The sequence below is a fragment of the Poecile atricapillus genome, chromosome 3 (genome assembly GCF_030490865.1).
Source record: "Poecile atricapillus isolate bPoeAtr1 chromosome 3, bPoeAtr1.hap1, whole genome shotgun sequence".
NCBI lineage: Eukaryota > Metazoa > Chordata > Aves > Passeriformes > Paridae > Poecile > Poecile atricapillus.
The window spans coordinates 115,001,770-115,073,196 of record NC_081251.1 but is presented as its reverse complement, the minus strand read 5'-3'; the positions used below and the strand labels follow the sequence as shown (position 1 = coordinate 115,073,196).

Here is a 71,427-nt window from a genome sequence, read left to right as displayed (position 1 = left end):
TGCTCAGGGGTCCTCTGTGTCACCCTGAGAGGCCATGCAGCTCTTTGTTGGCTGTGAAGAGCCAAAGCTCTAATTTTAAATGCTTATGATGGGAATTGTGGTACATACCAAGGAATACAAGGAAGTCTGAAATGACCCAAGGCCCTGAAATCCTGGAGTGATTCAAGGGCAGAGTGTAATTGATCTGTGGTGTGTGTTGGCACAAAATCAGTCCAGAAAGGTGAATTTGTTGCTCTTCAAGTCCCAAGCTGAACTGCTGCTTGTGATTGTTTAGCTCTGGATGTGACATTTTGAAATAGCTATTTAATGGTTACTTGAGCTTTTTTTTTTTTCAACTTAGTGTGTTAATTTTAAGAGGCATTTTTAAGTAAGAGAAGCAAAAGCAAGAGTGTTCATAGAGCCTCTCTAACAAAGAGCAAAGCTCTGGGAGCCTCCAAGCTGCTGCAGGTGCCAAGCAGCAAGGTCCAGATAGTGGAGAAAGAGACAGGAGAGGTTTGCTTGATCACACCATGTCCATCATTAAAGCATCTTGGCCACTGAATCCTTTTTATCTTTGCTCTCTGAGAAACCAGGAAAAAGCCTTTGAAATCTTGTTAAAAGTGGGATGTTGCTGAAGTCTGAACTTGCAGCAGTGCTGAGTGTGGTGGACAGCACACTTGAAATAAAGCAGCAGCCTTGCAGCTCAGTCCTGTGGATCATGGCTGTTCCCCTTTGGCATGATGCTTTGCATTTTTCTCCTCAATTTCAAAGCAAAACTATAAATAGGAGTTGGGAACTGTGTGGATGTGGTGATTGATATGGGGGCTGGGTTTCGCTGTTCTCACCCACTTGCCTTATAAAGAAGGTCTAAGTTTAAATTAAAAACCAATGATGGAGCAGTTTGTCAACCCATGCCATGTCCTTGATCCATTTCCAGTGTGTTTGGCTCCATCCTCTTGCTGTGACAAATGTCACTGGTTTCACCAGGGCTGGGTCAAGCCCTTTTTGTGGAGGCTTTAAATTTTACCCTGAATGCAGATACTTATTTCCTCAAAATGACTCCTTGGAATCCCTAAATGTTTGCATTAATTTTTTTTATTATTATTTTTTCTTTGCTTGGGGAAAAGAATATTATTTTTTGGGGTATGAAGTAAGAATTACACCTTGGTATAGGTCCTCCTGATGAGAGGAGATACGACACATAAAATGAAGGATGAAAACAGCAATAAAAAGTATCTTCGGCTGATAAAAATATGATTTATAGTCAGGACCCAGTTATAAATCCCATCAGCACTTACTATAGCAATACTTACATGTTGCTGCCTTGTTGAAAGAAAAGTTAGTAAAGAATTCAGAGTGTGGTGTTTAATTCATACAGCTACCTGCACAAGTTGCAACTGGCTTGAAAAATGCCAGTGTTAAAGTAGAAGAGTGGTAATTGTTTATATAAATAGGGGTATCTGCCTTTTAAAACTATAGTCAGCCCTGTTTTGGGGTCTGAAATGTGCAGAATATAAAACTTTTATAGGGTAGTAGCAGCTGCTCCCAGTAACAAGTATTTGCTCCTCAGCTGGTAACAGTTCAATGATTCAGCTGCAACCTTTGATTTATTTTACTGTCTCATAACTCCATACTGTGTGTTTGGCCTTGATCTTATTTCAGGTGTTGTCTTCAGAGCGTCCCAAACCTGAGCTTTATAAGCTGTTTGTAAGTTTTTGTGTGGTGGGTGGAAAGAGCATCTGAAAGAAATCAGGAGTTTCTTAGTGGTACACCCTGATTTTTTAGCTGTGTCACTGGAATGCTCTTTATTAACAACTCCCAGCATATTATTCCCAAGACAGGTGATACTCTATCCTTCTGGCTTCAGGGGTTCCAGCACAGTTCTGATAAAGCCACCTGTTAATAAATGATTTTTTAATTGCTACAGGTGTTTTCAGGATATCAAAAATGATTGTGTGACAGGCAAATAGAAGCACCAAGCCAGGGCAGCAATATTCAGGGGATCATTAACTATGGGCTCTTTGCTGAATCTTTTCTCAGTGACTTTTTTCCCTTTAGGATTATACTTATTTTCCAATTCCAAGCAATTGCTGAGTAGTTTCTACTTGTGAAATCCTCAAGCAGATGTAATTCTGGCCTTGCCATGAGCAGCAAAAAATCTCTCACCTGTCAATCTTACATTTTCCTCCTGACCCTGATACTTTTGAGAGCAGTGGCACATGGTCAGCTGGATTTGCACAGCAATTTCTTCTGTAATGAGAAGTGCGAGATGCTGATGGGCACCAGCAAATTCACAACCTCTAAGGAGGCTGTGCAAAAAAAAAAAAAAAGGCAAGGCCAAGAAAATCCTCTCTTCACTTGCCATGCCACAGAATTTTGAGGCCAGGGCTGATATTTTAACCCTGGGAAGAATTTGAAGCCTCTGAGGTTTGTGAGCCTCTGGCTCTGAGTGGCTGAGCTGGAATAAAACCCAATTTCTTGGCTGACTCTGCAAGGTTTGGGGTTTGTTGGCTTCTGAGTTGGGATCTCTGGCCAGGGCTGGCCCTGAACACCAGTGGCCTTGGTTACATGCAAGAGGGAATATGCTTTTGAGGATTGCAGTAAAACACTGCTGAGGGTGCTTTTGTGGCAATTTGGGGTCTGCTCAGCACCTGCCTTTAACTGGGTGGGAGTTAACTGCTGCTTCCTGAAGGGGCTTTCCCTTCTATAACCTGACTGAGGCTGACTCTCGGAGCTTGGCATGGCCATGCTGCGATCCCTGAATTCCTGAGGGGAGCCTCCCTGTGTCCCCTGGCCCGTGCTGTGCTGGCAGGAGGAGGGGGAGGGACACCCTGGGTGCCAACTTGAGCTGGTTTTGCCTGGGACAGAGTGGGATTAACACTGAGCAAATGTCAGAGCAAAGCCTTGCACAGATTTATTCTCGTTTGTGGAAATGTGCAAATCTTGGCTTCAAATTTAGGAGCATAAATGTTTGAGGGAAGGAAAATGAAGGATTAGTGCACACTCATATCAGAACTGTGCCTCCAAATGGAATTAATTATGGATATGCTTCCTCAGCCCTCCTGCTCCCCACAGGTTTTCCTTGACTAAATGAATTGTAAATCCTGTTCCTGTTGTCTGAGTTAAGTGAAGTGGAGTGAAACCTGTCCGAATTAATACTGGGAGGAAGTTTCACTTGTAATCTTTTTATGATGAGCTTTGCTATTTAGTATTGTTAAACTTGGTTATCACAATTAACTTTGCTCCAGGGGTTTTCTTGGTGCTTTTATTGGATATTTTATTTAGTTGACTTACTTTGGTTCCTGACTATATAGAATTTTAATGTTCCTGGTTTTGTCAACGTTCTAAGAAAGTTCAGCTTTAAAAAAATTGATTTCTGAGAGCTTCCCAAATCAGAGGAACATCACTTTTGGCTTCATCATGAAGAGTCTGGAGTTGATAGTGATTAGACTAATGAGCTGTATAATTATAGCACAGGTTGAGGTGCAGAGGTTCTGCAAACCATTCTTCCCCGGTTGCAGTGAAGCCAGTGCTCTCTGCCCTGCTGTTCCAGAGACTCTTTCCATGCAGGAATTGATTACATTTGCAAAATTTTCTTGTAAAATCTTTTCCTTTGTAAATATATCCTTTCCACATGCCCAATGCTGATTCAGTTAGAAATGGGTTTGCATTTAGAGGAAACTTTTTTCCCTTGTTCCAGGTAGAGCCTTTCTCACAGGTCCCAGACTGGATCTGGTAGGCAAAGTCTGTGTATAACTCTTGCCATCGTCACGATTCCTGGTCTCCAACCCTTGTTGTCTCTGGATCACGGCAAACAGATGGTGTTCAAGCTTTATTTGAATATCTGACTGCATTGGAAATGAGGCAAAATGAATTCAGCCATCACTAATAGTAACAATGCCAAACCCTCAGGAAGTTTCTTTCCTCTTCTGCTTTTCCATGGTCGCCTTTATAACTCTGTTACACAACTGTTTCATCCGAATGGTTTAACCAAAGGTTTTGGAGGTGAATCTGCAAAATTTTTGGGTGTTTTGTGAGCTGAATCAGGATGATTGTGGTTCCTGTGCACACAAGTATCCCTTTAGGTCTGTCCATCTTGTTGGTGTGTACAGAAATTTGATTTAATGCTGGGGGGAAAAATAAAAATCTCCATAAAGTAGAGTTAGTGTTTGAGCAAGATGAGTGCAGCATTTCAATTGCGTTTATAATTTGTGCCCAAGCAGTTGTGTATTAGTAACTGTTTTCCTCACAGCAGTAACCAGCAACAACCACAGGCATTGAGCTTTGTTTGATCTAATTTTTGGAAAAATTGTTTAGCAATCACTGCTAATAGCTGGCTGATACTTGCATAGCATCCAAGTTCAACTGTACATTTGCCTTTCACAGGGCAGACTTGCAAACATGATCTGGCACCCAAACAGGCCTGTGCTAGACTAAAATTATTCATGTGTAGCTGGATAAGTAAACAAATAAGGAATTTGGAGGCTTTCAAGATTATTGACTATTTTTAATTGGGTATCTTGCCTTTCTAACTTGGAACCACTCAGAATGGTCTTGAAACCAAGCTTTTAGGCTTTAAACAGCATTTCTTTGTTTCTAGGTTTGGCATTTGTGGTTCATTAATGTATTTCACAAGCTCAGAACAGTCTTAAGAGGGGGAAGCTCTTCTCCAGGATGATGGATATAGCCAAGCAAACAGGTCCTGTACGTTTTGCTGTCAGGTTGGTGCCTCTGAAGCCTTGATCTCTATGGCACTGATGGTTCTGTCCTGCTCTTCAGCAAGATGTTACTCCCTTGGTGTCTCTAAATGACAGGAAAGGTGTGTGAGCCCTTAAATGGGAGCCAGTGCCTTTGCCAAGGGTGACGTGAGGTGAAAAGGGGAAGTGGCAGCGCAGGGGCTGTGCCGGCTCCTGAGCTGCAGAGCATAGCAAATGCTCCAGATATCAGATGTGTAAGTTGAAATTGCCTCGAGGCAGCTTAATCTTATAGGGGAGGAATTGGCATGGTGCATAAACCAAGCAGAAATGGGCCTTGGCAGCCGTGGAGCAGCAGCGGCAGCTCCGGGACAAGTTGTTCCGAACACTTTATCGCTCGTGGGGCTCACGCTTGCTGTGCTGCTGACCTGGGCAACGTCTCCTGGTTTGATCTCGGCCCCATATCCCCCTCAACCCGGCCATCCTGTGCTTTATCCCAGCCTGAGGCAGCTTTCCAGGGAATTCCTCCTTGCTGCCTGGGATTTGCAGTGCTGGGGAGCGCTGTGAAACCACCCCAGGGTGGTGCAGGAGGGTGGCTGAAGCAGCCTTAGAGCTGCAGAAGGGAAGAAAACAGTGCCATGGAAATAATGCTTTCCCAAATATAGGCTGTTCCCTGACTTTTCTGGGGGGGCTGGGGTGAGCAGGTTCTGCAGCACCTCTGTGTTCAAATCCACTTGGGCGGTTTGGTGCCTCAGGGCTCGTTTCCACTCTGTGCTTGCTCCGTGCTGGGACAGTGTGGAAGGGTTATTGGGGCAGAATTAAAAGCTTTTTTTTGTTGCTCTTCTGCATGGTTTTTGGCACTGGGAAAACCTGTAGCTCTTGCAAAACGTTCAGCATCCCTGAGCTTAAACACTATCGTAACATCAGACCTCACTGGATTTTGGCTTGAGGCTTGCATCCGGAAGTATTAAAATGCTTGTGTTAGACAGGAATGTTGCCCTCGATATAAATTTCCATATAAAAACCTCGAGTTGTCGTTTCTCCATCTATTCCTCCTGTTTGTCTCACCCTGATTTCTTTTTATTGCTGTTTCTGCTTGGCAAACTCTGCTGTGGTCCTAGCTGCATGTCAGCCTTCGAGGGAGCTGCTACAGGGAAATGAGGCTTTAAAAATTTACAAAAATCAGTGTTCTAGGCTTCCCATGCACTCTTTAAGGCTTGTCAGTGCCTGGTGAAGGAAATGTGTGAGCAATGGGTTGAGGGTGATGTGGGGGGAGCCCCACAGGCTTCTCCCAGTGCCTGGGTGGCCACAGCTGTGAGTTTTCCCTGTGGGATGAGGCACCCTGTCCCTTTCCCTGTGCTCTCCTGGTGCTGCTGGGCTGGGTGGGATGGCATTTACACCTCTGAAGCCTCCTGAGCTCTGCACTGGCGAAGGGCTGTGTGGTTGTTGGCTCCAGCCTCAGCGCTGCAGGGCATGATTTCAACCATGTCTATGGAGACCAATTTTCAACATCAAAACAAACCAGCGTAAGTGGAATTTATATTACCTTTTAAAAAAGCAAGTCAACAGAGCTGAGGGCTCTGCTTCGAGGAAGCCTCTTGGGTTTGTTCGGGGAATTACTACAAATATTTTACGTCCTTTTGGAGACTCCAGGCAACCTCAGGAAGCTTCTGCTGAGGGCAGCTGTTGAAATACCCCATGTTAAATAGCTGATCAGAGGGGGTTTGAGGCCTGTGGTATGAGGCAGCACCCCATCATCACTGCATACCTTCCACTGCTTGAAAGCACTGTCTAATTTTCAAGTCCAGGCTGATCATTCTAAATTTCTAGAAAGTATTTCCCCCCTCAAAGCACAGTATTTTTGTATTGGGTGATGATGGTCAGGAGCAATCAGGCCAAAAGCCTTGATCCCAAGCATCTGAGTGTGTGCAAATTCAGGTGATCCCAGAGGCAAGGAAATATTCTGCTGTGCAGAGCTAAAATACATCCCTGCAGTAGTAGAACAGCAGTGGAAGGGTTAAAATCAAATAAGAATATGGTGTGGTGGAGGATGTTTTGTGATGCTGCCCAAAGCCCATTGAAAAGGCAGAGTAAGGAAGGGCTGGAAGTGTTCCACCCCTCTCTAAAATGTGCTTGAACACTCAGTGCTCAAATTCAAAATAATCTTGTAAATTCAGTAATAGAGGCTAAAAACCAGATTCTGGAAATTTTATGAGTATGTATTGTTTTTTTTTCCTGAGCTGGTTAATGCTTATCCCTGTCTGGGGAAGAGAAACATACCAAGCTACTGGACTTAACATTTGCAAATAGCCTGGTTTAGGGATTTTGGCCAAGGTACAAGCATTAAATTATGACAAGATGAATAGTGACTTAAGTGCTTTCTTTTGTGCCAACAAGCTGCCAGCTTAGAGATGTTTCCATGACCTGGGTACCTGCAGGCAGGTAGATTTGGGTGGGATGTTGGTATTGACTGGATCCTCATTTCTTTATGTATCATACACCTGTAGCAGGCCTGTGTGAGTAATCCTTCAGGAGAGCTTTATCTGTGAGTGTGGTGCCTCTCCAGCTTTTCTTTACACTCACAGGCAAACAGTTTTTCAGCAAAGCACAAAGTGAAGCTTCACAGGGATGTCACTGTGGCCTGGTAAGTTCTGTCATCCCAGGGAATGCGGGTAACAAATTTTTAAACCAAGTAAGGAAATATATTCCTGTAAAATGTTTACTTGTGTTAGAACTGGGTGGCTTTCAGCCTGGTATGGTTGATTGTCCATGAAATTTCAGTGCTTTACTGGAGATATTCACTGTACAACTCAGATCTTTCCTCTTCAGCATACCAGAGCAGAGGCAGAAATCTCCTGACCCTGTTAAAGTTTCATGTTACTATTTTGATCCTCATGATTTGGTTTTTAGTACAAAATCAAGGGCCTCGCAGGGAGCTCTTGGCATGTTGGTTCATGTTCCTCTGCCTCCCTACTTCTGCCAGCTTGTAGAGCTCTCCTGAAACAAAACAGCCCTGTTAAATATTGGGGGGCAGTCTCTGGACTGACCCTAGGTTGAAAAATTATCTGAAACCAGGTTTATTTTGGGGAGAGAAAGCAGCAAATGCAAATCTGTTTTAATCACTCCAAGGACCAATTCCTGCCTAATTAGTGTGCGCAGAAACAGGTTTCTTGGAAACACCATTATCTGCATGGCTCTGGTTCCTGCTGCCTTCCCCCAGGCAGTGCCTTTAAAGTGGGCAGAAGTGAAATTTTTCTTCCTTGAAGGTGACTATTTTTGCAAACATTTGCTGCTGGCTGAGTTGGCTTTGATGCAGGTGTGGCCACTGCTGAGCTGGGTGTGATATTTGGGCACGGAACCCGGTGCTGGCAGCAGCTGCACAAAAACCTCACTAACGCAGGCGATGGAGGCAGCACCACCATGCTCTGTGCAGGCTGCTCCCTTCTTTTGGTGGGATTTCCAGGTTTTGGGGATATTTGGCATCACAAGAGCCGGTGCTGACGGCAGAGCTCCTGGCAAGGGCGTGCAACAGCTCCGGAGCTGCCGATGGCAAACTCGGAATGCTGCCCTGTGCCTGTGGGTGCCAGGGGAGCAGCTCCTGTCCAGGACAGCCACGTATTTAATGGCTCTTGGGAGGCTTTGTGCAGTTAAATCTCAGCCCAGTCTGGGCTTGAACATTGCCAGCATCCTGCTGTAAGAGGGGGACAGGACCCAAGCTGCAAGCTGTGTTTACGCTGTAGTGCATTTGCACAAGTGTGCAAAGCTTCAGCTTCGTTCCCTGCTCTGATCCCCAGTTATTCCTGCTGCTGGATTAGCTTTGTGGAGTTGTGGTTTCCTCTTTGCATGGTCTGCCATAACCCTGATGCTCTCCTGGGAGGTGGTGGTCAGTTCAGAGGCCTTTGCTGTTCAAATAAAGCTGGGATAACTTCCTGCATGTGCATCATTTTGCATTTATCCCCTCTGGTTTTTTTGGCATTTCCTGCTCAATATTCAGAGCGCTGTAAGTGCTCTGTTTTCCGGAGGATGCTCATCTTTACCTGAACAACTGGATGTCATTAGCAAAAAGTTCTGTTTCCCTTCTTTTATCTGCTCCTGACTCCAGGGCAAGTCCTTTGCTATGTTGCCTGTAAGAGCAGCTCTGGCACAGTGCTGTTGTGCCAAATTCCTTCTACAGGCACGCAATAAAAAGTTTCACTTAATTTTTTTCTTTTCTTTTTGCCATGGCATCGGTGTTTTTTGCTTGTCTCCCTAACGTGTGGGCCCCCTCAGCCTCCTGGGATGTTGCTTTTGCTGTGACTGGGAGAGTTTTGATTTGCCAGTGCAGGCATTTGCAAACTGCTCCTTTGGCCTGCCGTGTTTGTTTTCACCCGTGACCTTCCAGAGCTCAGGAACATTTCCATTTGCCTTGTTCATGTACAGCCTCAGCTTCTCAGAGAATGACTTATTGATTTTAATAATGCCTTTTACCCTGCTGTTTTGGTATGTTGGCTTCCCCTCTGCAGCCCTTGCTCCGAGCTTCCAAAATTTGTTTGTTTTCCTAGTTTCCATGCCGCCTGCAGGAATTTTGCTCTTTTGACTTCCCACTTGGGTGTTTGTTGTATATATTCTGTATAGGAAACATTCCTGTATGTTGCACAGAGATACTCCAGAAACACTCCAGTGCAAGAAGAAAATGTGACCCTCCAGAGGAGGTGGTCACAGGTTCAGATGTTTCTGGAGTGGCACTGGCAGGGTTTAAACCTTGAGGTGCCTGTGTAACTTCCATGGCTGTGGATTCAGGGTTTAACAGCATAAATATGTTGCTTTTGTCAACCCAGCTGGCAGGCTGCTCCATCTGAAAGCCTTTCTGTGTGCTTGTTCAGGTGCATGGGTGGAGATGGGCCACTTCTTAGCTTTGGGAGTTTTTGTGGACCTGCAAAAGCTTTGGGGGATGTCTTAAGGGTTGGGGGGAAGAGAAAAAATAGACTGTTTTATTACAGCAATGCAATGAAGTGCAGCAGAGTGTGTTTGCAGGGCAGGAGCTGCTGGAGGTTTTAGCTGAGAGCTTCACCTTTTGAATGTTTATCCTGTTTGAATATATATGTACTGTGTGGTTATGTAGAAATTACAAAAATATCATTAACATTTAAAAATATTAATTATCCAGATGTGTTTCTGTGAGGGAACAGGGATATGCAGAGTGCTGATGTTGCTTCTGGGACCATTTGGGTTCTGGACCAGGAAGCAAAATAATTTATCTCATGAGAAAGTGTGTGACTGACAGAGTGAATGCGCCTGCAAACAACCTGGAGCTCACCTGATTCCAGGATTTTGGTCTGCAGGAAGCATTGCTGGGTGTCTTGGTCCCTCATCCAGTATCCAGGTCCTGAGATAGCAGAGACTAAATCAGGGGGTGCCCTCAATGCTACCTTGTCATATTTCTGTGACACGTTTGCAGTTTTTTCTGCTGAGCAAATACAGTAAGTGTGAGGCTTTAAAGAGTTAACGTTAAGGTCACTTAGTTAAAAAAAAACTACTTGTTTGATGCATGTAATCAATATAAATCAGGATTTAAAATCTATTCCCATCAAAAATTACAAAAGTTGTTGTACTGCCCTTCAAATTTGCTTTGGCAACTCTAACCCAACCCTATTTTATTAAACAGCTCTCTTTCCTCCTAATATATACAGAAATGTTTGCTGTATAAACATCTTAACTAGACATCTGCTTTTCCCCAGATATAAAACACAGTTAACTTTTTGCCCTGTTCACTGAGGCTGATCACTTTTTTCTGCTGGCCAGATGAAATAAATTGGGTTTTGTAGCAGATGCAGCCCAGTTCAGTTTTGCATGACGCAGGTGTTCCCCCAGCTGGGAAGTGTGGAATTGTGCCATTTTGCTGAGATGATGGGGAGGTTTAGATATGTGAGGGCGTTAAAAATAATTCTCTGTGTTAACAGTGGGCTTTGTCCCTGGTGGGCTCCATATGCTCAACAGCTGACTGGGGCAGCAGCTGTTCTATATTTTATTAGGAGACTTATAAAGTTAGAAACACGGATGATCATTCAAAACACAAGCAACTCTGTGCAGCCATGGAAACGGGATTCAACAACAAACTTGCATTTGTGAGCCTTCCAAGCAAAATAATCCCACTGCACTGTGTTCAGGTGGTCCTGGGGAAATGAATGAACTTGCATTTTCATTTCCTTAAGTCACATTTTTTTCTTCTCTTCTCCCTGTTTTCTGTTTCTGAGAAGATACTAAGCTTTGCATGTGATCCTGATTTAGATTCTTCTCCCCAACATTGACAGATTTATATGAGAATCCTTCCTGGAGTGTGTTCTTGGTTATGGCTGTGCCAGTGGGGTACAGGGAAGGCTGAGCAAACACTCTGCTCTCATGTAATTTCTTGGGATTTCAGTGTTCCTTATAATCCAAGTAGCTCTTCAAATTCTTGTTGCATGTTTGCTGCACTTCCATACAATCTGCAGGGAACAGGTGAAGCTCTGCTTGCTTGGAGAACTGGAGAACCTGTAGCTTTCCCTCCTAAAAATGTGCAGCTTTTTTGGTGTACAAAAGCTCTCCTTGTTCAGGCTCTGAACCATCTTCTCATTCTGGCTGTGGGCTCCTTTCAGGCTCGGTCATGTACCCCACCCCTACCCAAAACAAGGCCAACCACCCCCTGCCAGTTTCTGCTCAGCTCCTGTTTTGGTTTGGAGGGGCTGCTGTTATTCCAGCTCCTGGCTCTCATGGAGGTGCTGCCCACACCCAGTGACCGCCTTTGGGCTCAACCAGCCTGCAGAGTAGTGACAAACGGCTGGCTCTGCACTCCTGAGCTGTGTGACAACCTCTGACTCAGCCAGTCTGGGCTCTCAGTGGTCTGCTGGACACCTTGATATAGCCAACAGACAGACAGCAGGACAGTTGTGTGTAGATAAAATGGATTGAGCCAAGCATCCTGCACAATGAGGTGTGCAAGGCTGAGCATGGCTAGGGCACGTGTGTGAGGTACAGCTGCCTCTGCTGCTCCTGCCATTTGAGAGGTGTATAAATATTTTATATATGAAGATCAGTTTTGGGTTACTGTCAGATGAGCAGAGACTTAAAAGGAAGGCTTAAAAAGGATGTTGGTGAAACTGATATAAAAACTGGTAGATTAAATCCTTGGGGCAGAGCCTGTCAGCTTGGGGACTTCAGGGAAGATTTGTGGTTCCTTAATTTGCTTTAGGGACCAGCCTGGTGCCCTTTCAAGTCTGGGGTCATAAGGGGGCGAAGCCACTTGAGCCTCCTCTCTCAAGAGCAAACTGCCCATTTTAAACTTAAAAGCACGAAAACTGATTTTCTTGGAGTGGGCCATGTTGAATTGCATGATTTGGAGGTTAAAGTTGGAGTAGAAGAAGAGTGCTGATGTTGGGGGTGGAGGGGGGTGCCTGAGCAGCAGCACAGCTCGTTTGTGAGGACAGCCTACACTGAGAGAAGTTAATTCAAGGACGTGTCGAGGAGAGCATGTGCTGTTTGTCACAGGAGTTGCATGGAGGAGAGGAGGCTGGAAGCATCTTGCTCAGTGCTTGTGTGGGACCTGGAGTTGCCTTTCAGACTGAGTGTATTTGTGGTGATGAATGGGGAGGGATCTCTCTGAGGGGGAGGAAGGGGCTCCCTACAAGCCAAACTCTGTAGCAGAGATTTTTCACCACAGCAAACCCCAGTTAAATCCCACCATGGAGCAATTGGATTTGTCCTGGTGAGGGGTGCCGGGGTCTCACCCCACTGCTCCAGGCCCCAGGCAAAGAGAACGTGACCCAGCACCAGCATGATTTGCACAGCACTGCTGCTGTACAGCAGCCACGTGCCCTGAGATTTTGGCAGAGGAAATGTTTGCTTAAAGCCACAAATGACTTCCTGAAGGAATGATTGTTGGATAATGGGGTCCTGCTCCACACTCTGCCCGGGCACGGGGGATGTGTCGCCCTCAACCACTGTGGTTGTGGCCTGCTCCGAGTTTTGTTCTGGAGCGAGCTTTTGCTGTCAGTAAAACTAAATCTCAGTAGGCAGCAGGCTTGTCCTTCTACAGAGGAACTGTGTTTTTCATCTTCCAAGAACTCATCCTGTACAGGCTGAGATCTGGACCCCTCTGACCGCTGAGACCTCAACACGGCTTTGCCAACTCCCACAGTACGTGACAATAAGGGCAGTAGTAACAAACCACCTCAAAATAGACCAAATACAATATGGTAAGAGATCTTTATTAAAAATTTTGTACATCAAAGGATTAACTACTACATTTTAAACAAGAAATAAGATTTTACATATTACAAAAGATGTTATTAGTTCTTGAATTAGAAATAAATTTTATGAACACTGTACATGATACATCTGAGTTGTAAGAGCAAGAACAGGACCGAGTGCCTGAAAATGATATAACTTAATAAGGAAATGCACTCAACTCTTAGTGTACAATACAATATTTCTGGAAAAATAGTATGTTAACTTCAGTCTGAAAATGCTGCATCCCTCTGAGCAGTAACTGCCAACAGTGTTCTTATGGACATTTGTGCCCTGCCTGGTGAGTTCCCATTTGGAGTTTTTCTTTGTTGGAGACATTTTCTTCTTATGGTCTCTTTCTCTTGGAGAGAGCATTATGTTATTCCATGGTATGGTTAACACAATCTGCATACAAAAATGTGATGCAAAGCATTTCTCACAATGTCACTTTACCTCCAACCCAGATTAGAAAAACCAGCTGTGATAGCACATAAATGTCTACAGAAATAGATTTTTATTTACTGTTACCTTTTGTTACAAAGTAGTTAAAAATAAGAAATATATTTTAGCTTATCAGATAACCATTACTTTGTGTATCATTCGTACTACGTAATTTTTTTCTTTTTTGAGATTCAGTGTAGCTGCATTAGAATTTAAAATAAAAACAAAACAGAAGATCACTTATAAATTGCATGACCTCTTTGGCTAGGAAGGGTGTGTGAAGTTTTACAGGATAGCATGAACGTACAGTTCTCATATAAAAGCATAGTATGTATCTAGTCCAAGGAAGGTAATAAAAAAAAAAGATTTAAATCTTTATACAGAAAGTGACAATGCCCCTGTTATACTATGGAACACATCTACTAATCTGGAATTACAGGTGTAATGTGTGAATAAGAGATATCAACTTACTAAACAAATTCTTTTAAAAAAGAGAGCAAAATCTATAAATAACAATAGTAAGTGCTTTCTTTCCGACGCTGTTCTTTGGCTGCTGCGAGCCCCGCCGGGGGTTCGTGCGAACACTAGAAGGCGTAGGGTCCCACGATGATGGTTAACCTCAGCACCGAGCTCGTGCGGTAATTCAGGCTGTTCACCGTCAGCATCTCCAGGTCCACGATGTGCTCCCTGGGCCCTGACAGCGACTTCACCAGCACCAGCATCGCGCTCACCGCGCTGGTTTGCTGCAACAACAACAACAAACACGGCAAAGCCCGGCTCAGTCCAAGCCACGGCAGCTCCCGGCGGTGTCCGTGCTGCTGCGGCACCGCTCCGGGCAGGGCTCTATCTCCATGGGCAAGGGGGCTTTTAACACTTGCACAGGGCCCTGACTAATCTCACACCTGGCTGTGCTGCAGGGAAAACTCCACCTGACTGAGGCCCAGAGGAATAAACTGCGCTGCAAAATCTGTTCCTGGTTATGCTGCCTCCCCAGAGGATGTGGGAAGTGGTAATCTATCCCAGGATGGTCTTTGTTTTAACCCCATCTACCAGCTTTTAGAATAGAGAATAAGTAAAACAAGAGCCCTAATGTCTTTAACAGTGAGGTAGTTTGTTCTGTGGAGGGAAACTCCAAAACTGTCTTGTGGCTCATGCTCCAGAAGTTGTGCTGTCCTTGTAAACGCTGAGAAATTTTGTTACCTGTGTGTGCCTGTTGCTATCCCCATCTTGTTCTGCTTCAGAGCTCTTTTCCCACTCTGGGGTTATGCTGTTGATTTGTCAAACAGCTTTGTCTTTTCCAGATGATGATAAAAGGGTCGACTCCATCTTTCCCTTCACCTACTACAGATATTTTCTCCCTGTGTCACGTCAGCTGGGTGCACAGATGAATCCAATCCATCTGCTGCATCCAGGAGCCAGCTCAGCATTTTACTACAACAGTAGGAATGATTTCCAAGTAAGCTTTTGTTTACCACAGTCCCCTGGCAGGAATAAACACGTGCTTCCTTTTTTAAGGCCTGAGATTTCTTGTTGGGTGGCAGCAGGAGATGGGAATTGTTACTCCAAGGGTCAATTTGAGGGCCACACTGGGGTCTTACCCAAGTGGGACCTGCAGTGATCTTTTTATTTTAGGCAAATAGCTGTTGGTATTTTGGGGGAAATTAGGGGGTGATCCAGTGATGCACTGTGATCCAGTGCTTTCCCCTGGATTTGTTACATCACAACAAATGATAATATGAATGGGTAGTTCCCTGTTCCCACCTTGGGTAAACATGGTCCAAATGGCAATGCCATATTGTGGTACACTTGTTGGATGCACTGTTAAAAGCCCATAATCTCCTGATTTGAAGGAAAATAATTAAACATTGAAACTTCCCAATTACTATACTTCTGATAGATTTTTGTGCTGAATTTGTTTTACTGAGTATAAAGCCATATATGAAGGAAAAAGGATTTCCCAGGAATTTGTAAATATGATAGGGGTTCAAGAAAAATGAGATTTCTTCCCCAAACAAACCTTAAAAAGCAGTTCTGGACACTCCCATTCATGTGTATCTACTTGGATGTATCCCACTAACAGGAAATACTGCTATCCCAAGTATTTTGAACTTCCTTGGTTTTTACCATGGGGAAATAAAGATTTAATTATGTCCCAACATAAAACCACTGTAAGTTGGCCTGAACTTAGCTTGGGATGGGGCACAGATTTCTAGAATGCTGTTATTGATTTCTTCTTTTACAAAATGAGACATATAATTAAGGTAATTGTACAGGGAGTCTTTCTATAATTGTATCCTATACAGATTTATCTGAGGTGTTGGTACAGAGAGGGGAAGGCAGGGAGTTATTTTGTGTGAATCTGACACAGGTGTCCCAGGATTGCAAAATATTCCTGAGTTCAAAGAAACAGTTGCAGTCCCAGTTTAGGATTTTCAGGTAGGAAAGTAAAAGGCTTGTTAAAAACCGGAAGCCAAGCACACTTAGTAAGGGAGCACCAAAAAGCTGCTGAACTTTGAGGTGTCGTGGTGGCCTTTTGGGGACATTTGGGGTTGTCACAAGGATGGGGCAGTGTGGGGGCAGGGTCTGAGTGCCCCCAATACTCACCCTCAGGTAGAACTCTCCGTTCTCATTGCCAGATTTGATCCTGAAGGTGTTGATGGTATTGGGGTAGATGGTGGTGGCCTGGATCTGGAAGATGTCGGAGGGCACGGTCCGGTCGGAGCGGATGCTCATGTACTTGTACACCACCGAGTAGGGCAGCTCCCGGCAAATGGCGTTGGACACCGGGCACACGCAGCGGCTGCCACACAAACAGGGGTAAGAGCACAGGAAAAGACATTAAAATACAATTTTCTGGTTCATTCCATCTTGTCCACTCTTGAGGATGAGCCTAAAACCACAAGATTTCATTTTTCCCTTACTTCTCTGAGGTAAGGATGTAGGGCTCTTGACAAGGATTTCTGGGGTAACAACGGAACCCTCCATGGTAATTCCAGCAGATTTCGTCCTCTCTGCATTCATTAGTGGTCTCACACTCATTTATATCTAGGAGGAAGGAGGAGGGACTGTGTCAAAGCAAAGGTACTACAAAAAAAATTGCTTGTCTGTAGAATCACCTTTCCATGTTCTTGTCTTGTTTTCTGGGACCTGGCTACAAAGGGTTTCTCTATGCAGAAGTGGAATAAACTTGCTTATTGGGTGTTAAGCAAGACTGAATGTTTTTAGCTGACTGGAGATGCACATTAATCATTTATAATGCAACTGTGGAAATGCTGTCAAGTTTATAATTAGCAAAGAATGATTTTACAGCAGAAGGTGTCCTGGAGACAGAGGAAAAAGGTCTTGAGGAAGAATTGTGATTACCTGCCTTTTGCAGCTTCTCAGTTACTATAACCTGGGTTTCATGGTCTGAAGTGCTTCATTAATGGCTACATTTTAACCAAAATAGCTTTAGAAGGAACAGTGACAACTTGTTTATTGTGCAAAGCAGAGCTGCTTCTTTTGCCTGGGAAAAGAGCCCTGAAGGGAGGTGGTGACTGAGCTTTGCACTGTATTGATGCTGTGTGTCCTGTCAGTGCCAGAGCCCCACTGTCTACCCACACAGTCTCCGAAATTTCACACAGGCACAGAAAGGCTTTATCCAAATGTAATCTCTTGGAAGGCACAAACTGGTTTTTAGATGATTAAATCAACTATCCTGCAATGCTCAGTGTTAGCTGCTGCTCTTCAGAGGAGAAAGAAGTTAATCAGGATTTTGTAAGACAAAATAGCGATAAAGATGAGTTATTTTCTCATGTTTTCTTCCCCTGATTATTACACCTCTTTATTTCTAAAAATACACACTGATAAATCAGGTTCTGCGTTCACTTAATATATTTTTCTGCAATATTCTCTAATGAGATGCAGAGAATTTTAGCACCACTGAGAAAAAAACACAAACTTGAAAATGCTGGCATTTGGTGGCACCTGGCCAGAACATTTATTTTTCTACACAAAAATTATCTAAGCTGCTGAAGGCTTGCAATTTTTTTTCTCTTGTTATCAGAAGAAACATATCTTTAATTTCTACTGTGACTGGATTTAGGACTATCTCTAAAAAGAAACATGATATAAAGCCATGTTTCATGTAAAAAATGACCTGGGTTTATTCAGGGATGTGTATCTCAAATTTAGAGCCACTACCTTGACATCCAAGTTTTACCTGTGGGTTGCAAAAACTGAAATTTTGTCCTAGGAATCCAAAAGACTTTGAGTCTGAGCTCAAATTCAAACAAGATTAGAAGATATATAATGAATCATCAGGTGCTTTATCAACATATCTTCTGCTATCAGCACTGTAATGCTGATATGTAATGTATGAATGTAATGTCATGCAATACAAGCATTTAGCTAGCAATCACTCTTAGCCTTGCCTGAAGTGGTGGAAATAATAAAGCAGGGCTGAGCCTGCCAAGGGGAGGGCGCTTACCTTGGCATGTCCTGCCTCCTACTACCTGGTATCCTTCGGGGCACACACAGGAGAACTTCCCTGGCTCGTTGACACACTGGTACTGACACAGGTAACTTGAGGTTCTGCATTCGTCAGTGTCTGCAGGGAGAAAAAGAGCTTTGTGTTCTTGGCTTTTCAAATTTACCTTGTTACAGAACTACATATAATAGCTAAATGTTTGGGAGGGAAAAAATATCTAAAAAGAATTACCCAAAACCTGAAATGTGCTGCTTAACACCTTGAGAATGGAAGGGTGAGCTCTAGTGGGATTTTGTTACTAATCCTCCAAAAGAAGTTTGGGTTTGAGGAAGCAGAAGCTAAATAAGACTTCAGAGCAGGTTTGGGAAAATAACTCTTGAAATTGTGTATACTTGCAGCATTCCAAAATGTGATGACTTTGAGGAAAAAACCCACAGCTGTGAGATTAGTTAGTAAGGCAAAAATGTTGCCTTTGTACTTGTGCCCTGTGCTCACGGAAGTAGCTCTCTGGGAAAGAGGGAAAGGTCTTTTTTTCCCTTCTAATAATAATCAGTGGATACCATTCTCCTGCTTTTCTCTCCTCGTGTATCCATCAGTCCCTGGTGAAGGAAGCCTGGTGTGAAACAGGACTGAACAGTGTATGCCATCATCAGGAAATGAATTTAAACCCGTCAAGAGGAGGGGTTGGCTTGGAAAGCACAGAGCTCCCTCCTCCTACCTCTGAGCTGAGCCCAGCTCTTGGGCTGGGCTCAGGGATGTCCTTGGAGGCTGCATACTTGCTGTTCCCTGTTCTGTTCAAATAGGATTAGCTTAAACAGCTTGGCTTAGCCGAGGGAGCATCTGTAACAGCTCTTGCAGCTCTCTGGGGAGGGCAGTGCTAGGGACCTCTCTGCCTCCAGGGCTGGTAGAAAGGATGTGGGCTCTAAGGGTGAGGTCATCATGTGTCCAAAAGGAGATTAGGGCACTCCTGTGGAGCCTCTGGCAGAGGAAATAAAGTGTTGATTGTACAGTCAGCAGGAGACACGCTGTTGGTGTACACAGGCTGCAAAGCACCTCAAAAGCACACTTGTCGCTCCCTTACAATCAGAAACTGGAGGTTTTGTTTTCAGAGGAGCCTAACAACACACAAAATTGCCCTTGTTTGTGGTGTGCATTCCTTTCCGATTCATTTAATAGTCGTCAGCGTTAGACCACCCACAATTCCAGGGAGTTTGTGCAATCAGGGTTCAGAAACCTTTCTTCCCTCTTGGGATCTGAAGTGCAGCAATCTCTGTCCTGTTTTGCCCTTGCTATCGGGAGACCTATTCCTACCTGTACCTGAAAGCAGCTGCAGCTACTGAGGTGTGAATTAGCCCCCTTTGTACCATAAAAAAGAAATATCTTAAGGCTTTTGGCTACAAACTCTACCCACACAGTGTCTCCAATTCTGTCCCTTTCTGTTCACAGAAAGGCTTCTGGGAAAACAAACAAAAAAAATTGCTTTTCCAAGACACAAAACAAGGCTCACCTTCACAGTTGATTCTGTCACTGCTTAGCTCAAAGCCTGGATTACATTGGCAGATGAAAGAACCCAGGATATTGTAGCACTGCTGTGCACATGGGTTGTTGGCATCACATTCGTTTATGTCTGAAAGGAAAAATTAGATATCTATCTTGTGTAGGTGGTAATTAGGCTTGGTGGATTAGTCCTTAGGCTGGGCCTGTTGCTCAGCAGAAGCTCAGTTGGCTCTCTCAATGTAGATCTGCAGTCACTGGAGCAATGTTAGACCTGTGCTTTACATTCTATGTAAAAAGTATTTTTCCAGGAATGAGAGTTATTCTAATGTGTGATGAATTCTCCCAAAAATGTTTAATGTGGCTATTAAACTCCACATTCCAGCGCCTTTTTTTCAGGTATGAGATGCCAAGTCTCTATAAATAATTGATATAAAGAACACATACTGATAAGACCTCTCAGCATGCAGTGGTTAAGATTTATTTGAGCTATTTATTACTCTGAAAATTTGTTCTTTTAAATTCCATTGCAATTATAACATGAGCCTCTGAGGCCAGTAGAGTTGTGCAGAGCTCTAAGGCCTAGACCATATTGGGGGAAGGTATTTTTCTGTGCTACATTTTCCATGGTGTTGCCCATCCCAAGAACGTTTTGAGGACACTGGTATGAGAAGAGAAGCAATTTTTAATGGGAAGTTTATATAAGTCTAATCACCTCTGGAATCTATAGCTCTTGTTTGGCACAGACTGTTGATTAACTGCTGCTCCTGTCAGTCTGTAGATTTCAGTGTTTTCCCTTGTATTTCCCTCCTGTTTTCCATTCATATTTGTGTTTATCAGATATCTCCATGAGTAGAGAGCTGTGCTTGGAAAAAAACCTTTGAGTGCATGGCTTATAAATGTCAGCAACACTGTAAATTTACAGATGTACACCTAAAAACTGACAAAGCTGAGGCACTCAGAAAAATCACACCAATGAGGAGGATATGTGTTCTCTGCATAATGAACCTCCTAGGCCTGGAAATGAATGATAATAGGAGAAAACTCATCACAAAGTCTTTTTCTTCCTCTGATTTCATTTCTGGCAGCAGTGGAAAGGATGTACATTATTCCTCCTCCAATACTACCAGGAGGAATAATTTAGGTGGCCAAAGCCCCAGTTGTGTTTGTTTTCCAATAAATACTGACCCATTTTCAATACAGGCAGAAGTTGTGACACAAATGTAATGGCTACAGCTGTCAAGTGTTGCTGTGGCAGATGTGATAATTCACCTTGATGCAGCAGCCACTCATTTCTTAATCTCCTCCTTAAGCTTTCCTCCCTTTTGCCTGGTAGAAATGTGCCTGGTGAGGCTGGAAAGCCAGGGAACTGGTGCTTGGTGAAGTGCTAAAGGATTCACCTTCCATTGGAGCCATGGAAAGGGACAAGTAAGTGACCTTTGTCACTGTTGTGTCCAAGGGCAATTTAAAAAGTCCTATTATTTGGTGAGAACCAAGCAATTCCACTCTCACTTTAGAGCTGTATGGTGAGCTCAGGGGCTTGGTGAGGTTTGGCAATGCTTGGAAGGGATGGTGGAAGCTGGAAAACACAGCCTGATTTTTATATATATATATTCATATAAATAATGATTTTATATACACAAATAACATCTATGAAGAACTGAACATCTCTATTAGCAGTCTCTTGATTTTACAGCCATTCTCTCTGTGCTTCTGCAGACAGAGTTACCTTTTATCATTACTCTCATCCTTCTAGAACAGATATTATGATTTCAAACTTGACATCAGTCTTAAAGGTTTTACTGTGCAGCTTCCCTTAGTGTTTTACTTCTGAGAGCAGCATCACAGCTGGAAGGTTCCTCTTAGTAACCCTTATTTCAATTTTTAACTTTTTTTAGCTATTCAAATGTGACCTAAAAACTCTCTTTCCCATGTGCTGAGGGTAATTACCCTTAACTGCACAGGTATAATATGGATTCCCTTGATTCCCAGTTCTGACCTTTGTGTGAACTGGGAATATCATCAGAAAAGCCAATAGTAAAGCAGAACCGAAAGAATAATTAAATCTAGGATTAAATACCGAATATAAGGCTTTAGATATTCCTTGGAAATCTACACCAACAAAATAACATGCGCTCAAGAAAGCCCTAAATTTTTCTCCAACCCTCCTGCAATTCTCAGATCACTGGCGGAGGAGCCTCTCGGTGCGGCCTTTTTCCGGCTGTTGTTTATTTCCTGTCCTGGCGTGCCGGTGGCTGGGGGAGTGCTGAGGATTCCTTACCCACGCAGGTGTGGTTGTTGGATGCCAGCTGGAAGCCAGCGTTGCACTGGCAGTAGTAGGAGCCGGGGGTGTTGACGCAGCGGTGGTGGCAGTACGGCGGCAGGGTGCACTCGTCGATGTCTGCGGCACCAAAAGACACCGGTTAGTTCTCATGGAAGCGCAGCGCTTCCCTGCTGCGCTCTCCTGGCTGGAGAAAGTTAATTGCACTTGATTAAGGGCAGGAGGAAAGCTTATGTGGGTTGGGGTCTGCTTCCATGGATATTACAAGATACACTTGAACTTTTCCTCTAAGTGACTATTTTGTAACAAGCTTTTATGCTCCTTGTCTTCACTGTGCATTCCAACTTTATTTTATTGACTCAGTCCTGCAGTAGTGCTTGGTCTGGTTTATTTTGTGCAGGTAGAACTCAGTGTTTTGTTCAGCTTTCCCTGATCCCTTGGGATCAGACACGGCGCTGACCAACACAGCCAGTGTGTCCTGGAGCTGACTTTCCCAAACACTCACATGCAGCACTCCTGGCACGTACTGAATCTTTTCAGCTCCGTTAGGAGCAGTCCAGCTTTTCTGTGCAAGTACAGGGGAATGGCAAGGATAGAGAATTAACGGGCCTGAAAAGGAAACAGGTGGCTGTGCTTCCACAGGGATCCCCAGACCCTGTCCTGCTGCTCAAGGGTTTCCCATTGCTCCCATTCCCCTGGCTGCCTGTCCTGGATATCTTCCCAGCCAGCAGCACCACACCTGGCTGTGCACCTCGGGCACTGAGAGCCTTCCACAACCTCTCCTTGCAGGTCAGGTGCTTTTGAGGTGGAGCAGTCTGCCTTTCCAAGAGTCAGCATTCCTGGTGTGCATCGGAGCAGGGCTTTCACCTGCCAGCCACACAAAACGTGCACCAGCCCATTCCCTTACCCCTCTGCATTTTAAAAGGCTTCCCTGTATCCTGGGGGAGAGAGTGGCTCTGCTTTTGCCTGGAAAACACGTTTTATTATTCCATTATCGTGTGTGTGTAGTGGCTGCCTTGAATGTGGCCCGCTGGAGCTTGGTGAAGAAATCCAGCACCGTGCTCCAGGCTTGTACACAATGGGACATTTCAAAGGATCAACACTCACACAAATCAGACCAGTATTCACTGGAACAAAGAAAGGCACTTCCCACATCCATGCCAGATCTTGACTTTCCTACCTCCAGCTGTTTCCACCATAGATGTGTTTAAAAAGAGGCCAAGACTTTTTTTTAATAATGAGGAAAGTGTTTGTTTTAATATCAAGTGAAAAAATAATCTTTACAAGTTAACCCTTTCTTGATCAAATTTTAGGCTGAACTTAATGGAGTGTTTTGGATGATTCTGAATGAAAAGGCTTATGCTGGAAAATTCCTGGCTATCCATACAGCAGCAATTGTCACTGTAACTCATGTTGCAGAGAGAAATTTGGAAGTGGAAATGGAATAAATTAAGGAGGCACAGTAGATTTCCATCCTTGACTTTTACAGAACTAAGCTTTTATAAGTAACTTTTTTTTTTAAAAAAAGGCATATGAGCAATGCTTTTGTACATTTATACACATAAATGCTTTCAGGATCTGGCTCTTATGCAGTGGGAATTTTCCTTGTGGGATTAGGCACATCAGCTCTGGGCAGATCTAAGGGCTGAGATTCATCTGATCAATTGGGCCAAATCTCTTTGAAGTGATGCTGGAAAACAATTCATTCTCTCTGCAGTCATGCATTTGAGAAAAGACTCATTTGGCAATATGTGAATAAGCAAATTTAAAAAAAAATCAGAAAAAAGTCAGAAATTGTTAGTGAATTTAGATTAAAATCAACCAATTGTTAAAAATGTGGGTTTTTTCTCCCTCTACCTTCAAGCCAAAATAGTCTGGAAAAATTTCTTTCAAATTTGAGAAACATTTCCTCCCATATGGAGAACCTCTATCAAGATCTGGCCCCAAGAACATTTTCTGGCTAAGCTGTTATAAAATCCCCAAAGACAGGCTTTATTCTGAAATGCTGACAGTACTAACTGTTGGGATGTACTTGTAATTTAGGTCAGTGTGTAATATGTAACACAGGTGTTATTCTTGGTTTTGGCCTAAGTAGGAGAAGGGAAATTTCACTTTCCAGACATCTTCATGGATAGATTTAGATGCATAAATGTGCTCACATTTAGGTATAAGGGTCTATGACTCTCATTTCTTCTCAGTTCTTGTCCTGTTTGCAGTGAGAGTTTCATTTAGGACCATGGGTCTTGAGATCAGAAGTGCTGTTGCATGGCAGTAATATAATTTACCTGCTATATAAAAAATCTAAATAAACCTCAGATATTAAAAAGATAAATGCATTACCTTCCAAAATTATTCCTCTACCTACATTCCAAATTAGTCATCCTACTCCTGCACAGAGAACTGAGAAAAATCAGATACACCAGTTTACACCAGTTTGACAGTGCAGGTCCTGATCTATGTCTCTTAGGAAAAAGATAAGAATTTTTGAGTTTATTTCTGTAGCCCCTGGATTGGAATCCTGAAGAAAGAGCCGTGCCCAGAAATTGAAGTTATTCTAGGTGTGTACTAAAATCTCCTCAGTTTCTTACCTATGGCCTTAGCAAGGCTTTGTGAAGAGATTAAAAATGAAAATCCTAACATTCTTACACTCTTTGAAATGCAAGATCCCTGAAAGAGGAAATACCCTTGAGTTCTGTTGGGGGGGGAAAAACCCCAACCCCAAATCCTTTCCTCCTAAGCTTCGTAAAACCAGTGCAGTGCCTTAGCAGAGGCTGTCTTGAATATCACCTCCTGATGTGTAGATGTGACTCTCTTCCTTCAGAGTTGTTTTTATTATCTGACAAACCCAAGGCTTAAGGCTGGAGTGCCTCTAGAAGCAATTTATCCATTGAAATGGTGATGAAAGAGGTGTGAAATGCAACCTGAAGGAACTGGGGATGGCACTTTGTGATGTCCCCACCTGAGGATGTGACAGGAGAGATGCAGTGTTTGCCCTGCACTTGGATTTAATTCCATGCTGTGCTTGCATGGCTCCCAAGGCTGCCAACAGCTTATCTTGGCACGGAGAATAAAGCCTGGTGCGTTTTAGAGGCTGCAGCTCCCCTGTACCTGCATTCAGAGTTTCCATCTCTTTGATTTGTGCTCATAAAGCCGAGTCCTGGAGCGGGGCTGGGGGCAGGGGTGCTGTGTGCCATGGAGCTGGAGCTGAATCTCAGGGGAAAGATGTGCTTTGCTGCCATCGTGGCAATATCTGGGACACTGGGCAATGCCCCAACACAAACAATCACACAATGGGAACTATTAGCAAAACTCAGCTTGTGAACTCCAAGTGTTGATTATCCTTAAAATAGCTCTTCATCCCATGTTTTAGTGATTAATTGCTGTGGTAAAGTGACTATTCCATTGTGTTCCAAAGTGAGACAGCTGTTTCACACCACACATACCCATCTGCTTTATGACCAACATGAAGTTTGCAACTGTAGATAATGAAAGAAAAACCACTGAATGGAAAGCAACACTTACCAACACACTGGTCCCCTCGTTTCTGGTAGCCTGGAGGGCACTGGCAGCTGAAGGACCCTCTTAAATTGACACACACTTGGTCGGCTCTACAATTGTGGGTTCCAGTTGCACATTCATCTATATCTTTATAGAAAAGAAAACAAGTGCAATGTTAGTCATTAAATTTATTTCAAATATTTAGCCCTTGGAAAAATGTTTTATGTATCTCCAAGCTTGCTATAAGTGCAGGCAGAAAAGTTCAAATGCACTTCCAAGATGTCATCTCAACACTTGCAGCTATCAGAAATCTGGTAACATTTTAATTCTCATACACTGCCTTTGTAGATCTCTTCAGATATGGTTATTTTAAACATTTGTTTCTCAAATACCATTAATATTTTGTACTTGTCAGTCTAGAATTTTCTGTAAACTTCTTGCAGCTACATCATATTTGAATCATTTGTCTCTTTTGTTTTGCTTTGGTTTTTTTCCCACACTGGTTGGATGTTTCATGCTGAATTACTCCAGAAAATTTCAGCAAATGTAGTTCAGTTCTTTCTCAAGAAGGAGAGGAGTTAGAAATATGTTGTTTTGCTGGTCCTAAAAGGACTCTGCTGCTCTCTTGCATGGTTTTTGTGCTCCATGCTTTGGACTTGGAACCTGGTCTGTGGTGGCCTTCTCATCAGGAAGAGATCTGCCTCTTGTCATTCCCATGAAAATTCCCCTAATTCAGTCAATCTGTTCAAGTCTCTGGAAACAGTTTACGTATGTTTGTATTTGCACAGAACAGCTAAAACTGCAAGTTCTAGCCCGATACTTTCCAGAGTAATTCAGGCAGCTTTTAGTTTGTGCTCAATGCAGGTTTATACAAGTATGAAAACAGCGTTTTCATTTTGCCTGCTCATTATGACTGCTGGAGGTACTTAATTATAATTAAACTGCATGTGCTGACAAATGAATTACAATTTGCTTTCTCATCTGAACATCCAAAACGTTGGAGAGCTTTTTATTGTAACATGACACAGTACAGTGAGATGACTTTTTAATTTTGGCATCGTACACAATTTGGAGACTCTAGGCTGAATAAACAAATTCCTTAAAACTTATGATCTCTAGTTTACAAATCTCAGCTGACCTCTCTATTTGTATAGGCACTGGGGATGTTAGAACATCACCAGTGGCAGATTCTGGGTGGTGCTTTGGAAAAAATGATGGATTCTTTCTCATAACAAATGAAAACAATTTTGACCACAAGATTCAATAAAAAATAAACCATCAACAGTTTGAATTAATTCTCAACGTTTACCCTTTCCCCAAATATCCAAATATTTTACATACATCTTCCCTTCATTTGCTGGGGAAGCTAAAGGCCTTTTATGCTCTCTGTATTTCTGCACAGTGTCAGTGCTGAAGCTGCTGTGCTGGTGCAGGATTTGCTGAGCTCACTGTTGTGTCCTGACACTGAAAAGCACATTCCCAGGTATGAAGACTTTGGGGGACTACAACTGGCTACCTCTTGCCACCCCAACATCAGGCAGCTCAAGGCAAGTCTTTGCAAGGACCTCGTGAGCTTTGTACTCCTGGTTCCTAAAAGAGCTGGAAATAAAATACTTGTACAATTCCAATCCTTTTTGTTGCAGGCTGTGCTGGAACAAAGAAAGTTTATTTGATCTTTAGGAGCTTTGTATATGAGTAAACATGAGTTGCCTTTTAAGATGGATTAGTTAAAATGTATTGAATAATAAGCTACTCCAGCTAAAATGGTTCATAGCTTTACTTTTGTACTCGTGGTCTTTGGCTGTTCCTGATGGTAAGTTCAGCTGGACAGAAAACCAATTATTCCCAATTATTGCCTGCTTGCTGCCTCCCCATCTGGAAACCCTTGGAGGGTTTGATGTTCTGCTCAAGATCTGGGTTTGTAAAAGGTGGGGAGTGAGGGTGGGCAGGAGAGCAGCCTTCCCTAGGTTGCCATGCCAGGAGAGGGTCTGCTCCCACCTCTACCTGTGCTGGTAGAGCAAGGCCTAAAGTTTGTGTTTGAGGGGAAATCCAGTGGGAGGAGAACAGCAGGCACCTGCAAAGGTTTCAGTGCTGGCATCTCGGGTCCTGCAGTAGTTACAGATGTGTCCTGCCCTTGGGACTGATACAGGGGTGAGGAAGTGAGTGAAGATTTCTGTGCTGAAAGCAGTGCCAAATGTGGATTGTGTTGGTGCAATCCCAGAGCAGCCCAGCCCTCGTGGAGTATGGGAAGCAGCACTGGTGGATTTAGCGGTGATGCTGCAGCTCTGCCTGTGAGCGAGGCCAGAGAGGAGGCTCCAGCTCTTGGCACTCAATGTGACCCAGATCACTATCCATTACAGAAACAGTCTGTTTCCTGACTGTCCAGAGAGTTTCTGGAGAAATAGAGGTGTGGGAGTCATCAGAAGGAAACATCAGCAACACTGGAGTTTCCTTGGCACGTGGCCGAGCGGCTCCGTTTCTCTCTGAGGTGGTGGAGGCAGAGTTGTTTATTTACCAGTGCACACCTTCTTCTCTGCCCACGGGAAATGGCACCATCCTCCACTGGGGACTGGGGATTGATTTGGGATTCCCACCATGTGTTTGTGGCTCTTGTGTAGGTAGATTGTCTATCTGCAGTTCTTCAGGGTCTGACCAAACTCAAGTTTCCTGATTGTTTTCCCAGTTATGTCCCCCCTGTAGTGAAATCATTCATGCCCAGGTCTTCATTCCATTATTTATAAGGACTTATTTTTCCAGTTGAAATCAGACTTTTCCAGTCCATGAGATATCTCAATTTACCATGACTCTCTCAGTGCCCTCTGACCTGACAGTGATTTTGAGGTTCCAGCAAGTACTACTTTTAGTCAGTATCAAATATGGGAATGAGATGGGAGTTATATGAAGCACATATTCTTCCTTGAATTCTACCACCTCATTCCATTTGGTGTTCCTAGACAGAATCCCTAGGCTTAAATGTGAACAGTAAATGAGGAATTGGGAATTCAAACTTTTGGTTTCTGCCTGGTGCAGACCCCCATGGCCATGGTGGTCTCTGAGAAGACACTGTGGGGCAAGGGTGTGATACAGGAACATCACAGAGCTCACCAGCTCTAATCCTGAGAGCAAAAGAAATTTATCTGACCTTTCCTCTCTAGCATGAATGTTTAATAATCTGTTACGTGCATGTGTATTTATAATAATTAAAAAAAATTAAAACAAGGCTCTCCACTGCACACACTTGTCCCTCTGGGGAGAGGGTGAGAGAACAAACATGTGACAGATGTTTGTCATGTTGCTTAATGCACTACTGGAAAGCACTCAAGATACCACAGTGATGAGTGCAGTATAAGAAACAGATCTAGAAAGAAAATATGGGGCTTTTACAAGCTCATTCTTGAGCATCTTTCCTCTACATCCTCTTTTCCAAATTTGGTGTCATCATGATAAAGTTCATCTCCAGAACTGTTCCAGCAGCTCATTCCATAGCTGAGGCTTCTGCCTTAAGCAAATACCTTGCCTGATAAGAAAACACCTGAAAACACTCCCAAATCATTCCTCATCAGCTTTGTTTAAAGTTCATTTCTAGATATTGCACAAGCATTTGTTTGTCCAGGTAAGCCATATAAACTGTACTAATAACTAGTAATGAAAGTGATCTGCTCTTTCTTTTTTTCTTTACGTCTTCTAATATCACAACATTTCTAAATGTTGTGCTGTTTACTATGCATAAACATGGGCTGTAAGTTTGTATTAGGTAGTTAAAAAGCCTGAATGGTGTTTGATTAGTGATGCACGCAACCTGTGAAACACAGATTTGTTCTTAAACTCTCTGTCTCTGAGTCAATGATGTTGCTCAGATTTTTATTCCCAGTTTTCCTCTGGACAGTTACATCCTGTGTAAATGGAAAATTCCTTTGAAATGGTTTGGGTGTCTGTAACAATCCTTTTGTAGATCAATCTGATTTGAAAATGGAGCTGGGTTACCTTCAGTGTCCTGATCATTGTAATAACTGAACTCAGGTAATTATGCAGTCTTTCAGTAGGCCACTCAAAGTCAAACTTAGTAAGGGATTTATTTGTACTTTGATTAGGAAAAAAATTTGCAATATTGGTTTGGCTTGAGTACTTTAATTTCCCTCTGGTGCTTGTAAGTGTTAAATCCAGAATACTGCACTGAAAGGATGTGACAAAGCACAGAATTCAGGTTCTCTGAACACTTTGAATTCAGAGCCATTAAGCATGATGACAGAGTCTTCAATCTCACTCTGTTTTTCCTGCAGTTGTGCTTGGTCAAACCTTGCTGTGCCCAGATTGGGTTGGGTGGTGTGGGCCTCTGTCAAGTTGCTGTATGAAATCTTTAATTTAGAGACAAGGTCAGAGTCTAAGGAGAAGCGGGGCAGAAACACAACAATCAAGGACACCATGTCTCAAATGACATGTGAGCTCCACTGCTCTTTCAGAAATGTGGATGGAAGTCCTCAACTGTGCTGTGGTAAATAGGCCCTTCAGACCTATTGATGACTCACCCTGATGTAAATACTGCCTTTTACAGCAATTTCCAGGGCTGTTCTAGAAAGCTCTTTCTGGAAGACTTTACCATCCATAACTCTCTGCAAGTTAAGAGAATGCTCTGAGTTGCACAGGCAAGTGTCTGAGGTTTGCAGGGTGCTACAGCCACAGTGTGAGAACCATGGAGGGCAGCAAAGCTTGCTCCTGTATTCCTTCAAAATATAAATCAACTTGCATTTCATAGTTTTAATTCCACAAGCCTCACTAATGGCTATACCCAGTGATTCCCTCATTTTCCAAAAATGTGCCCTCACTGCCGCTCTTGAAGTGATTTACACAATTCTGTCCCTCCACTGCTGACTTTGGCAGCCTGCTCTGTATTTCAACCACCAGTTGTGTACAGATATTTTGCCTGACCTGCTTTTTAGCTACAGTTTTCCCTAACCCCTCATGCATGGCTCCCTCTTTTAGAGGTAGTTTTTCTGTTTCTCTCCTGCACTCCATTCTCTCAGGCTCTTATCTAGATCCTTAAAATTTTCTTGCTAGTCTCCCTTTCTGAGCTACAACCCTGGCTCTGTTCCCTTCCCGCTGTGACTCACTTTTCCCAAACCCCCTGACTCATGCTGCTCGCTCACTTATGCAACAGCTTAATCTCTGCAATTTGCTTCGTATCATTAGAAGCAGCACATAAAACCAGGAGATGCATTTCAGCAGGGCTTTGGACTTCTAGAGAAAAACGCTATCCACATCCACCCTCATCTTATTTAAGCCACTTGAAGCTTTTCTCCTCCATTCCAGCACATACCTGTGTGTTGTGCTCAGAGCTGGAGAAATGTTTTCTTAACTAAAGTGTGTCTTGCTCCTGTGACTGAAGCGTTCAGCTTCTTGCTGCTCACTGGCTCTCAAAATATTGTAATATATTACAGCATCTTCTTGCTCTCTGTGCACATCCTCCTTTCTCTCTTGTCTCTCTCTCCTCGCCTCAAACAAAAATGTTTCCAGGTTGCTTTTCTCTATCCTGTTCCATAGCAATCTTAATATTCCACCACATAAAAAAAGAAGGCTCTTGAAATATTTTATGGGATTGAAATTCTAATTTCTGTCCCCACTGAGGAATACTGGAGCAGCTTCTGAATGGTTCATAGAAATCCAAATCCATGATGATCCCACCGATGTCACAGTTGCACTTGTCATGGACTGCAGTGAACCTGTTCTCAATTTGTTTTGAATGTAAACCATAAATATTTTACTTAATGGGTTTAAATTTTTTGAGTTCTCAGTGTGAGTGAGGCCAGAAAATATCTTGGTCTATTTTTCTAATGGATTCATCTGAAGAGCAAACATCATCTCCCACGTCAGCAATGGCACCAGACAGTCTGATATCAGACATGCAATGATCTGCACGGTGCTGCAGCATCACTGACAATTTACTCAACCTCAGGGTTCTGTCAAAACTTTCCCTTTCTGCCCACTTCATTAACTTTTATGCTGTCTGTAAGATGTTTCATACTGGCATCTTTCAGAAAGAACCACCTGAAGATAACGTACTTGGAGAAAATATCATCCATGAGTATGGGCTTATTTTATTTGACCAAATTAAGTATTCAGTCCCTTATTTATGTTTCTTATATTGTTCTTACAACTGAGGCCAAGCTCACTGCTATGTCGTTTCCTGGATCCTCCCTGATCCTTTCTTACACATAGGAACAACATTAGCAACCTCCAAATTCCCTGGTTCCCTCCCCAGCCTTAGCAAGCTATCAACAATTTCTGTCAAAGGCTTTTCTATTTCCCTTGCTACTTCCTTCAACATTTGCAATGTTATTCATCTGGGCTTGATGCCCAGATAGCTTTTAACTCCTTGGGAGTTGGGAGGTTGTGCTTTGTGGTGGTAGAGCCCAGCATAAAAAAATCTGTTACATAACATCGGGGCTGGAGGCAGCAGGAGATGAAATATCTGGAGAAATTTCCCATTCCTGGAGTGGCAAAACCTGCTCATGCAGAGACCTTCACTCCAAGTGCTGTCACTGTCCAATGGTGTCATGAGGGACCCTCTCTAATTCTGCACAGCTCTGCAGCAGCCCAAAACCTCCCCCTTTTTTGCTGCTTTTTCCCTTTAAAATTTTCTTTTGCCCTTTCATGTGAGTTATATTGGCCTGATTGCCCTGGTAACAAGTTTTCACAGTTGAGCAAAGGTAACCTGCACAAATACTTGTTTGCACAGGAAAGAGAGATGTGAGAGCCAAGACCTACATTTAAGCAAATAGGTGAGGTAGAATGTTTAAATTAATGAGATTTTCCTGAAAAACGGCACGACTCCCTCGGTGTGCTGAAACATTTCCCCTCTCCAGTTTGAGAGTGCAGCAAAGCAAGTTCCTTGTGGATTCATCCCTTACTGCTCCTGGATGTCATGGCAGAACACAAGAGAAGCAGAGCAAAGTAGTGATGTGGTAAATGTGCAAAAAAGAGAATTGGATGCACCACAAGTCTTTGTGTGATTTTTGGATTTGGGCTGCAGAAGTGTGAGAACCTCTGTGGATTTGGGCGAGTTACCCAAGCACGGTGATTCCAGGAATGGGAAGGTACAGGAAAAGCATCCTTCTATTAACAGAACAGAGTTAACAAGCTGTCCTAAGTGAGCCTGCCCTGCAGTTTTCTGTCACAATTATCTATTGTCTCTGGTGTGTCCAAAGCAAAGTGACTTTTCACATCACAGAACAGCTCAATAAAGGCGTGAGCCACAGCTTTCAGCACTGGAACATCTCCCACGTGCTTGGAGCGGCAGGCAGCTGAGAAGGGAGAACAAAATGAATGAAGCTTTGAACTGATGCATTTGAAAATGCATTTCTTCCTTTCTCCTGCTCCGTGTGAGCTGCTCCTTCCCTCTCCAGCATGCACCAAGCACTCTGGGAGGTGCATTGCACACAGGAAATGGCTCCTAATTCCAAGTTCCTTTGGAATTAGACGGATACACCTCATTATCCAACCACAGCCGCAGTGAATTAAACGAATGTGACACATAAAACATTGCTCAGGTAACACAGGATTTAAAATAATCACTGCAAGTGAGAGTGGTGTGGCTGACATGGCATTAGTCTGATACAAGGCCACAAACTCTTCTCAAAAGGATTTTCTATCCAATAACGTTAAAACAAGAACATGGACAATAACGTGTCCTTGTGTTTAAAGTTTCTTTAATCCCCCATTAGAAGACCACATTGTTAATTATTAGTCTTCCCACTCATCAAAAAAAAAACTATTCCATGTTTTTGATGGATCTATATTCATTTTAAATCGGTATTATTTGCTTTATTTTAGCCAGAGCCATAAATGGAGTCATTACAATCCACTAATTCAGAGCAATGTATCTGCGAGTCTCTGAGCGCTTCAGAACATGAGTTGTCATAATGGTAAACTTTCTGATTTACATTTTGCAATAGCTTATTTTTACTTTCAGTGGAGTATTTCCTGCTGTTGCTTTCTTGTGATTTTATGCTAGAGGTCTAACAACTTGTGCTTTTTGGTTCATGCCTGCCCAAGTGAGGATCACCCACCCATGATGACCAATACACTTGGACTGTGCTCAAAAACAACAAGGGTGGATTAAACTATTCCATTATTGCAGATGAAAGAGTTCTCCCCGACATCTGGCATATCATCTTCAAAACTGATATGGAACATTTCCATAAATTCAGCTTAACATTGTTTTTGTGAGCGTTCCAAAGTATTTTTGACATGAAGAAATAGCATGCGAACTAATTTCCTATTTGAAAGTAAATGTCTTGTTCTTATTTCTAATTCACACAGTTATTAAAAAAAGGAAAAAGAAAAAAAAAAAGGAAAAAAAGGATGTTCACTTAACTTGAAGCATACTGGTTTGTTTACTTAAGTTAATGGAAAAGCTAGTCAGTGTTTGATGTAAAGCTGCCCCCTTGCTTGAAAGAAAACCAAACAACTGCTTATGAATTATGAATATCTCCTAATACTTTCCAGAATTATCTGAAGGATGTATTTTTTTCTTAATTACGTACACTTAAAAGTTCCAAGTTCCCTCTTCATTTCCATTTTGTTTATTTCTCTCCTTGGAAACCTCATAAGCATTTTCCTTTAGCTAGGCTTGACTGAACAAAATATCACTGCTACAACCTGTAATATTGGGGAAATCAAGGCCTGAAAGATCATTGTGGTTTTTAATTAGGAAGCTGAAGCTCATTAAAGCTTTTCAAGCCTTTTCACAGCATTTACACTGGCAGCTGCTGGATCCCTGCAAAGGAAAATATAAATATCTACCCTAAAAGTGAGCTCAGGGCACACTTCAAAAATCAACTTTCATTCTGAGGCAGCTCAGAAAACAGCTCCTGCAAAAAATGTTGCTAATCCTGGATCCTGGGATGTTTTCCACTGCTTTAGTCCCAGTCAGAAGTACAGGAACCTGATTTTGGGGGATTTTTGGTAGTGGATGTGCAGCTCTGCTGATACAAGGAAATGGGACTTTTAGAAGGAATTTCAGATGTAGGACAAGTGACTTAGAATATTTGATATGAGACCAATTTTATCAATACCATCTCATTCCCCTTCAGCTTTTTGCAGGCTGAATGAGCCTTTTTAGGAATTGCAGTTTCCAAGCTGAGAACATTGAAGTTCAAGCCGAGTTCAATAGCGACTCTCCGAAAGAGAGGGCTTATCTAAATGATGATATTGTTTTTAGTACTAATCATCCTATCTGTTGGCAGTACCAACATGCTGCAATCTCCACAGCTCCCCACGTAAATAAGCAGATTCCTGATGCTGTTCCAGCTTTAGAAAATGCCTTTGAAGGCATTATTTAGTTCTGAATTTTTCCTATGTGGTTATGTGATACTTTTAGCATGTGGCTGGATGTACCCACTGATGCCTTGTTCTGAAGAAATTAATTTAAAATGTATTTAAAGTGTTATTGGCGGGCACTGGGCTGTGAAATAGAAATGGTTAAAAGAAATTCTCACTTTCATGCCTTCAACAATTTTTGAGTGATAGAAGAATAAAAGCAAATTATGGAAATAGTACTTAAAAAAAGACACATCAGTTGTTCTGGTCCAAAATATACTCTAGGGATGGGAGGGGACTGGAAGAGCTGGGATAGAAAAACACAATGTTCAGGTTGCACAGTTCAAGTGAAGTGAAAGGATGTGCAGAAATTAAGGTTTCTGTGGCAATTTAAATTTGACTATGCCAAAACCAAGCAGTGTTAGGCAGCTCTGATCTTACAAAACCATTAGGAACTGGATCTTATAAATTTTTGTCTGTTTTGCCCTAAGAATTCTTGTTAACTTCCTCCTCCTTACACTTAAGTGGAAAATTCAATTTTCCATGTAATTCTTCACATGAAGAGGGCTTAAAATTGAGTTTGAAGTCTTAAAAATTCTTTGTTCACAAGAGAATAGATACAAGAAGTGAAGCCAGGCAGGATCAAAAATGAGGCAGAGGCACCAGAGGAAAAGAAATCAATCCTTTGAAGTTAAAATTTAAAAAAACAAAAAGAAAAAAGCAGTATGGATACTAATGAAGGAAGGAAAATGAACATGGGAAAAGCAAGACAGGAGCCCAGGGGAGGTTGTGGAAAAGGGGAGAAGGATGAGAGGTGTAACTGAAATAAGCTGCAGTCCACTGAAGTTTGTAAGTTAGAGCAGTGCTTGGGAAATATTTGTTGTTCTTTCAAAAACCTGACAAAAAATTCTGAAAACTGAAAATTATTATTATTTTTGGCCCCACTCTAAGATTTTTCTGGGGCTTAGCCACATTTTTTTTTTTTTCCTCTGTGTTTGGGAACAAAAAAAAAGAAAAAAAAGACACCAAAAAATACTTTGTTCTTTCAATGAGTCAGTAATAAATAAAAACGAACATTCTAAAAACCAGAAGTTTCCTTGGGAAGAGAGAGCTATTTTTTCTTCCAAATTTCCCTTGCCTTAAAGCTGGGATGTGCTTTGCTCTCAGGCTGAGGATCTGCTTTCCCAGCTGCCTTGAAGCAATCAAGTAGAAGTAGCAACTGGGACAGCTTTGCTCCTTTCTTTCTTTTTTGTTTTTTGATTTTTTTTTTTCCCCTGGTGTTTGGCTGGGAAGTTACATGGGTTTGCCTCAGAGTAGATGCTGTGCTACCATAATCCTGGCACTTTTCACTGAAAATGAGATTTCAGCAGTGTTTCCTAGAGTAAGTGGAGAACTCCTGAAGCATCCTGAACATCCAGCTGCAGGGCTGGTGGGAGGGGGAAGTGTAGCAACCTGCTTTATTTGCCTGAGCATGTGATTTATTTTTTTTTTCTTTTTCTTTTGGTTTTTTTTTTTAATACCTTGTGATCTTCACAGACTCCTGGCAAAGCTTAAAAGGTTAGTTTTGAGAAGGGAGTGGCTATCATTTGTTTAGAAAATAAATAGCAAAAAGTAGGCCAAATACCAGTAAAGTTCCAGTTTTAAAATATTAAACTAACACACAACATTGCTGACCTGGAAAGGTCACATGAAGTGGGAGAAAGGATGTATTTAGAGTGATTGCCAGGCAGGACGTGGGATCTCTCACTGACTTGGCAGTAGATACTTCAGCTCTATTTGCTATTTCTAATGCTCCTTATTTGCTAAGTTCTTAAGTTTGACAAGATGCAGTCTTTATTTGTCAGTATTTACGTGGTATTCAGCAAGTGTGTAAATCCATGCAGAGGGTAACCAAGGCCTGCTTTTCCTGCTTCATCTTTGGATATGGATGGGATGCTCAGAAACCTGGGAGAAGGGAGGCTTGGAGGGGTTTTCCTTTGGGGAGAGCTATCAGATAACAAGGCTATTTGTGACGAGTTTAAACTGGCTAAGTCTGGTGGAATAGATTCAGTGCTTCCAAATCCATCAGTGTGAGAGCGAGGAAAGAAATGACAATAGAGCTGTTAGAATTCCTTCAGAAGAAGCAGGAAGATTTAATGGAAATGTAAAGATGTCAGCATCCCTCTCTATGGCCTGACTTGAGGGCTCTTGGCAAGCACGGAGGAGAAAACCCAACGCAGCGGATAAATAATTGCTGCCACATCATCCCAGCACATCATCATCACTGCTGGATGAGATGAAAGGTATTTACAAACCAGAGGCTGCCAGCAGAACACAGGCAGCCCCAGCTTGATCCAGCTCCAGCTGTAATCAATAGGAGCCTTCAGCTAAACCAGAGCCTGAAGAACAAACTGACTGCTTCTTGAAATGTCCTACACGGTGAGTTCTGTAAAGCAAAGCTGGAGCTCGGCAGGAGCGGGGCATGGAGGGATGCACTGGAGTTTTGCTCCACACATTGTTTGGTGGGCTTCAAAACTATATTTTCCACTGACAGCTCAAGCCCCATTTTTCATTCTGCCCCTTAAATTTCCCACTTCTCTCCTGTTTTTCTTTCTCTGTTGCTTTGGCTTCTGCCCTTCTAATTTTTCAAGGCAGAGAATGTGCCTTTGTTTGTGAAGAGCAAGGCGAGTTTATGGCACCCTATTCATTATATTTATGAATCATATCTAACTGAATTTTTCCCATAGCCCAAAGGTGGCTGATTGCCCAAAGGCACTGCTCCTAATGCCTGCATTTTCTATTTATAAGGTGTATTTTAGTTGACATCAGAAGCTGAAGGAAAGACTTCTGCTTGATATCACTTCTGCCAAATGAAACCCACAGAGAAACCGTGGCCAAAGGAATTCTGTACAAAAGTTGTCCGGGCTCTGTAATTTTGTTCACGTGGGTGCATGGTAGTATACACCAGCTGCCAATAAAAACACTCCAAAATAGATACAGCCCTGTGCAAGTCTCCAGATGATCCTGAAATGTTCAGAACACAGGTAAGGGAGCACGGGGAGACGAGCAGGCTTTGTCAGGACACAGCCCGCTGAGAAAATCAGCTTCTGCAAGGTGGTTGTGAGAGGAGAAGCAGCTCCTCTGACAATCCCTGCTGCTCCCTGTAAGTTGATGAGATTCCTGAAAGAGCATTTTAGAATCAAATGAAAGAAAATTGTTGCTTTTGAAGCCATTTGTGGTTGTGAGCCAGTGCGGGCGCTCCCCAGAACGTGTTGATGCTCCGTGAGCCAAGGACAGGGAGAAATGAACCCCTCCAAGGAGGGAACATTGGTCTGGGCCCTTGCTCCGTGTCAGGAGAGTCCTGGATCACTGGCAGGGGTTGGAAAGCTCCGGCAGCACGGAGCCCAGGACACAGGGAGAGGATCTGTGGGACAGTCATTAGCACTGATGCCCATCCAAACCCAACTTTTTGCCTCCGGAGAACGGCAGGAATAAAAGGAATTGGCTTTGCAGCTACTGATGGGAAGGGAAGGAACAGGCCCTGACAGATTCACTGGACAAGTTTTTAAATACTTTGTGGCTTGAGATGTTTCTCTTGCTTCTGGCCCCAGGAAGAAAGATGAGTGGAAAGCTTTAGAATCATAGAATGGCTGGGATTGGAAGGAGTCTTAAAGCTCAACCAATTCCAACCCCATGCTATGGGCAGGGACACCTTCTGCTATCCCAGGTTGCTCCAAGCCCCTTCCAGCCTGGCCTTGGACACTTCCAGGGATGGGGTAGCCTCAGCTTCTCTGGGGAACCTGTGCCAGGGCTTCACCACCCTCACAGCCAATAATTTTTTTTCTAATATCCAACAGAAATCTACTCTCTCAATGCAAAAAAAAAAAATAAAAAATTGCAAAAAGTCCCTGTCCATCTTTCTTGTAGTCATCCTTCCTGAAAAAGCATTGAGGACCTTTTTCATCCTTTTTTTTTTTTTCCCCAAAAAGGTTCTTTGCTCAGTTCTCTGTGTGTTCCATTCCCCTCTTTAAAAGGCATGAGGTCCCAGATCTTTGTGCTCTTGCACAAATGGAATGTATGAGCCAAGTGCCAGGGATGCCTGTCTGCATCCTGGCACATCCGAGGGATGCCCAGGACATTGTCAGGACATGATCTGGCACTGCCTGGCTGTCTGGAGCCTTAAGCAGACAGCCACGAATGTGTGATAAAATCCACTGCAGAGGTTAATGGCTGGGCAGGATCCACAGGGAAACATGAGGGCCTCAGATGCTGCTCAACACAGGCCAGAGGTGGTTGGTCAAAGGAAATTCTGCTCATAAATTCTTGCAGGATTGGAGAAGAGATTTCTCAATTTAGATTTTCATCAATCACAGGTGTCAATCACACTTAGGGTTCTCAGAGATGCCTTGCTGCCTCAAATGCCTTCTAGATGGATTTAATTCCAGACTGATTGTCCACTTGGCTTTGCAGCGGAGCAGGTCGGGACAAGCCCACGCCATCCTCATTGAGCTGCTGGATGGCAACAAAATTATCTGGTGGCTCTTTCCTCGTGGAAGTGCTGCCTTCCAGGAACTGATGAGGCAAGAGATGAACTGGCAGAAGATGAATCTAGGGCAGGCTAATTATATCCAAGTAATTAATGCCAAGAGCAAAGACTAGAATGAAAAGGTGAAGCAAGGAGAGATGTAGCTGAGTTATTAGGAAGATGGTCTATTTATAGTGGAGAAAGAATCTATGAGCACATTCATTTCTTATCTATAGGATAAAGGGAGGAATTGCTTAAAATTCTAAAGCTAAAGTGTTTTAAAATAATTTACTAATCCTATTATTTATGCAATTATAGTTGTTAGTGGAATAAACCAGCTAACCAATGCGTGCAACATTAAGACTTCTCCCAAGCTAATCAACCTCAAATTCATTGTGTAAATTTGGGAGATCTAACCAAGATCTTTGGGATTTCTTGTGCTCTTGGGTTTCAGAAGCTCTGGTTGTGGAGAAAAATTCCCTTGCTGTGCTGCTTCAAGCCCTGAACCAAAATCCAGAGCTATGTTCAAGCAGCAAACAGAGAGGAGAGAGGAGAGCATTTCAGAGGGCAGCAAGAATCAGGCAATGAAAGTTGTGGGTTGTAAAGATTCGGTTTTTTTAAAAAAGCTTTTTCAAAATACAAGGTTTCCAGACAGGGACTAGTGAAGAGGAGGGGAAGTTTTTTAGCAGACTGAAAACATGTGGGCTTCAGTAGCTTGGAAACTTTTATCGATAGCGTTTAACCAACTGCCCTGATTTAGAAGCTGTGTTTAATTAATTAGATGCTACCGATAAATATGCAAAACACCAGTGGAAGGCTAATGACAAGATTGGTATCTAGCAGTTAATTGAACATCCTCTGTAGTGATATCTGTATCTAAATTTATCTAGGATCTAATAGACTGTGAGTTTGCTTTGGAGATTTCATGGACAGGCAAAAAAACCAGCATGAAAGGAAAGAAATAATGTCTCAGCTAATAACCACAGGGTCTTCTGAAGGGATTTCAGAGGTTGACAAACACCTCTGACAAATGAAATCCAAGTCATGAAGGTTCTTGTACTCTGTTATTTTCTGGGCTGGGAAGTGTTCAGTGTATTTTAGGATCAAGTCCAAATGATTTTTAAGGAGTTAGATCTTGTTTTCAATGAAAGGAAAATAAAAAGGAAGCAAAGCATAATAGATAAGCAAGGCTAAATACATACTAAAAACAAAAAATCTTTTCAAAGCAAAGAACAATGACCTCTTATCTACAGAAGGTTCAGCAAATAGGTTAATTCTTCACATTGACTTAAAACTCTTGGGCCTGATTTACTATTCCCCTTTTTTTGTGCAGGAATTTTTATTTACCCTGCAAGGCTTCACACTTATTGCATGTACACGTGCTTGCTGAGAATGTCCAGTGCTGGAGAGCAAGGCCCTTTGAGCCAGAAAAGGAATCTGAGAGGTTCCTGGAAAGATCTCTGTGGATGCACAGTTACGTGTGATTCTGTCCCAAAGCAGCCCCTGCATCCATCTGCTCCTCAGGAGGGACAGAATGGATCTGGTTTGCAGATCATCAACAAGCTGGAAATTCAACTTCCAGAAGGAATAAGATTTTACAGAGAAGATACTGAGGAGATGGTTCCTGTAACCAAGCCAGGCCTCATTTCCTAGAGAAGTGGCACGAAGCATTTAGTGAGTAAAAGTGACAGCACGGCCTCATCTGGCACTGCAAATTCACAGTCCTGTTTGGAATCATCATAAATCATCAGCTGTAAAGTATCTGGTTTCCTAAAGGAGCAGCTTTATTTCATTAACATTTTGAAAGTGACGTTGCTAATTGTGCCGTAATTTATCCAGGACCACAGTGTGAACTGCTGTTTTCAGTCAGGTTTTGGCCCTCGTTGCCAAGAGTTTAAGTAAAGAAAAGAGGAAGGGAGAGTAAGGAATTAAAGAGATACAAGAACTGAAGGGTTTCTAAAAGAGGCAGCACTGGTAGATGTGAGACAAGCTGGGATATTCAGCAGAGGGATCTGAAAACTGTCCCAGCAATGGAACTGCAAGCTGAGTAAACAGCCAATTCCTCCAGATCAAGGCTACTCCCTCTGATACTCTCAAGCATTTCCTACCCACCCATGAGTAGGATCAGCCTGTGCCTGGTATTGCAGGCTTGCTCTGGCAAGTTTTTTAGTGAGGGGTTTTAAAATAAAAGTTCCTAGCAACAAGGTGAAGGACTGATTGAGGCCAGCAGTGAGCAGTTGTGTAAACTGAGGCATGTGCAAAGGTGTCAGGGAAAATACTGGGATCTAAATGTGTGCTTTAAATGTTGGAATGCGGCTGAAGGTGTCTTAATATGACACTTCAAAGCACAAACAGTGGTTTTGCTTATTAAAATCAGTCTTGGTGTTCTCTCAGTACTTTGAGAACCTTGGTGGGCACTAGTTATGAAAATATCTGCAGTTATTCAGAGTTCAAGTAAGCACAGTCATGGATCAGTGAAACTTCACTTCTTTCCTTGTTTGTGGATGCACATTGGTATTATTCCTTTTTTTTGTTTTGTTTTTAACTGGAAATGAAAAAGCTGCAGAGAGTCACTTGTAGCAGGAGTTGAGTCATGGCAGGTTGGGAATGACAGTCAGCCAGTCTGCTCCTCAGGAAAATGTTTTCATTCAGACCTAGGGCTGCCCAGAATTGTTACCTCCCCTTATGGAGAAGACTTCCTCACCTACGCATTTGTAAGAAAACAAACCCAATTCCCTTCCCCAAGTCTGCATTTGTAGCACATCTCTTTTGTCTGTGTCAATCCAAAGTGAATTGTAAGGAGGGATTCTGGGTATAGGGGAAACCTTTTTCACTATTAGGGCAGTCAAGGTGTGGAACAGGTGCCCAGAGAAATTCTGTGCTCTCCTTCCATAGGGTTTTTGAAGCCCTGACTGGATAAATCTCCCAGGTCTGATCTCAGAGCTGAGCAGGATGGGCCCTTTTCACCTGAATTATTTCTGGACTGCTGTAAGCATTCTCTAAGCTATAAACCAGAGTGGAGAACTCTACTACCTTTCTTTCCTCTGACTTTTTATAGTGTCCTTCCAGCAGGAATTGCATGCAGTGAGCTTTCTGATTAAAACATGTGGAGATTGTCACACAACTTCTTTTTTTAATGCAACCTAAGCACCAAACTAAATAAATTCAGTCCAGCTGTGAATTAAGAGAAGAGCTGTAAGGAAACCAGTTGGTCACCACTGGGCTAAGTTGTGAAATTAGTGCTAAGAATAGTTAACAACGGGACATAAGCATTTAATTTTTCAAATTGAGGACAAATGATAGGAATGGAAAAACCTGCATATTATCATTGCAGTTTTTAAGGGCTGTTGTCTGTGCAGCCCATCCCAAGTGCATCCCAACGGGACAGTAATGCTGTCTTGAAGCTGGCTTTGTGTGACAGAGGCAGTTCTGGAACTCTGGGCCGTAAAGCCGAGCGCGCGTGTGTTGGTGCGTTCCGCGGGGATGGGCTCCATCCAGACACATCCCACGGCTGTCCTGCTCGGAATGTTACAGCCAAATTACAAACCCTTGTTTTGGTTCGTGCTGCCTTTTTGCTGTTTTTCCTGTTCTTACACACTTGGGGTTGTTCTTGCTGGCTGAACCCCCCGATGGCCATTGAGTGTGTGAAAATCCCAACCGGTCCCTTTGGTCTCTTTAATGCTCTCTTCCAGCTTCCTGCTCGGGGCTGTAGCAGGAGTGGGACCCCACCCTGAGGACCAGGCTGTGCAGAGGCTCCTCAGCCCCTGCTTGGTCACACATGAGGCATGTGAATGGAGCCCCTGGGGCTCCCTCAGCCTCCACCAGCCAGAACGTGCTGAGGCCACTTTTTGGCTGCCTTGGTCGTGACAGATACTAAAACAAAGAATCAAATGCAAGGAATGATACGAGCTGCTCCTGCTGCTGCTTTTGTCCCAAATGCTCCACTGAACACAGCAATTGTGGGGTGTGATGTGCTGATTAAGTTACACATCACAGAATATTCCGAGTGGAAAGGGATCATCGAGTCCAACCCTTAAGGTAGGGAAGTGCCTGCCCCCCGAGGCTGTTTTTAGTGAAGGACAGTTCCTTCTCCATGCACACGTTGGTCAGGAGAATGGGGCCTTGCAGGGTCCCTGGAAGCTCTGCCAGTCCTCAGTGTCACTGAATTTCTTGCTCTGCCCCACAGAAACAAAAGCTGATTCCTATGATGACAATGTTCTGATATCTATACCTGATTTCTTTTTGATATAAAAATTGCATTTGACAGCTAACAATCAGATTAGTTACATGCCACTTTGTCAGAGCAACAGAAACTTTTGTCTGAATTTCCCAGTGGTTTTAATTTTTTTCAAAAGTGCACTGGTCTGTGCTCTCCCAAAAAAGGCTCAACCTTCTGCAGCCTGCAGGGCCAGGAGTGGTTCCACTATGGGACTGAACCTCTGATGTCCATCAACCAGAGCTTTGGGGAATTGGCTTTGTGCTTAGCCCACAGGTACCAGCCACCAAATCCAGAAAGATGGAAACCACACAGACTCTGCTTTCCCAAACTGGGCACTGGGAGGTACCTCAGAAAAGCACAGATATCACCAATCTGCCCTTCAATAATCAACCTCATCCTGACATTCCTTAAGAGTAGAGGATTGCCCTGAACATAAATTAGGTTTGGTATCCTTTTCAAAAGTTGCCGCTTTTTAACTTCTGCTTTCACTGTATAAAGTGTCCAGACCTTTGTTGGATCAAGTTCCTAAACTGCTGGCCTCACTCCTATCCCATGGCAGAGATTTTGGGGAGAGTTTCCTTCTGGGGGCTTCTCCAACCATGCCATCTTCCAGCATCACAGATACTCAAACTGTGAATTTCAAAGTGGCTAAAAGCAGCTACAAACCAGCCTTTCTTATTTCTGTATGCTTTTGCTACACTTTTATCTGCTGTTGAAACCTCTCTTCATCCCCAAGCTGCTTCTTTCTCCTGCTGCTCCTGTTTTTCAGTATCCCCCTGTCCCAGGCTCTGCACACAGCTGCCGTGTTCCTGAGCTGTTTGAGAGGGAAGGAAAGTGAGCAAGTGAACTATTCCTGCATCCCAAACAGCCCCTGCACAGCTCCAGAGCTGGGGAATCCCCCAGGAAACTTCTGGGAGGGTGGAGAAAGCAGAGACAAGATCAAGACCAGCACTCTAAAGCTGTGCTTAGGGGAAGAGCTGAGGGTGTTCGAGGGTGTTGCTGGGTGGATCTCCTTGGCTGGTTTTGGGGTTTGGCTCTATTACATGGCTGTGCTTTCAATTTATTTCAAAGGTGCCTGGAGCCTTATAAATCTGCATACATAGTAAGGAAGAGATTCTCCTCACAGTGGATACTGAACTCTGAGTGTAACCAGAATGGAGAGAATGTTTTGATTTAAATACATAATGAAGCAACCTTTTCATAAAAAAATATCTTGTCTAGAAATGGGGCATTTTCCTTATAATAGGCATAGAGAGCCACAGTTTTTAACAGAGGAATACTTTGTCTTGGATCACACACAAGAAAGTTTCCCATTCCCCAAAAATCATCCTTTTCCACATGCTGATTAATAAATTAAAACCTATGAATATAGTTTCTGGATTGTTTAAAAAATGATCAGTGTTTACAATGGGGAAAATGGGTGGGTTTTTTTACTGCACCCAACTTTTCCTGCACAAAATCTATCTGGAGTGTGGTTCTAACTCTCTTCAACCTCAGGTTAATTCAAGCTGTGAAGTTCTCCTGCAAACACCAGAAACCCATGAAGTGCCCAGTGTTGTTAAGTCTATAATTTTTAACTGCTTGTACAGTGCTTTTTGCTCCAAGGAAAAAGTGCTGGAAATGACTGCAATATCTTTGGGTATTGCAACCATCCTCAAATTACTTTCTGCTCCAGTAACATGTAAGGAGGCAGTCGGAAAGAAAATCTGTCTTGATGCTTCAAGTTAAGCCAGATAAGAGTGAGGAAGGTCTGGATGCAGAGTACATACAGGCAGGATGATGTCAGAGAAGAACACGTTTTTTCTTTCCCCTTGGGAAGTGGGAATGGCTTTTGGATTCTGCACTCTTTCCTGATTTAGTCTCCAACAACTTCTGGGAGGAATGAAGTCAGGTGTCATCCACAGCCCACAGGGACAGAGCAGGGGTTGCTCCAAAGCACTGCTTATTTCTGATGTGATTCTGTGCTCACTGCCTTGTGAAATATTCCTACATTTCTGCTTTTAACTCACTCCAGGCGTGACACACACGTCCTTGTTTTACCCAGTCCTTGTTTTATCATCCCAAAGTTCTGTGGAGAACTGGCTCCTGATAAGGAAGTCCCTTGAGAACAAATTAATTTATGAAGAAACTGCTTTAAAAACTACAAGCAAGTATTTGTTGCTTCTAAAAGTGTATTTAATTCCACCTACTCTGTATCCCAGATACTCAAAATTCTCTCCAGAGTAAGTTTAGACAAGAGAGAGATTGTTTCTCCTGGTTTTTATTTTCCTAAGATAGGTCACGTCAGCTAAAATCACACTTAAATTTCTGCTCACTTTGCCATGTTTGATTCCTTTGCTCTGTGCAAGACTCTTATTAAATGTTACCTTATTGGCAACCTCTTTAAAACCACACAGAGAATTGGTACCTGTCAAAAGTCCTTGCATTTCCTAAGTACTTCTGACAACAGGCAGCTGTTACAGTATTGATAAGGATTTCTTTCTAAATTTATAATGCTACAAGATGTTCAGGAACCGATTGTCCAAATTACTGCTTTTCTGGAATTATGGGGGTTTCTATCCCATAAAATGCTTTTTTTTTTTTTCCCTCCTTGAATTTCTTTAACTCTAGTGAATTTTAATTGAGTTTGAAACCCAAACTTAACTCTTGGTATAAGGATCAGTTTTGCGGAGCAATGTGCCTTGTCAGAGTTTGTCTTTGGGTTCCACCTGAGAGCAGGATTGGTTTGATTGCACACTTTCTGCCCAGTTACCTGTTCACAGGAATTCCCCCCTGTGCAGGCAGATGCACATAAAAACCCTGGAACGAGCTCTGCTCGTACTCAGGAATCTCCACGGAACATCTGTTCAGGCACAGGCTGAACATGCTCAAGTGCAGTGTCAGATTTGCTTAAATCATCTCACACTGGGTCATGCAGACCAGGAGTTTCCTTCAGGTTAAATTCAGCTTGTAAAGGAAGGCTCAGCAATATCTTCTCCTTCTCAGAGCTGATCAAAACAGGCTTCATTTATTAATGTTTCCACTCAAAGGCATGGAATTTTTAAATCAGGAGATAATAAAGCCAGATTCAGAGTTTCCCAAGGTAAACATCCCTTCACACACTGAATCTTTTGTCATTCCATTGAAGAATTTTCCTTTAAAGTTATTTATTTAAGCCATTCAGTAACAGCAACAGACAAGGGGCTACTGAATATCTAATTTAAAATTGCCTAATTAAGAGCTTGGGATACATTTTGCCAGAAAAGGTCTAATTCACTCCTGAGCCTCAAGAACTTTTTCTTAGCACTGTAGCTTATAAAAATGTGTGTAACAAATGTTTTCTTAGTCATGTTTTTCAGCTTTGATCATATAATTATACCTAACAAAAATTAGACATTACTCTGCTTAAAACAGAACCAACCTTTAACATTATTTCAGATTAACAAATAAGACACAAATGTGAACGAGCATTAAAGGATTTTTATAATCACTACATGTGTGCTAAAATACTTCAGAGCTCTGTAATTTGCAAATCCCTCTTGTATTTTTGGTGAAGTTAAAAGGTAGATGAAAGAAGGTACAAGGAGCATTCTTGTGTGTTTATAATGGTTTTTTTTCAAGTTCAATTTTGCTGTCTATTGAATTACAGCAAATAACTTTCTCTCCAAAACTGTTGCTTTCTGGCTGCTGTGAAAACAAAACTTAGCAAATTAAAGGTGAAACAGATATTTCTTTGTGAAATTTCATACTTTTTACTCATGAAATTTATATGTCTGATTACCTATTCCGTGTCTTCTTGTCATACAGAGAACAGAGATCTTACAAGCCTGGTTCAGATCTCCCAGCCTTGTGGATAGAATCATCTAAACTTTGATAGGTATGTGGCAAAATTCCCTCTGATCAGAACCCTTCAGCCCAAAGGAGGCTTAAATTTCGTGTGATTTATTCTAGACCATTCATAAATGGTGCTAACCCAGAAAAAGTAGCTCAGAAAGCATCACAGAAGGGGAAAAAGAGAATAAGTATCGTATAAGTGTAATGAAATCAGGTGATCAAGCTCAGTTGACATGAATCCCACAAACACAGCACAAAGGGGTTGCCATGACAAGGTGCTGTACAAGAGGAGTTAACTACACCACAAAAAATGTGGAATGTTTAAGATGCAACCTGGTAGGTGAAGTCAAAAATTACACTCTCCTGGTGGTTTTCACCAGACCAAAAATATCTCGCAAGAAGGGAGTCCTGTAACACTCCCACGGTCTTTGGCAGTAGGAAAATGGCGAAGCAGCAAGTCTAAACAGCACTCTGAATGAATTCCCACAGTGCTGGAGACTGCTGTGCTTGGCTGTGGGGCAGCAGATGGGATTCCCTAGCAAAGGGACAGGGAGAGGAACACAGGCATCCCTGGGTGGTGCAGGGAGGAATCCAACAGGCCTCTGCTGCCTTTGCAGGAAGCTTTGTTCTTCCTGTAGGGATGTTTTGGCACACAGAAACAGCAGCTATCATCTTCCCTGGCCAGCATGGGAAGGGAGATATCACTTGGAAAGAGAATAAAATGAGGGAAAGAAGTTTCAAATTTCAGCTCTTGAACTAGTTTTCCAGCTTCCTAAATTTGTGTTCCATCACTGGAGATGCTCAAGAAAGATCTTGGACCTTTGAAAAATGTGTCTGCAATGCAGAGATCCTTTAGAAACATTCTAGCAAAGGTGACTCAGTGACCCAGACTGCAAGAGTGAAAATAAGACACAGGTAAGAGCATGTCCTTTATACACTAATTAATCTGAAGTAGGAATCAGGTTTGAAAATGGAAGGAAAAAGCAGCGGTCGAGAGGAAATCATCCTGAGCAAAAAACTGGGGAGAGGAGGAGCACAGAGCCTTTCTCAGGAGGCTGAGGAGTGAGGAAACAACTGCTCAGAGCAAGCACAATGAGAACATCCCAGTGGCAATAGTGTCAGTATGAAACTACCTGAGAGAGGTGCTAAAAGCAGCTGCCAGGATGTCTTGGCACTGCTGGGGGAAGTGCCTGTACCACTGTGATGCTGTGGAATCTATTCCTTTGAGAGGTTTTGGCACAGGGAGCACAGCCTGTGCTGCCCCAAGCCCTGTTTTGTGCCCCCTGGTGCTGCTGAGTGCAGCAGGTGACAGCCCTCACTCCTGGTGTGGTTTTCCTGACTTTGTAGGATGCTCAGATCTGAGTGTCTGCAACAGGTACAGGGAATTCCTCGAAGAGAGAAATAAATGCTTTGGGCTGTTTAATGGGGTGCCAAGTACTCTGGGATGCCAAGTCAGGATCAGGCATAAGCACATTCTTCCCGTTTGCTATCTGGTGTTATTCCTGATTGCTTTGTGGCAAAGACCTCCGGCTGAGAGAGAGGAGTTCTGAAGGAGGACAGATGGCTGGAGTTTGGACTTTCTTCAGGCCATGTGCCTTCTGAATCCATTTGCTGTGTTTTGTCTGTCAAAACATGAGCCTCCTCCGAGCTACTAAGGCAACAGGCTTTAAAATCAACAAATGCAGCCCACAAGGATGACAGCCGAGGTGACTACTGTGTGATCCCATTCTTCTGCTGCAAGAAGCCGTGAGAACTGCTAATGGGTTTACTTAAACTCCAAGTCCAGTGCTTGCCTGCATAATCCCAATTCAGGAAGCTAAGGTAAATACAACTCGGGGAAGTTCGCTTGCCTCTAGCGCACTTAGCCCGATGAGCAAATGGGAGGAATCTTTATCTGCAACACACTGAGCGTATTCCTACAGGGCTCAGGACAATGGGAAAGCAGTAACTAAGTCAGGAAAGGAAAGCAGCTGCTAGCATTTATGCTCGTGATGGATGTTCACAGTAAAATGGTCAGACAGAACAGAGAATATCTCTCCAAGGTCTTGACTTGACACCCACAGCTGTGCAAATAGCACAGATGGGAAGATGATTCAGAGTGGCCAGATTTCAAAAATGCCCAAAACCAGGCCCTCAAAACAAGATGGGTTTTTGTGAACGCCCCTCTGGACCCTCAGGGCTACTACAGTGATGCTGCTTTGCAGCAGAACGCAGCAGTTTCACAGATTAACAGCTTGAACAGTTGGTTGGGGATGGGCCGATGAAAGATGATCTCTGCATGATGTATCCAAATGTACAAGGAATTAATTGGAAGCTATGAACAAAGAGCTGTGAAAGCGTCAGCTTGTGTCCTTCTGTGGATCCTCTTAGACCTGTAGAATTCCTATGGCTTGTCCAAATAATGAGTGTTGAAGTGGCACATGTAAGCAGGTCAGTCTCTTAGAGTGGCTACAGCTGGCAACAAGTGTTCCCCACTTGCTGCAGTGCTGCACTAACACATGGCCTGAGGGAGCACTTTGAGTTACTACCATCCTAAACCACATAACCAGGCCTTATTTTTCCTGCCATAGGCTCTGTCCTCACCCTATCCTCAAACTCAACAGGCCCAGTGGTGTTCAAAGAATCATAAAATAGTTTGGGTTGGAAGGGGACCTTGAGGATCATCTATCTTGTTCCACCCCTGCCATGGGCAGGGACACTTTCCACTAGCCCAGGTTCCTCCAAACCCCGTCCAACCTGGCCCTGGACACTTCCAGGGATGGGGCAGCCACAACTTCCCTAAGCAACCTGTGCCAGGGCCTCACTACCACCACAGTAAAGAATTTCTTCCCAATACCTAATGTAAACCTACTTCCTTTCAATTTAAACCCATTCCTCCTTGTCCTATCACTGCATGTCCTTGTAAACAGTCTTGCCCTGAGAGGAACAACTCTGGAACTAAACCCATCACACCTCAGGCTCTTTAACAAGTAGCTCTGAAGAAGTTTTAAAGTACTCCTTACCTACAGAAAGGGGGAAAACTTGTGATGGTACAACATTTTACAAAAAGCTCTCCAAAACATTTCCATGGCTAAGGATCTCCTATAGCTGTATTTTAGGTTATGCCTGTATTAGAAAATGGGTTGAGCCCATAGGAGCAGATCCCAGCTTGGTGCAGAGGCTCCAAAATCCCAGCCCATGCACTTCTGAGGCTCCCTGGAGTCTGGCCCTGAAGGCTGAGTGCTTGTTAGTGGTTGTGGCACATCAGTGGCACCCCTGGGGTGCATTTCAGGTTGAGTTTCAGCTGGGCTGGAGGCGGCTGCACGTTCCAGGAGCTCTCAGGGAGGGGAAGTGGAGCTCATTAGGAACTGCAGTGCCCAGCCAAAATGCCAGAACACAGCCAGGCTCTGCCAAGGGCAGCCAAGTGCACCTGCACTCACACACCTTTTATGTCCTTTGTATGCCACCTGCACATCCCTGACACATGTAAATATGTACAATATAAAGGGATTTTTCCATGGAAAACAAGACATCGTGAGCTGCTCCCTCTTGTCCCTCCCTCCTTAACAGGACAACAGCAAAAAAGGTTCTACACATGCAAAATTTAGCCTTATTTGACTTATTCACAATTAACTTCTTGAGTTAAAAGCATAGCTTAAGTATGATAAGTTACTTTAAAAAGTACCAGAAAACAAAACAAAACAACAAAACCCAAACCTCTACCAGTGTAAAGATACCTAAAATGATTTTGCAGGGGGAAAAATAATCACAGCATAGAAAACAAATTCATTCTTTTCCTCCTTCCACAGAGGAGGAAAAAAAGCAACCAATGTCCACCAAGTTTGGGTAGAACTCTGGAAAAATGCCTTTCTCCCACCTAAGCAAGCACTGATGATCTCTTGGATTGCAATCTGTCTCCCTCCTGTACTTGCAGCAGCACAAAGGGTTACAAACAGGATGGAGAAATATCAAAAGCTAATCTAGCTGGGGAGTAAAAATGGTTACTTTATTGCTTGTATTACCAGCATGACAGGAATTAAGGAAAAGAAATTCTTTTTCCCTTCTCAAGTTTACAGGTTATTTGGTACCTTTTTTGGTCCCTTTTTTTCACTCAAGTGTCATTAACATTCTAGGAGAAGCCAGTACTTTCTTGCAGACCAGGTTTGACAGAATTGAATTAATTGGGTGATTTTCTTTTGAATTCAATAGGAGCAGACTCAAATCACAGAGAACCTAACAACAAAGTAAAATATAAATCAGTCCTGTATGCAGGCACAGAGTGCAGCTATTTATGGTTTTTATCAGGAAAAAAGATGTCTGGGAACACGAGTTAACTCAGTAATTTGCTTCAAATTATTTCTTACTCTGTTTTTTTGTTCTTCCCCATTACAGTGACACCCTCACAGAGGCAGGGCTGAACATCCAAGTGGCTTCCTGAAAGTGTGACCAGGTGCCACATACGGCAATCTCCCTTAGGGACCAAATTTAGGAGTGACACCGAAGTGGGAACTGATTAGGATGGGGAGGGAAGGGATTAGGTAAGGTCATAAACTCAGAATTTAAAGTACAGTCCAAGTGTTCACATTGAAGCACAACTTTTTCCACATCAGAGATCTTCCTCCAGGATAACCTCCCTCACCCTTGCTTCAGTTTGGGGGTTCCTGGCATCACTGCTCATAAAGAGGGTCTTGAGAACATCCCAGGAAATGTTTGCTACCCCCACTTCTGACATCAATGGGTCACACTGGAACGTGCTTCTGCTCATTAGTAGTTATAAAAACGCGTATCAGCACATCACTGGAGTGAAAACCACCTGGACCAGTGTCATTTGTGGCATTTATTCCAAGCACAGGAGCCACAGGAGTGTGTTTGGCCTGTCGTTCCCCCACTATTCCATACTCAAAAAGGGAGTGGACATTTGTGTTTATACAGAAGGCCCCTCACACTGCAGCATGATGTCAGTAATTCAGCTCCTCAGAGCATGTTATTGTTTGAAACAGAGGTCTCCACACTTTCACATTGGTTATAAAATACTTAGTGCTGCTGGACTGGAAGGAGAATGTCATACATCTGCAAACAATTAGAAGGAGCTGGACTTCATATTTGATTTACTAAACAATAAAACAAGCTTAAGTGTGACTATATCTGTAAGTTACACTCCCTAGGAGCCTTGAGCAGTTATCATAGCAAAGTCTTTTAACCATAATTAAATAAATCCGCAGCGGGACCATTGCTGATCAAGATTATCTTTTATAAGATATTTTCAGCAGTGAAAAGCATGAAGATCACGAAGTTGAATGCATGCTTTAAGTGCTCCAAAACTCTTTTATGCTTCATTTCAAGCACACTGTCCACTACCCTTTTTCCAGCTGGAATGCATTCAGTACAATACATTTCAGCTTTTAAGCACTAATATTTCCATGCTTTCTACATTTAGATTGAAATTTTGGCACGAGGAAATGAGTAGCTTGATTCAGTCAAGCCCAAGATTTCACCATAGTGCCGGTTAGAAGTTCTGGTACTGTAACAACACATAGTTGTTGTTATAAATTAACCAAACATTTGGGAATTGAATAGAAATATTTAGTTGCAAGTTCCAGGAAGCCAGAGCATGGAGTAAAGTAATAGTAATGTATCACCACCAATTTCTCCTCAACAAAACAGAAACCTCAACCAGTTGTCATTCTCTAAGTTAAACCCAACCCTCAACCTTGGTTTGGAGCACAAACTATGGGTACTAAATGTTGTCAAACTGCCCTACTGTGTCCCAGATTTATACACCTAAAACCTGCACAGCAAAAGGGGTGGTCATGTTTTGACATTTGCTAGCATGACTTGTATTTTTTATCAAATGAAAATGTTATGTGCTGAAGTTGGAACAGTTTATTACAGTTCTCCAGCCAGGAGTAGTGCCAGCAGCATCACCTGAAGGAGGGAGTGCCAGGCCAAACCCAGCAGTTCTGCTCCTGGTTCTGCTGCTGCTTGGCCAAGTTAAACTAAGGAAAAAGCCAATTTTCCATCCTTAGCATTGATTTTCCCTTGATGACCCCCAGTGAACGCCCAGGGTTAAGGAGATCTGACCTCCTGTGGTAGGTTCTGTGCTTGACATTCTTGAATCAGAGTGACAGAAATGTTGGACATGAGCAGATAAGCCAGAAATGCAACTCTGAGGCTTTGCCTACAAAAATAACTCCTCCAGCCTCCATGATGATTACTGTTCTCCAGAATGACAGGGAATTTACTTACTAGTGATAAATAATGTCCTGTGTACATGAATACCAGGGAGAAGGAAACTACCACTGTGTATTACAGCCTGCCCTGATTACAGTCCCTAAAGTACTATTTTATGTGATTATACTGCTGCAGGCCACAAAGTGGAAAAGATGAACCATGGGGTCAGGTTTTGCCCTCTCTTTGCATGGGTGTCCCTCCAATGTGCTTGAAAAGCAAGTTTGTGAGCAAAGGGTAGAATATATTTCTATGAAAGAAAACAAAACAATGGCCAAAACATTTGTTACTTCAGCAAGTAGAAGAGTAAACTATTTATATAAAATAATAAATGAAACAGTGTTAGTTTACAGTAGTGCTCGTGAGGCTGGTTCCTGAATGCATACAATTAACATTGCTAATGCCCTGAGAACTTCTGGCACTGTGTGTGGTGTATGTACACTCAGATGAAAGCTCTTCATTGCCATAGTTTCAAAGAGTGGCCAGGCTAGGGCTGGAAGTGAACTGGCAGGGTCTGCCTAGGGCTGCTTCCACAGAGATCAGAAGAGCACAGGCTGTTCAGAAGTTGGGTTCCTGCTGCTGGAGGAATATTCCTTATCCACACAATTAAAAAATATAGGACCCTTCTGCACTGCAGCGTGCTCTAAACAAAAGTTCATCCTGTGGTTATTTTTTTGTTCATTCAGCATTCGCTGAAAAATACAGAGTTCTGCAAACCTTTCCAAACTGTTTATGCCTTGCTGCATTGCCCACTCTTTTCAGAGCGCTTTCTTTCCTAGACATGCTTAATACAACACAAAATGCAACTCAAGTTGTTTTAAGAGGCTTTTTTAGGAGCTGCAGACAACAGAATTAATTCAGCACGTTAGCCCAAAATAGATGGGACAGACTGTAAGGCTGCAACAAACTCCACATTCTGATACCTTGAACAACAACGGTGACATTCACGCGTTTTATTTTTGTATCTTTAAAGGTGTTAATGGAGCAAGAATCCCTTCCAGTCAGTGCAAGGGCTACAGGCTGTCATTCCCCTGGCTCTGTGGTCACCCCCGCTGCCACTGCAAGGGCAGCAGGAGCGAGGCAGGCACTGGCTTACCTTGGCACACGTTGTGGTCACTTTGCTCATACCCAGCTGCACACTGGATTTGGTGGGTTGGGTTGGGAGGGGCGCGCTGGGGGTCGGCCGGGGTCCGGCGAATGACGTTGTTTCGACCACTTGTGGATTCAGCTGCTGCTTCTTCTCGCTCATTTACAATAATTTGCGCTGTTCTGGGTAGACAGAGGTATCCTCCATAGTGGTTAACACATTTCATCCCACCTTTACATGCATCTGGGACTATTTCACATTCATCAATATCTGTGGTTAGCAACAACACAAGTCATGCTTTTAACAGTCGAACCTTCTGCAACAGCCATTAACACAAAGAACACGACGAGACATGCATGCACACCTCCGTGTCCAAAACAGGGGTGTGCAGTGAGAATACTTAAAGAATACCAGTGGCAAGTCTGTCTTTGAAAATTATTTACTGTACCTTTGCACCGTTGCCTAACAGGATCCCATTCATAGCCATCTGTGCATTGCTGTGGAGAAAAAGAGAAATAAATTTGGTTACTGGGGATTCTTTGTTTTGGAAAAACAGTCGAGTGTATTCAGTGAGCTCAACCTGTGACACAAAGGGAAATGCAATACCTTGGTAAGGTTAGAAAAATGGCAATTGCTACAGCACTGCTGTGCAGGAACAGCAAAACTTGTTGGGTCCCTTCCCACTTGGAATGCTCTGTGACTCCATGATACACAGAGAGCGCCTCTGTCTCAAAGTTCCCAAGATATTGTTTGTTGTGAGCAGGCTGGGGGGCAAAGTGAGAAAACCATTGCTTTCTCCTTGCCTTGTCCTATGCCCTGTGTTATTCCATCTCTCCTTGGCTGAATCCTTGGATGATCTTTGGCATGAACAGAATGAAAATCTCCTTATGAAAAGCGACAAGTTTCTCTGAATTTGGATCTCATTCCCTGCCTTCCAACAGGTGAATCTCTTTCATTCCCAGCCTCTGTTTGCCAGAGGGACTAAGGGGACTCTGTACCCCTGGACTTCATCCTCTCTCCCATTAGCACTCTAGCAATGGGGAAGGATCCCATGACAGCTGGAAATTCATTCACATGCTTTTTAATCATATGACTCCAGGGACTGCAGTCTAGGAAGGACAATTTATATTGTGAGACACAAAATAAACGGTTAGAGTTTATAACAGCGGGACTACTTATTTATACAAGACTTTGCAAAATTCAAACAAGGCTATACTCAGCAACTATTCATATCAATGCACACCAGCAAGTTCAGGAAAGATTTTAAATAGTCTGCTCTGCATCTTCATTATTCCTCTGCCCAAAAACATTAAATTATCCAGAGGGCAGTCATTTTAATCTCAGGTCACCATTACAGAGACTGATTAGCAAAGTATCATGGTGCTACCAACAGCAGCAGAAACATTTAAAATATGAAAATATCATTGAATTAACCAGGCTGTGCTGTGTAGGTTCATCTTGGGCTGCTCAGGGTATTACTTTAATGGTCCTATACAAAAAAAGAATGGAGTTGACTAATGTAATTAGTCACAGTCAAGCAAGCTAAATCTTATTGCAACTCCTCTGCTGCTGAGGGACTTACAAGTGACAAACTTGACTTTCTGATGCCAAGATCCACTTGTTGAAGGTCCTGTCCTCAAGTTATTTTGAGGGACTTGTTTCTGACAGACTCTGACTCAGCAGGAGGATTGAAAATATTTTCTTCTCTTGCAGGTGACACCAGCGATTTGTGAAATGTGGCAGTGAGTTGTAGCTTGGAAGGGTTTTCCTCCCCAAGGGGTAAGTGGATGCTCTCTAAAGGATTGACTACATGCTGAGTTGACAACTCCAAAGTTACTGTAGCTATGAAAAGGCAAACCCAAAGGAAAACAGCTAATTCATGCATTTACTGAATCACCCAATTCCTGTTAATGCACAACAGAAGTACTGTCTGTTTAACTGCAAGGAGCCAAGTCCATCTATTACTGCAGCCAAAGGCTTTTACAATAGCAAAGGATTTGGCCCTCCGTGGATACAATGTGTGCATGAGAAACAGTAGCATCCCAAGAGCAAAACCTCCCAAAGCTGAGGGTTTTTTTTTGTTCCATTTAACATGATCAGCGTTTAAGGATCAGTGAAGCACCTCAAGGCTAAGACCTCCTTGAAAATGGAGCAGAGGTGCCCAAGTCACGTGGGCTTGCTGGAAATGTTCAATTGGTATAATCAGAATTATGTGAAATGCTGCATAATTAAACCCCCCCTCATACAATAACTGTGAGAAAGAAGGAGGGTGGGATCCCTGTTTAGTCCAGATTTTCAAAAGGCACTTTTATCTTCGGTTTCCACTTATATGTAGGGACTCTAAAAAAAAGTAAATCACAGAAGCCTCTAAATAAAACTACTCCCAGCCTTTAAAACCTTAATGCTGCTAAAGCCCAGTGTTAAAGTATTTTATTACTGACTTCCTGATGCTCACTTGAGGCTTCTTTAAGCCCTGACTTCTACAAGAAGGTCCAACTCTGCGATATTTACTTGCTTGAGCCATCCCACTGACTTCAGTGGGATTACTTGTATAAGACACAATCCCGGGCTTTGGCTGTGGTTCTCTAACTTTTTGCATGTGTGCAGAATTTTCTGCTTGTGTGGCATTGGGCTGATGTGTGTGCACATATCCAGAGGTCCACCCATATGAAGCAAGTTGCAGGGATTACAGCTGTAATCAGATGTGAAAATGCGGGTTTTTCCCCAGCCCAAGCCGGGGTAATTGCCACTCCTTCCATGACATGCATTATGCAAGCCAAGCACTGAACACAAGCAGATTGAAAAGAAAAAGCCTGACAAAAAGACCTTTAAATCTCTTAGCCTGTCACTTGGTTGCAAGCAGAACCTATTTCCAGTATTCTTGAACAATTTTATCAAGCCATGCAAAACCACTGCTCAAAACCAGCTCAGAAAAGAACAGTCCCATGATCACTCCAGGATTCAGATGCTTCATTAAGAGCCCCAAATTTGGAAGTACTCACATTTTGTTAAAAACAGCTTGAAACATCCATAAGAAAACACAAAAGAATGTTTGACCTAATTATCTGTCAAACTCCATATATTTCAAATTAAGGTCCTAGGGACCCTGCCTTTATGAAAATGGATTGAAAAAATACTAAAACCTCCTAATTTTGTTCAGTCCTTCAAACTGAGTACATAGGTAATTTTTTCCAAACAAGCAGTTGTAATGTATTTTGCTCAATCTTGTTAACTTGAACTTTTAAACACTGTTTGAGTGCAGGAACAGCTTATTTTATGGTTAACATTCAAACTCAGCGACCTCCGTAGCACATGCTATACATTGGCAAGAAATTCGGTTTTTCTTAAGGGTCATTTAGCAAAGAATCCCCGCAAAGCAGTAATTATCTCCAAGTCTATTAAACCTTACCGTGTACGTTATGGTTTCCTCAGTTTCCTGCGAATGTACTGTAATAAGAATGAGCGCAGCCAAGAACATAGCTGTCAACATCGTGAACCTTGAAAGAAAGGAAAAACAAATCAAGCAGGAATGCTTTTAGCGGTCTCCTCTGCTGGAAGAGGCTGCGGCACCGCCGGGAGCGGCTCCTGCCCGGGGAGCCCACCCAGCCCCTACCTGGGAGAGGCGGCCGGGCGCTGCCCGCTCGCTCCCGCAAGGAGAGGGTGAGGCTTGGCCGCGCTTCCCAGCCCGGGGGTTTTATCCAGCTGGGAGAGAGGGGCGGAAATAACCAGTCAATGGAGTTTAAAACACCCCAGCGCTCACCGGGAGCAGCGCCGGACACGGCGCGGGCAGCGGCACTGCCCGGCCGGCCACGCTTTGGGGCGGAAAAGTAACTTTTCGGTCAAAGCAAGGCGTGGGGGACACCCCCACCTGCCGGGCTGTGCCGGGGACCGGCTGGGGCAGAGCCCTGCCCGGGTCCGGCGGGCACGGAGCCGCCCGCGCTGCCCGCTCCGCTCCTACCTGCGGGACCGGCCGGGCGCCGGCCGCTGCTCCCGTCCGCAGCCGAGGCTGCGCTGCCGGCGGCCGCTCGCTCTCCTTGCCCCGCCGCCGGTGCGCTGTCGGCGGCCGCTGCTTCCCTTTCCCCCGGTGCCTGTGCGGTGCCGGTGCGGTGCCGGCGGCCGCTCGCTCTCTTTCCCGAGGTGTCGGTGCGGCGCCGGCGGCCGCTCGCTATCTTTCCCCCCGGTGCCGTGCGGCGCCGGCGGCCGGCCGTGCCCGATGTCCCGCTGCCGGCAGCCGCTGTCTGTCCGTGCCCGGCGGCCGCCGCTCCCCCGCCGCTGTCGGTGCGTGCCCGGTGCCGGCCCCGGGCTAAATAGAACGGGCGCCTGTCCCGCCGGCGCCGCGCGCGCCCCCTGCCGGCGCCGCCGCCATGTTGGGGCCGTGAGGGCAGCCCCGGGCACGGCCCCGCCGCGGGCACGGCCCCGCCGCCCTGCGCGGGAACCGTGAGGGAAAGGCGGCCGCGGGCCCCGGAGCCGCTCCCTCACGCCGCTCGGGTGCCCCGGCTGGCCCTGTCCCCGTCGGGATCTTCGAGGGAGCGCAGCTCGGCCGTCGTTTTGGGGTCTGTCGTGAGGCAGATTAAGTTGGGTAAGCCAGTTGAGGTTGGGGAAAAAAGACCTTTAAGATTATCGGGTCCATCGCTACCGTGTTCTCAATTATAACTATAACCAGATGTGGGAATGAGACTGGAAAACTGGGTTTTTCCCCAGTCCAAGCTTGTGTAATTTCCTCTTCTTCCATGACATGCATTATGCAAGGCAAACACTGAACACGAGCATATTTAAAAGAAAATGAATTTACAAAAAGCCCTTTGGATCTCTTTCCCTTCACTTGGTTGCAAACAGAACTTACTTCCAATATTCTTGCCCTCACATCCCACATCCATGCAATTTTGGACATTTCTATGGCTGGTGACTCTACTGCTGCTTTGGGCAGCCCCTTTCAGTGCTTTGCAACCCTTTCCTGGACATTTTTTTTTCAGTAATATCTAATCTAAACCTCCCCTAGAAATTTAAAATAGCAGGACTGATGTGTTGTGGCCATTAGAACTTCGGTAGATGGAAGCCACAAGGAGCCCTCCACAAGGCAATGCCTGTTCCTCAGCACAGCCTCAGTTCAGCAATCATCACTTCTAAAAACCTTTTCAGGCTGTCAAATGCTGTTATTTCCACACCCAGGGGGAGGGTTCATGGATAGAAGGAAGGATGAGGAGGCATTGCAGGGATTTAGAAGCTTTGGAGTGTTTAGGTCAGGAGAAGGTGCCCAGAAATGTGTTCACTAGATCTTTATTTAATTCTCCAGTTTTGCTTCTGGGGGCCTGTGATGCCATAGAGCAACTCTATTCTGTTCCTGTAGTTCAACAGGAGGTCTTTCATTTTAAAATAAGTTTTTGCCTCCTTAATTTAGATCTTGAAGGGCCTGGAAAACTGGAAAGCTGAAAAAATGTCCTGCTAGGCTGCTGACCTCTGACACTGCTGGCCTAGAGAATGGCTTTCCTATACAAACCCTTAACATTCTTAACATTAAATTATAGTTGATCTTACATAAAGCATGAGTTCTTTTTTGGACGGCCATATAGTGCTCATTAATTTTGTCTCTGAATCAAATCACTTCTTATCTGTTCTAGAATCAGCCAAGCTGGTAGTTTTGGAATACTTGTAGCTGCAACCATGTGTTGCCTGTCTTTTATTTTTTAGGTGCTTGGGAGAGAAGGCAGGATTTTCCCTCCTTCATTGCAGTTTCTGTGCTTACAGGTAAGTGGGACTCCTGAAAATGTACTTGACAATCTACACACCTCACTGGTAAATAAAGAACAGAAGAAACAACATGGTGTAATAAAGAAAATCTAAGTTCACTACATTATAGGACATTTTGCATGTACTTTTGTGTGCATATTTATTTCATATTTAACAGGCTATCTTTTGACACACATTCTCCTGCTTCAAAATGATTCCTTTAAAGTCTACATTTCATTATTTAGGAATACAGCTTCACAGTGTTAGATTGGCTCTGAATTGTTCACTTCTGTTGGTGTAAATTGGATTCCTATTTGTGATGTGGTCCCTCATATATTTTAAACTTTACTCTTTCTTGCTTGTAGAAAGAAATGAAGGTATTTTTAATAATCTAATTAATGCAAAACAGCATCATAATTGCTTTTATCTACTTGGCAACACTACTTAGTGAGTTTTGCATTGTCATTTAAATTGTGGCATTTTCATCCATGCCACGCAAAGAGAACAGAATTTAAATTGTTGTGTTCTGAAGTAAAAATTTTTAAAAGTCTTGTCTTAAGCTACCACATAGGAAAACACTGCCTGTATTACAGGACTGCAGTTGGGTTTTTTCCCTCTGGAAAGATGTTCTGCAAAGCAGAGAACAGCAGGAACATCGTTTTGGAGGATGTCTGAATGCTGGCTGAGCAGGGACCCCCTTCCCTTGGCTTCAGCCAGTGTTACACATTTGCTGAAATGCCCCATTCTGCCAAGGATGGTTGTCAGTCCTTTAAATGGAGGTAGGAGACTCAGTCCATGATTTGGTAGTTCAGATATTCCCTGCTGAGACAACTGGAAACTTGCCTGGTGCGGGAGAGCAGCACTTAAACGCTTGGAAATGCTGATGGGAGTGTGAGGTATGTGAATGAGCTGAAGGACAATTTATTTACATATCTGGGGTGCCTGAAGATGTCCCAGTGCTCAAACCATCCCTCCTTCCATGCTGGCCACGAGCAGCTTGGCACTGCTGAGCCCAACCCCTGCAACAATTGAAGAAGCCCTGTCAGGCTGGTCCCTAATCTTCCTTTTTTCCTTACTTTTGGCTCCTTCTGAAAACTGTGCACTCTATTCCCCCCCTACTGCTTTAGTGAACTCTTTGTCACATCTCAGTTTTTGCTTTCTTTCAACCCCACAGTTTTCATAAATTCTTTAGCTCGAATGTGTTTACGACTTCAATGTTCACATTTTTTCTTCCTGGCAGGATGTGTTGCCACCCCCCATTGTCCTCAAAAACCCAAGGATAGGTAGGCTGAAGGAAGATTGTGTGTGGTTAAAATGTCACTGCACTCCCAAGTAATTCTGGCTGCTAGAATTGTCCCTGGGGGCAGCAGACAGCTGGACATAATTTAGAGCAGGCTGAGATTGATACTAGAGGTTAGCCCAAAAAGGAGGAAAACAAAACTGCAGTTTAATCTCTTCTACTCCCAGATCTGACCCCCTTTTCCTGTTTCAAACATCGCTCCCTGGAACGGAAAATGAAGCACATGGAGAATTTTAGCAACTCGTGTTTGTCGGCTCGGGGGACCATCGGTGTCAGTTTAAGATGATTTCTGTCCCTGAGTGTGTCATATCGAGTAACACTGGAGTTGTCTAAACTCAGAGCTGGAATGGTGGAGATGTTATTTTCATGTTGGACTCACAGGAATTTTAGAACATAAATTATTTTGATAACATGGCAGGCTGCCTTTCTGCCACGCTGCCTGCAAATGTCAAATTTTTTTCCATGTTTCAACTTGGAAGTGACATAGTGTTGGTGAAGGATAAATTGTGAAGAATTAGATGTCTGATTTTTTTATTGCTGATTAAACATGACAAATGTTAAACTTTTATTTGAGGTAATATTTTACAAGTTTATTTATCTTCAAGAGAGGTATCCTGAGCATATTGTATGTGCCATGAGGTATTACTGTACTGTAACTTTAATTTGAAAGAAAGTCTGTGTTAGGAAATTACTCTCACTTTTCATAGAAAGCTGACATAGAGGTAAAAACTCACCATTTAATTTTTTTATCAGGTGCTGAAATGACAAAAAGGTAACAAGTATCAAAATGTTAGTAGCAATGGATAGAGAACAAATTATCTCTTTCTGCTTAATACTCCCATTCATTCTGAACATATATTTATTGTTATTATTTGTTTATTCTTTACAGTAGAATTCATAAGTGATAGATGATGCAAACACAGAATTAGAGAAAACTGACAAAGAAAAGGCATGAGAGTTGGATTAGAAAAATCTAGTAGTAGAATTTCAGCCTTTATTTTCTTCAAGTTGTCTCCTGTATGAGAGATCTTGCATGGGTTTTGCTGTGCTGAGGCCTCTGGCTAACTTGGGCTAACCCGTGCTTTCATTTTTAAATGTCTAACAATGCTCTGAGGATATTAAAGTACAACGTTGTTGCCATTTTTTATTTTGATTTTTGCTAAAGATCAAGTCTGTGGTCTGCATGCAATTTGTCAAGCATGCAATTTGCTTGTCTGCTGCAATTTATGGGGATGTGATCCTGTGTTTTGTGTGTTTCTGTGGACTCCAGCAGAAATCTGGATGCCCAGATAAGGTGGTGACTATTCCCACTGGAGTCCTTTGTCAGTAAAAGAAACGTGAGTGAGTGAGTGAGTGAGTGAGTGAGTGAGTGAGTGAGTGAGTGAGAGAGAAAGGCATCCCCAGAGGCTGTCCATCTTTTTTGTTGGTGCAGTTGTGCAGTCCTAATAAATTGGGAATTGGAGGGTTTTGGAAGGGTGAGTGGTTTTCAGATACAGCTGAAAATGACACAAGAAATGAGGATGTGATGGTGTGGGGGAAGGATGAGCCCATTTCACTTTCCATGTGTGGTTCATCACCTCTTGTCTCTCAGGGAATAAGGATTTTCCAGGACTGCAAACCTCTCCTGGTGATACTCCTGGGTGATGTTGATTTTAGGCTCCCCTTTGGAAAATGAGAGAATATGGTTAATGGGTGTTTTCAAGGTTTCCAGTTTTTTCAAGGCTGTAACTTTGAGGTCCATCTTACACAAGTTTACTCACAACCCCAGAATATCTGATGTTATGGATTAACTGACACTTCGGTAAAGACACTTTGATGTGATAAGAATTTCAGATATGGCAAATCTGGGCTGTAGCTTAAATTGCACTGTGACAATTTGCTTTTGCTGAGAGATTGTATCTGCAATTTAAATATCCCTCGTCTCTTTAGCTTGTATTTCTCTCTTCTTCCATCTTTTTATACTGTGCAGCAACTCTTTTCCATTCTCTATCAGTGGTTTTACTTCTCTTTTTTTCTCTTTCTCACGCCAGATAAGAGAAACAGCAGCCCAGAAAACATTCATCAGTGTAGATGTGTGGTTTTTGTAACACTGGAGTTGTCATTTCTTCTCCTTTTTCTTCTGGAAAACCAGCATTGCTGCACATAGGAGTTGAAGTCTGATGCTGTACTAGGTTTCAACCAATTTGGTTAAAATGAGAACTTTTTCCCAGAAGTGTAACCCATCTGAGGAGCAGACAGCCTTTCTGATATTCAAAATCCTAGCTGGAATATGTACTGTTCTGTTTAAACTGTGTCAGTGCAGCTCCTTGCTCTGGCTAAGAGGCAACATAAAAATGCCAGAATTCAAATCCAGTATCACCCAGAATATGTTGGAGACAGCTTTCAGCTCTAGTTTGGCTTCCTGTGAAGCTTTGTGCAAATCATTGAATCTATTTCTTGGTACACTCTCTATGGAATGAGGAAAAGATGTGACTCTAGCCCAGGGAAGTGGGGTGGCTGCATTCACTTACCTGTGTAGGATTTGGAAAGTCAGTTGATTGTCTTGGGCACTCAGATCCCGTTCAAAGCCCAGGAGTTTGGGTTCTTGTCGTGAGGCTGCCTTCAGGCCTGCTGTGGGCACCTCAGCATCCCCTCAGCTGAAAGGAGAATCAGGCAGAACTCATCTACTGCAACATTCATGGGTGTGCATGAGTAAAAACTCTGTGCCCTCCTTACCCTCCCTCCATGTAGGAAATCCATTTTCGTTCCTCTGTCAGTTCTGAGAAGGGTAAATGTGGGTTGGTATGAATGGAATACCTGTCTATGACCAGCATGGATTTCTGACTGGCAGCTCAATTCCTGCAGGTTGTTCAAGCCCTAGTTTTCATTTTTGCAGTTTTCCAGCATTGTATTTAGCTCTGGATTTTTGGGAAATAATTTGAATAATTTAACCTTTCTTAAGAGGACTTAGAGTATTGCTGATTGTCTGAAAGTGCTAAAGACCTTCAAGGCAGGCATTCATATTTGAAACCCTTAACCCAAATCTTTCTGCAGAGCCTTCTGGGCCTAAACCTGAGTGTGACAGTGCTGTGACCTTTCAGCAGAATCAAACAGACCTCTCAGAAATGCTGTGGGGAAAGAGAACCTTAGAAGAGCAGATTTGTGAGGCAGAGCTCTTGCTAAGGACTGTTTTGCTTTTTTATAGTTCAGGAACAGCAGGATCAGTGGATATTTTAAACAAAAATTATTAAAAAATAAGCATCTTCTGAACTTTCTGAATTTTCCTTTCTTTCTCTTTTGAGAAAAAAAGTTAGCAATAGGGGAAAAGCAGGAACATTTTTTGTTTATATTGTGTGGAGGTGAACTTGGCAAACAGCCTGCCCAGTTAACCTATTAATTATTGTCCAGGGACACAAGTTTTCTGCTCAATATCTGCATGTTAATACTACAGGATGTATATCAGAGCATTTGAATTCCCTGGAATATTAAGCTTAGTGCTTGTCTTTAAGCTGTCACACAGGAAGCAGAATCCAAATACCAGTGGGGATTTTCCTCTCTGTGAGATTGATGGGGTTATCCTCTCACCCCTCTTTGCAGATACCTGTGGTTGAAAGGGATCAAAATTCTGGAAAAGGCTGGAAGATGATACCACGAAAAGCTGGCACAGAAATGCCCATAACCCTGTATGCTCCCAAAATATGCTCTGTAGGAGTTTAACCACATCAGGGAAAAATTCATTTCTGGGAGTGAGGCAGTGGGAACACCACATCTCCAAGTCATTGAGGTGGAGAGGCTGCAGGACAACCCCAGCATGTCATTTGTGTCATGGACTAACACATCACTTACTAGAGATTAATTTCAAGTCACATGTAACACGGGGATTCTTCTTTTAATTAATCACTTCAAGTTCTCATTCCCTGGAAGCCCAAAGCCCTGGCAAGTTAATTTCTGCTCATTCATCCATTACTGTGCTTGAATTATTATAATTTAGAAGTGATAAAGGTCCAAAATAACCCAATGGATACAAAAACCCCCCAAATCCCCATCCCTGCAGCCCAGTGCAGTTCAGTTCACTCTCTTACATCACTCCAGAAGCCCCAGAGCTCTCTTTGGCCAACAATAGTCTCAGTGTGTCAGGGGCCATGGGCCTCTTTGGCACCACAGCTGCAGGTCGTAAATGCAGTTCTGGAGATTAAGATATTAAAATGTGCCTCTCTGGGGGCCGCACAACAAGGCCTGAGGTGTTGCCTCATGTCCCCAAGGCAGCCTGGTGGCTCCCAGGGCTGTCAGGTGCTGCATGGAGCACTCTCCAAGAGCTTCCCACGTGAGGATTTGTCCTCATCAGTGGGTGGTTTGCCATTTCCTCTGCCAGTCAGGGAGTGTTTGCTGCTCCAGACTCCCATTTCCTGCAGAAGGCTCCTCAGGGCTGGTGACAGAGGTTAGCTGAGCAGGAATTCAGTGAACAACAGGCAAAGGAGCTGTAGATGCTCTAAGAAAAGCGCTGGATGCTTTGTGCAGACCAAGCTGCAGCTGGAGCACTGCTCTGTCCTCATGGCTCTCCATGCATTTATAAAATCCCAACTAAAGGAGCAAGAGGCGTGTGCCTCATCAGTCAGAGGAGAGGAGTGGATTTACCTACTCAGTGTCTTACTAGCACTTATTTCCAGACTTCCTATTTATTACTTTTTATCCCATTTAATATTAAAAAAAATTTGATTTTCAGCTCCCTTCCTCTTGGAAAAAAGTGTCTTTCTCACTGTAATGTTTGACAGCACTTTAAACAGTGAGCTGTGGTTGTAGAAATTTTGACTTCTAGAGGCAATACTTAGAATGTGTCAGAGTTTTAGGGCTTGGTCATTTCTGCTTATGTTCATCCTTCATTTTTCAGATGTAGATCTCTTAATAGAGCTTTTACCATAGAAATTCCAGCTCTGAAAAAAAACCACCAGAGCAGAAAAAGCAGAATTGATTGAGCTTAAATCAAAGGAGAGCCCTTGGTTCAACATTTTGTCAGCAAATTGTGGCTGAGTTATTAATTACCTGTCTCAGTTTTTAAGTACCTGGAATCTGTAAATCTTTCAGGAAGGCCTTTAATATACAAATCTCTGCATGTTGCTGGAGCTCCTGAGTGGTATCTCTGAGGAAGCTGTGGACACATGGAAATATGTCATCCTGAAGATGGATGACTTAAGTCTGTTGAAGCAGATTCTTTGATTGTGTGATTATTAAATAGCTTTTTTGGCACTTGTTGCTGTAGGACTAAGGGTGAGATTCTTTCTCTGCCTTGCACTGGAGATGCATCAAAACTTGTGTGGTCTGACTGCAGTGGGTTGGGAGCCTGTTCCATTTTTGTGGGCAGCTGTGCACGTGGCTTTTGGGGACAGGTCCTGTAAATTCCTTGCTGCTTTAAAAGGAAGGACACAAAAATAGAGGAGGTGGCTTTGGCCTCAGGACTGTGGCACTGCAGTTATTAAGAAGGGCCTTTCCATGTTTTTCCCATGCTTTCCTTCAGTGGATTCAAAAGGACATTAGCTAAAAGCACAAAGGGAAATATGATTTTGTTTCTCTGAAGGCAGAGGATTGAGGGACTTTACAACATTCCTTTAGAGCTAATAATGATTCAAAGTTAACAGTCACATAATACAACAAAACACTTCCATGCAGAGAATGGCATTTTATGGATAGAATTACTCCAGATTCTTCATTCAATTGACTTTCATCTCCAGCAGGGCTGTCATTATTTAGTAAAAGCCTGCTCCAGTGCAGGAAATGTACTTGTGAGGAAGGCCTGAAGTGTGACAAGGTGTGGTGTTAGAACACTAACACTAACTTAGACACTTCATTGTGTCAGTCAGGTTTAGCACTGGTAGGTGAGAGGGAAGGACAGGATCCTCCCCACTGCAAAACAAATCTTGGTGTGGATTAAAAGGTTCTCACTGTTAGAAATTTGGGGTTTTAGTGTGAATTTTAGGAAGGGAAAAAAAAGCTATCACAATACTTCATTTGGAGTCAGGAGGCCTTTTTTCACTGAATGACTTCCAGTGTCAGGCAAAAATATCAGGGAGGCATGGAAGAAAGTGCAATGGATTTATTTGCAGTAATCTTTATTAGAGAAAAACTCCTAATTTTCCAGGAGGAAATGAAGTTCACACACATTTCCTTCACAAAAAGGTAGTGTTGTTTTTTTGTCCATCTTGAGAACTGAATGAAATCTTTATTCCCAGTTGGCAATGTGTGACAAAGCATACCTTTGGTGACAGGCTGCAAAAGGGATTAATCATCTGGTGAATTTATTAACAGCAGTAATAAATTAGAGCTCTCAGGGATCCTCAGTGATTTTACTAGCTTGAATTTAAAAGTATATGAATGGTGTAAGTGAATTGTAAGATAATACTAAGTAGAGATATTTGCTCACAATTGAACTTCTACTTCTCAAGCTATCAGTTGTTTACTGGTCTGGACCAATGAAGTGCTAAAAGCTAAATACTGTAAAATGTTCAACTTTGATGAAAGATACGAAGACAGAAACTGTTTCTTTTGCCAACACTGTGGTCAACAGCAGTGCCCTGACCTGATTACTTAAGCTGATGTTTTTCCTAAATCTGTCATGAATCAGTAATTATCAAGTTTTGCAATACTCAATGATTCTCTTGTGAATAGCAAAATTATTTGTTATTGTAGGTTGGTATTTTCTAAAAAGAAGTGTTCAACTCTTGCATCTGCATGCAACCTCTATACAGTTTGTTTGGCCTTTTTTTTTTTAATTTTTCTTTTTTTTCTATTTTTCCTGGAGAACTGTGGAATGCCACAACAAATCTCCTGAAGAGTTTCACAAAATGTGAGGAGAATTCAATCTGGTCTAATCTGGAAGTGACCCCTCTGGTGTCTTATAAAATAAACTTTCGTGTCAGCGTGTTTTTCCAGTCATGGTTGGAAGATTTCCAGTACAAGTATTTAGTTATGGGGCTTGACTTGTAGGGCTTCTAATAGGAAAAGGAACTTGTACAACATATTGTTTTTATTAGTAGGGTGTTCTCATAGCAATTTAATATGGCAGTGCCAGAAAAAATTCCCTTTTGCCTTGCACCAAGTGCCATGCAGTTCTGTGAGGTGGATGTGCATGGGGTCAGAAGTGGGACCATGGACCAAGGAAGCTGGAAATTCAATCCATGCTTCCCAAGATTGTGGTGGCATAATACTAACAGCTGGCTTTGGAGCCCCAGTAATCCTTGCAGCCCCTGGCAGAGTTTTCTGAGAAGCAAGAGTCCAGAATTAGGGGGATTTATCAGATCAAGTAAATGAGAGCTGTGGTAACGTGATGCGTTGCCTGTTTAGTCATTTCAACAGAAAAGGTGGGATGGCAGACCCTCTGTGGGGGCTTGTTTGGTGGATGTTTTGGGCTCTGTCCTTGCACATCTGTGGCTGCCCTCCCCCAAATGTGCACTTGAAGCCAAATGTGAGGGAAGTGTGGAGCTGCCATCCCTGGGTCCTTGTCTGGGGAATGCCACTGAGGATGTGGCGAGTGGGGCTGTGCTCCCCACTGGCAGCAATCAGGGGACAATGTGCAAACAAGCAAGTGTAAATGCAAATGTTCACGTCTAACACTGGTGGAGATTTAGCCAAATGATAGGGGAGTTGATAGCAGGAAAATGAAAAAGAAGAAAAAAACGAGGAAATCTGAACCATCCAGTTATTCTTGGGTGAAAATTGCTTAACTTAGATTTGCGGTTTTAAGTAAACGTGCACATTAAAAGAATGCTGACCTTTAAAAACGTGAATTTAGATGATTTGCTATTGTTGCTGGTTAAAGCATATGCATTTACAGGCAGCAGAAAATACCATAAGCCTGTGAGATTGGGAATGCACCATGGAAACAAACAGCACCCTGGCAAAATAAAGAGATGTTTCCTCAATGGATCTCCATTAAAGAGCTCAGCAGAGTTCCTTCTGAGCCCTGCACGCAGGGATACTCCAAACTTCTCAAAGAAAAATGCACGGCGAAGTGGGGAATTAAATGGCATCACCGTGCTTTGCTGTAAAACAAAGAAGGCTTTTATGAGTTTGGAGCAGAAGTGATAAGTTGTGGATCCATTGTGTTGGAGTGCGATGAAATGAATTCCTGTGGGAGATAAGGATGGAGAAATGTAGTGCTGCCCTCCAGTGGCGGCCTGAGGGGGCTCGGAGCCGGCGCTCGCAGGATGTTGGCTGGAAGGCGAACAGGAACGTGCAAATATTTCCGAAAGGACTTGGTGGTGACAGTTCACATGTCAGGGCAGCGGCGGGGAAGAGGGGATGTGAGACACAGCAGAATTTGCCCTAGTCTGGAGCTGCTGAATTGGTGGCTTTGTCCAACGTTCTTCTCAGCCAGAGGAAAGAACTCTTCCCTGCATGCCACATTAATCCTCTTCACTTGCAGTTTGCAAAGTCTTCTGCTCTAGGTCATGAGGAAAGGAGTGTTCATGGATGAAATGAGCCAAAATTATGAATTGTCTGAGCAGACTCACCTTAAAAAGGGAGATAATTTCTTTGTGGAGAGTGCCAGCATAGTCTAACATATGCAATTAAAGTAATTTTCCTCTTGTTTAAACTGTGGTAATAAGTCCCCTCCACACCCCTTAAGTCAGTTTTCCTCTTTAACATGGCATGGAAGAGAAAAGAATAAGTTATATAAGTGATGTAGCAAGCTGCTAGCTACAAACATTGTGTCCTGTGTGAGGCTTGAGCTGTTGCCTTGCCAGAGCAATTACCAGTCCCTCTATGATATTAGGGAGAGCACAGGTAGCACAGTATTAGAGAATGCCCAGAGATGTGTCTTTCCTTGTGATCTTAGCAGCAGCAGGGCTGCTTAGTGAGGGTTCAACTTTCCTGTCCTGGTATGGTGTTTTCTGAGCCTGCTGCTCCATCTTCATCTTCCGTGCAAAATATGGTTTCTGTTTCCATTTGGTTAAAGTTGTGCAAGACAAATTCAGGAAAAGAATCTGAGCCTGGCAAGACTAGGAATCCTAAGTACAGCCATTTGTCTTAAGGTTCAGGTTCTGGGAATACCAGAGTGTTTCAGATTCACAGAGTGCACCACAAGGGAATCTGGAATCTGGGAGGGGCTGCCTTACTCCAGTGTTTTGAGAAGACAATGAATATGTGTGAGGGGAAAGAGTGAGATCCAGAGGGGAAGAGTATGAAAGGCTCTTGTTGAAAAGTTTATTTGTGTGTATTGATATCAATGTAGATAAAAGGAATAGCAAAGAGAACATTGAAGGCAAAGAGTTTTGATCAATGTTTGTTGCCTGTGCAGAGTCTCCAAAGAACCAAATGAGAGGTAGGACTTTGGGGAAGTCAGTGGACAGAGTCTAAGGAGCACTGACCAGTCAGGCTTCCCTTTATCCATGCATATCAGGCATATCTCCTTCCTACTCATGTTCTGCTCTTAATGGAAGCAATGCTGCTTGGAATACAAAAATCAGTTTCTGTGGGTGCAGAAGCCCTGGAAATATGGGCAGCCCTATGAACAGACACGTACCTGCACACACACACAGAGCAGTTGTAGCTAGTCTGGACCTTTCTGGTGGCACCTGCTCTGTTTGCAGAGGCTTCTCTGTAAGATTCACAAAGCAGGTGCTGCAGGTTATCTCTGGGATTAGGAGTGAGGAGGAGCCCCTTTGAACATGGAACCAGGAAGTCAGAGCATGGTGCTGGAGCCCAGAGTCAAAGACCTCACTCCAGAAAATCCTGGCCTTCTCTAAGTTGCTGTGGATGAGGCAAAAGCTTTTCCTTGGTGGGCTGATGTTTCATCTCCATGACTGTTCCCCTCCAAGGGATACTCTCTCCTATCAACATGAGACATTGTGGCTCAAATCCATTGGTCAGGGTATTCTTTGGTCTGTCCTGAATCTGGTTGAATTCAGAGTCTGGCTGTAGTATCTGATTCTGATTTTTGATGCAGGGAAGATGCAGATGCTCTGCAGAAACTGCTTAGTGATTTTATAGACACTTGGAGGCAAGCTGGATGGAAACTTCCAGGGGTGACCAAGTCCAGTTATCCAGTTATGGGCAGGGAGTAAAATATCATGTCAATTCACATAGATGTTAACTCATAATCCACTACACTGGTGTACACGTAATATTCTTATAATGACAGCCTGAGGCTTCAAACCTTATCAGACTTCTGAGCATAGAAGATTAG

General features: G+C 43.2%; 1 protein-coding gene across 2 annotated transcripts; it reads right to left on the bottom strand.

Moving 5' to 3' along the window:
- Positions 1-12,874: 12,874 nt before the first annotated feature.
- EFEMP1 (EGF containing fibulin extracellular matrix protein 1) lies at positions 12,875-58,513 on the bottom strand. Of its 2 annotated transcripts, none has more exons than XM_058834961.1 (11): positions 58,200-58,513; positions 57,651-57,738; positions 54,690-54,738; positions 54,251-54,511; positions 25,121-25,243; positions 21,599-21,718; positions 19,331-19,450; positions 17,824-17,943; positions 16,277-16,400; positions 15,960-16,155; positions 12,875-14,098 (listed from the first exon to the last, which is right to left on the bottom strand). In XM_058834961.1, the coding sequence occupies exons 2-11, from the start codon at positions 57,729-57,731 to the stop codon at positions 13,940-13,942; spliced, it is 1,353 nt and encodes a 450-aa protein (XP_058690944.1). In that variant the 5' UTR covers positions 57,732-57,738; positions 58,200-58,513; the 3' UTR covers positions 12,875-13,939. The 2 variants fall into 2 exon arrangements, with proteins under 2 accessions (XP_058690944.1, XP_058690945.1); XM_058834962.1 differs by lacking the exon at positions 58,200-58,513 and adding an exon at positions 57,855-57,993.
- Positions 58,514-71,427: the final 12,914 nt, after the last annotated feature.

Bases quoted from the DNA above. Each gene is read 5' to 3' on its own strand.
- EFEMP1 (XM_058834961.1), bottom strand. From the start codon at position 57,731: ATGTTGACAGCTATGTTCTTGGCTGCGCTCATTCTTATTACAGTACAT. The intron at 16,156-16,276 runs GTAAGGGAAAAA...TTTGTGTGGCAG, and splicing joins TACATCCTTACCTCAGAGAA to CCGCTGCGTGTGCCCGGTGT. The intron at 14,099-15,959 runs GTGAGTATTGGG...TTGTTGTTGCAG, and splicing joins ACGGAGAGTTCTACCTGAGG to CAAACCAGCGCGGTGAGCGC.